The sequence below is a fragment of the Homarus americanus genome, unplaced genomic scaffold (genome assembly GCF_018991925.1).
Source record: "Homarus americanus isolate GMGI-L3 unplaced genomic scaffold, GMGI_Hamer_2.0 scaffold50564, whole genome shotgun sequence".
In the NCBI taxonomy this organism is placed as follows: domain Eukaryota; kingdom Metazoa; phylum Arthropoda; class Malacostraca; order Decapoda; family Nephropidae; genus Homarus; species Homarus americanus.
In genome coordinates, this window is record NW_024715014.1 from 3,238,476 (window position 1) to 3,310,564 (window position 72,089).

Genomic DNA, 72,089 nt, shown 5'->3' on the forward strand with positions numbered 1-72,089 from the left:
TTCTTTTTTCTCCATAATATTTTCTTTCTCTATTTATATATTATTTATCTTTATTTTCATTTGCATTTTCATTGTTTATCCTATAGGTGATGTTTAACTCGCAGAGCCCCATATTCAACCCAGCTGCACATTAGTACCTAACTTTACAAATTGGGAAGTTACTGTCGTCGGTTACAGTACCAGCCATACTCCCTCCTTGTGTACTGTATTAAGGCTTTAGTCTGCCGTGTACTGTATCCGCGCTGCCTTGAATTAATTAGTCGGTAAGTTTCCTGCTTTTGACGAAAGTAAAGTTCCCTGCTTTTAACATTGATAACACCTGTGCTTGTAACACCTGTGCTTGTAAGGGCACATGAGGTGTACACTAGCCCAGGTGTGTCAGCGAAGGGACACCTGACTCATTACCTAACTGACAACACCCATTAGTAATCAAGGGAGACGGAGAGAGGTGTGAGGGAGTAAGGGGGAAAGTGAGGGAGATGAGGTGTGAGGGAGTAAGGGGGAAAGTGAGGGAGAAGAGGTGTGAGGAAGGAGGGAGAGGCAGGAGGGAGGAGAGAGGAAAGAGGTAAAGAGGAGGAGTGACAGGGAGGAAAGGAGAGAGAGAGAGAAAGAGAGAGAGGTGTGAGGACGTCTTAATTACCCACCTCATCAGTATTCACGGGAACACCGACAGGTAGATAATTACTCGACAATAAAGGTATGACAGGTGTTGACGTGGGTGATGAGTCGTCTCTATATCGTCTCTATATCGTCTTTATATCGTCTCTATATCGTCTCTATATCGTCTCTATATCGTCTCTATATCGTCTCTATATCGTCTCTATATCGTCTATATATCTTCCCTATATCGTACCTATATGATTATACTCCAAACCTAATGATTCAAAACCCTAACCTAACCTAACCCAATCCCAACCTAACCTAACTCTAACCTAATCCTAACCTAACCACCACCGGTAGTGTTGTGGGGAGGAAGCTTCGATATAAGAGTCGTGAAGCCTCGTAAGGGTTCAGAGGCGTGAGAATGACCCACCCACCCGCCCACTCACCCACCTCCCACTCATCACCAACCACCTATCCATCCACCCACCCACCCATATACTTTACTGTCGCTCATCTCACTCGCTGTCAATCAATGAACGGCTGTAAAATTCCCACCTTGAAATGGAGAGAGAGAGAGAGAGAGAGAGAGAGAGAGAGAGAGAGAGAGAGAGAGAGAGAGAGAGGTGTGTGTGTGTGTGTGTGTGTGTGTGTGTGTGTGTGTGTGTGTGTGTGTGATCGTATCTTCCAAACTTCCAAAGAAAAATCATCAGCATCATTAGAGTCTTGATGTTATTAGTATACAGTGTACCTACATGTAAGTAAGTGTATGTATTTATGTATACATGTACGTATATGTGTTTATGTATACTTGTATACTTGAAAGGTAAAATTTAATGAATGATCCATCTACATCATTTTCCTCCCTCCCTCCAACCCTCTTCCTCCCACACACTCCTTCCTCCTCCTTCCCTCCTCCTTCCCTCCCTCCACCCTCCTCCCTCCTTCCCTCCCTCCTTCCCTCTCCCTCCTTCCCTCCCTCCACCCTCCCTCCTTCCCTCCTCCCTCCTTCCCTCCCTCCTTCCTCCCTCCTTCCCTCCCTCCACCCCTCCCTCCCTCTTCCATCCTTCATCTCACACCTTTCCTACCTTCACCCTCCCTCCCATAAGTACGACTCACCAAAACACAAGTCATCATCTGGGGAAAAAATCTTTGACGGGTGTTTCTTCCTCTGCTGCCGTCTGTCTGTCTCTCTGTCTGTCTCTCTGTCTGTCTGGGTAATTGAGCGAGAGAACCCAACGTGGACAGTCAGGATATCGAACTGTGTGAAGAGACAGTCAGAGAGAGAGAGTGAGGGGTGGGAGGGAGGGAAAGTGGGAGGGTGAGGGAGGGGTGGGAGGGTGAGGAGGGAGAGAGGAGGGTGAGGGAGGGAAAGAGAGAGGTGGAGGGAGAGAAAGTGGAGGGTGAGGAGAGATAGTCAGGAGGGAGGGAAGAGAGTGAGAGGGAGGGAGGGAAGAGAGTGAGAGGGAGGGAGGGAAGCAATCACAGGGAGAGGGAGTGAAGGGGAAGTGGGAGAGACTAACAGGGAGGGAGGAAGGGAGGAAGGGAGGGAGGGAGGGAAACATACTCTGCAGAGGTCACTAACTCCAGGTTGTGTTGTGGAGGAGGGCTACAGGTAGACAGAGCTCTCCACTCTCCAACACGACACTGATTTGGCGACCACATATATACTGATCAACAGGTCTGCCTTCCTGTTGCCCTGTTTAGTACTGTTAACGGAAGAAGGGGGGGGGAGGTGACGGAGGTGGAGGAGAGGGAGTGTTGGAGGAATGGAGGAGAGGTGGGTGATGGGGGATGGAGGAGTGGTGGAGGAATGGAGGAGAGAAAGTGATTGGAGGAGTGGAGAAGCGTAGATGAAGATTGGGAAGTGAGGGTGATGGAGGGATAGGGAGAGAGAGGGAGGAAGATGATGGAGGAGAGAGGGAGAAGAAGAAGGAGGAGATATGGAGAGAAAATTTCATTAAAGAAATACCGGAAATGGGAAATAATTTATCTAATGTAGAAAATGATGTGGAAGAGATAGTGTGTGTGTGTGTGTGTGTGTGTGTGTGTGTGTGTGTGTCTGTGTGTGTGTGTGTGTGTGTGTGTGTGTGTGTGTGTGTGTGTGTCTGTGTGTGTGTCTGTGTGTGTGTGTCTGTATCTATGTATGTATATTCGTACTAATATCTCTGTGTACGTATAACCTCGTATGTATACCATCCATTCATGTGCGCGACCATCATAGTATGTGTACACATTACTAATATTCTCATGTACGTATAAACGCTCATGTGGTTGTAAGATATGTGTGTACTTATCTTGGTTCACATCGCGTGTACGGGATCAATAACTCGAAATATTAATTAATTAACCACTATCATGGAACAGATAACAACTATCATTTCTTTCCTTCCATTCTTTCCTCTTTCCTCCTTTCCTGCTCATCCCCCTTTTCTTCTCCTCCCCCACCTCCCCCTCACCTGTAATTAACTAAAAAACATTTTATAATAAAAAATTCAACCTCACAAAAAAATAGATACAAATTGTTCTTGTTTATTTTTATTATTTTTTTAGTATCTGATTTTACTGTAACTCATTAAAATACATAAATAAGTAATAATAAGAAAAAAAAATAAGATCAGTAATTGCATCTCTCTCTGTATCTCGGCGTCAAAATATGAGAACTGTGTCGATTAGATGTCCACGACAAGATGTGTGTCTGCCTCTCGCCGGGCCGTATTGGATCGTCGATGTCAACACTGTTTGTTCTACTCTTTCGTCTGGTGAGGGGAGGGAGAGGGAGGGAGAGGGAGAGAGAGGGAGGAGAGGGAGAGAGAGAGAGGGAGGGGAGGGAGAGAGAGGGAGGGAGAGGGAGAGAGAGGGAGGGAGAGGGAGAGAGGGGAGGGAGGGAGGGAGAGGGAGAGAGGGGAGGGGAGGAGGGGGAGAGAGAGGGAGGGAGGAGGAGGAGAGAGGAGGAGGGGGAGAGAGGGAGAGAGAGGGAGGAGGAGAGGGAGGAGGAGGGAGGGAGGAGGAGAGGGAGAGAGAGGGAGAGAGAAAAGGAGGATGAAAAGAGAAGGAGAGAGATAGGGGAGAGGGTGGAGGAGAGAGGGGGAGAGGGAAGGAAGAGAAAGGGGGAGAAGATAGAGATGAGGGTGAGAAAAGGAAGGGTAAAGAGAGGAGAAGAATGAGGAGATACAAGAGAGAAAGAGAAAGAAGGAGGGAAGGAAAGTGAGGAAGAGGGGAAGAAGAAAGGGGGAGTGAGGAAGGAAAGACAGAGAGACGCGTGATAGAGGGAGATGGAGAAACAGAGAAAAAGAAGGAAGATAAGAAGGGCTGACATGTCTGGCTGACGTGACTGGCTGACGTGACTGGCTGACGTGTCTGGCTGATGACTGCGACGTGACTGGCTGACGGTCCGGCTTGGATGACTGGCTGACGTGTTCGAGGACCCCCTCCAAAAAAAAAATTATTGGCGTTAAATGTAAAACTTCGCCATTTTGTTCCTTCTCATATGGTTGAGTGATCTCTCTCCAACACTTCTTCAACACTTAACAAGAATTTTTTTTTTTAACTTTGATCTGTTTACTGCAGCCTTGTGTGTGTGTGTGTGTGTGTGTGTGTGTGTGTGTGTGTGTGTGTGTGTGTGTGTGTGTGTGTGTTTTAGCTATTGGAACACTTATGATAGTTTTGTCTTTTTTTTTTTGCAATGATTGATTATTTTTTTTAATTATTTCTGTACATTTTTTCATATATTTTCGTTCAGGAGAGAAGGAGGGGTGAGGAAAAAGAGGAGGAGGAGGAGAAAGAGGGAGGAGGAGGAGGAGGAGGAGGAGAAGGAGGAGGAGGAGGAGAAGGAGGAGGAGGAGGAGGAGGAGGAGGAGGAGGAGGAGGAGGAGAAAGAATGGGATGAGGTGAAGAGAAGGGTAATGAGAAGTGAATGAGTAAGAGGAGGAAGAAGAGGTGGAGGGGGGAAGACGAGAAAGGAGAGGGAGGAGGAGAGAAGGAGGAGGAGGAGGAGGAGAAGGAGGAGAAGGAGGAGGGTGAAAAGGAGGAGGGAGGGAGGAGAAGGAAGAGGAGAAGGAAGAGGAGGAGGAGGAGAAGGAGGAGGAGGAGGAGAAGGAGGAGGAAGAGGGAGAGGGGAGGGAAGAGGAGGAGGAGGAGGAAGAGGAAGAGGGAGGAAGAGGAGGAGGAGGAGGATGACAGCAGCGGTAGAGATGAAAGCTTAACACCCAGACGAACTTGCTGGAACGGGAGAGAGTCACTGGAAGTCTGGAATTTCTGGAGTCTTTGTCGAGGTTATTGCTTGTTGCTGCACGGGGGAGAGAGGAAGTGGGAGAAGAAGGAGGAGAGGAGGTGGAGGGAAACGAGGTGGAAGGGAGGGGAAAGGGAAGATGAGGAAGGAAGGGGAGAAAGGGAAGAGGAGAGGGGGAAGTAGGATGGATGACTTGAGATACGGAACGAGAAAGAGAGAGAGAGAGATAATGAGAACAACAACATAAATAACGACGTCCTTCTCTTCCTCATCTTCCTCTTCCTTCACCTCCCTCCTCCTCCTCCTCCTCCTCCTCCTGTGTTTGAACGTCTAAAGCGCCTACCTACTCTCACCATCCTCGCCCCCTCCGAACACCACCCCCCAGGTGTTCAGTGTTTGATGGGGTTTACTTCGTCGATGTTTTGTTCATGTTATTATTGTTGATGAGGTTAGGTATATTATCATCATCATCATCATCGTCATCATCATCATCATCATCATCATTATCATTATCATCATTATCGTCATCATCATCATCATCATCACATTATCATCATCATCATCATCATTATTATTTTGCGTTGCTAATATAAGTGCGAAAGCAGATCTAGAGTATGTATCAGTTCACACACACACACACACGAACTGCCAACAACAACAAAAGCTTGATATAAAACATTAATAAACTGGTGTCGTTTTTTTCTTAAGTAGCTCACACGACCGTCTTGTCTCTGGCTTGTGTGTGTGTTGAAAAATAAACACACAATGCCTCAAGGGGTTGTTTTATTGTAATTTATCTTAATGTTTAGTGTTACGCAACACACACACACACACACACACACACACACACACAAATAACTTTTACCTGTACACTTTTAACTTACACAATTTCAAACCATCTAATTCATAACTTATATAATTTTAAATACCCAACTTAAAAACCACGTCATAAAAAGCCGTCATAAAAACACGTCATAAAAACACAAAAACCACAAAAACCACGTCATAAAAACCACGTCTGTAAAAAACCACGTCATAAAAAACCACGTCATAAAAACGTCTTAAAAACCTACGTCATAAGAAACCACGTCATAAGAAACCACCAAAAAACCACGTCATAAAAAATCGTCATAAAAAATCACAAAACATCATAAGAAACCACGTCATAAAAACCACTATAAAAAAAACCACGTCATAAAAAAGTCATACAAAACACACGTTATAAAAAATCCACGTCATAAGAAACCACGTCATAAAAAAAAAATTAATTGAATATAATTTTAAAAAATACAATAATCTATTCAGGTGTAACTGTATCCCTCTTCTGTAATACTGTAATTAATACACCATTGACACAGTAATTACATCCATATTTATAACCCTAATTAAAAACTATTAAGGGTTCACATTACTAATTGACTCTTAATTCAAGGTAAATTTTAATCTATTAGTAGACTTCCACCACCACTGGCCTCTAACCAACCAAACCAAATTATTATGGGTGCTTGCAACTTTGTTATGCTTTGTTCTAGTTAGGCTAGGCTAGGTTAGGTTAGGTTAGGTTAGGGTTGTTAGAGTTGATAGGTTAGATTAGGTTAGGGATAGGTTAGGTTAGGGTTAGTTTAGGTTAGGGTAAGTAGTAGGTTAGGTAGGGTTAGGCACACATCTCTCTTATTTCTGTCTTGGTGGAGATTGTGTTTCCTAAATATAGTTAACCCAAAAGTCACTCTATGTTTATCCCTCCCACTCCCATCACATCACCCTCCCACCACTCCCATTTCACCTCCTCCATCCCTATCACCCCACCCACCTCTGCCCCTCCCGAGTCAGTTGTCATGTTTACTGAGAAACACCATGGATTGAGTTTACCATGTCATAAGTCTTCAACCTATCATCCATGGCCGACACCTAAATAATGGACCAACTTACTATATATAAGACTTCAATAAAACAGCCAATCAGAATCGAGAATTTGTTGTTTTTGGCCTTAAATTGAAGTACCAAGTAAATTTTTGAATTTAGGCGAATTTTAGGCGGGGAATTTTAAGGGGTATATTAGCACGGAAAAAAACATATATTAGCGAGTAATTTGATACTAATGATGTTTTTTGACAGCTTACAAGAGTCAAGATGAGTTATGACTTACGTTGAATTTTTCCTCCTTATCAAATTAGGAGAAAATATTAAGTTAAGAAAGGTGTTACAAAATGGGCCTTAATCCCACTGAGACTATACCACTAACCAGAGATATTCATTTAATCCTTGTACTTAGGAGAAACAGATTAAAATTAACTAACATTTTTTTCAGAAAACAAACAACAAACAAATACTGTAAACAAGAAGACACAAGATTTATAAACAAGGATGTTATTGTTTATTTGTATATTTGTTTGTTTTGTTTCTTTTATTTGTTTGTTTGCTTGTTTATTCACACAAACAATACTACCACACACCTTCCTCTTCAATTCCCGGCATCAAAAGTTAGAACTAATCTCCTTATCTAATTTCAAACCAACTTTTAGCCCAACTTATTCTGACGTCATAATCTTGGCCTGACTTCTTAAATAGCACCCAAAGGCAGATTAAATTTGTCTGTGATAGTTAAATTAGATATTTTTATGGGATTACAGTAATTAGGTATGGGATTAATAGGGGATTAATGGGTCATATGTCAAACAGACACATACATACACACACAGAGATAAACCCACGAACAAACACACACACACACACACACCACACCTGGACGACACACAGTGAGGTTAATAATTCATCTGACGGAGGTGTGTGTGTTTATTTTCTTTCTGTCTGTCTGTCTGTCTATCTGTCTGTCTGTCTGTCTGTCTGTCTGTCTGTCTGTCTGTCTGTATGTGTATATGTATATTGTACTGTATGTGCATGCTTGTGTATGTATGTGTATGTACGTATGTATGTGTATGTATGTACGTGTATGTATGTCCCCAAACTACACCTAAAATTTATCTACTGGTCACTCTTAAACACCATTACCTTCCACACACAACACGACACACACACACACACACACACACACACACACACACACACACACACACACACACACACACGACACGCGACACAACCACACACGACACACGACACCGGAGACCGGACACACTCGCTCTATTAACGGACACAAATTTCAACCGGACATCCGAATTAGGGACCTGACATCCGACTGACGTGGAAACGCTTGCAGTGGGGGGGACTTGTGGGAAGGGGCTGTGACATGTCTGGGGAGGAGAAGGAGTCGATATTGGGGAGATGTGTGTGTGCTGCGCCCTAGGGGAGAGTAGGGAGATGGAGGGGGAGGGAGATGTAGGGAGGGCAGGGAGGAGAGAGGAGGAGACTGGGGAGAGTGAAGGGAAAATGGAAGGGGAAGAGAGGGTGGGGGGGGAGAGGGAAGGGGGAGATAGGGAGGGAAGGAGGAGAAAAGTGGGAAGAGAGGTGAGAGGGGAGGGAGGGGAAGGATGGGGTGGATAAGAAGAGAGGGAAGAAGGAGAGAGCCATCTTCCTTCCTTTTCAATATTATAGAGGGATTCTTTACGAATGGCAATAATGAAAAGCATCTATCATTACATAAACCTAATATCCATCACACTTTATTTCCCTCAAAAAAAAAAACAATTAAATATACTAAATATCTTACATCCTGGGAAAAAATATTAAGTTTATCCTTACACAGTTTTTTAATAATCTCCCATAGAAAATAACCCAAATTTCCAACTAGTCACCAAGAATCCGTGTTCATATCCGGATAGGACAAGACGGCTGACGAACGCTCTGAGGGTGTGTTTACATTGAAGTAGGGCGTCATCATTTAATTTAATAACCCGTGCTTTTGTTTATACTTTTGTGGATGCTATTAGAGGAGAGGGTGTTTTTATTAGCAAGAGAGACAGAGAAACAAAATGAGAGAGAGTGAGAGAAAGAAAGAAAGTGAGAAGGAAAGAGAGAAAGAAAAAAAGTACTATAAACTGAGATATATAAAACTTTCTTTCTGAGTATTTCTTGATTTAACCTCCATTTGGTCCTAATCCTAACAGACCCCAGTACTAAGAGGACCTCTGTCACAATAGACCCCAGTTCAATTTCTGGCTATAACAGATAGTTCATAATGGATTTAAATCAAGTCTAGTTCCGTCCATTACAATTTCTTAACACAGTATCTTTTAATCTGTCTAATTCCGTCCATTACAACCTCCTCCACGTCTAGTTTCGTCCATTACATTAACCCATGACTACGACCTCACAATATTATTTAGCCACGATAAACAAAACACCGGGATATAATTTTTTCCTCTCTCTAACACAGCGTTGGTGAATGTAATAATTATGACCAGGTTTTTTAGTCCAATTGAAAGTTACAGTGTGGAGAGTTAATATTATGTGTGGAGACAAAGTGTTTTTGTTTATTAGTGATTGTAAATGTTAAAAGGATATATACATATATTTATATGTGTGTTTGTTTGTTTCTTTTGTGTGTTTGTTTATGTTTGTATTTGAATATATGTTGTGTGGTTGTTATTATTATTATTATTATTATTATTATTATTATTATTATTATATTATTATTATTATTATTATTATTACATTATTATTATTATTATTATTATTATTATTATTATTATTATTAATAAAATACACACAATCAGCAATCTGATTATCAATCACCTAATCACTACCCAATTCCACAGAGTTCCTGTAAGTTATCCAATCAGAAAATCGACTTAATTTACATATCTTTCCAATAATTTCTCTGTATATCATTAAACACAAGTTGAGTTAATTCTTGTAAATATTAAAATAAATGGTCTTTATTCTTTCTTTGTAGTAATTATGGTAACATATGATAATAGGCTTTTCACTTATTAGAAAAACTGACGAGGGAATTATAATTAAGATATCTATGTTGTCGAGGACGGAGGGACATGATAGGCTGAAACTTGGTGACGTCATTGTGTTGTTGCCGACTTAGTGAGCTTTTTGATAAACACTATGAACATCTATATATCAAGTACACACACACACAAACGACAAAGACATACATCACACTAGACTGAAACCTTATGCAGACAGAGAGAAATAACGACGATTGCAGAAAAAAAAATTGCAACAACAGGTGAAAATTATTGTGACGCAGAAATACAACAATATACATCTATACACATTTCCTCGATATATATAACTATACACATTAGCCCCATTAGTGAGGAGGAAGGAAAAATATACTGAAACATTGAGCAGCATAATTCTTTCCTGGGTCTCGACGTGACTTGTGTAAACGCGGGCAAAAAGTAAAGGTAACACAACTTTTAGAATAATATTTTGGTGACTTTATTCTTACTTTATTGACAGATAAAGTAGTAAAGTAGCGTGGGGAGGGTTAATAGGTTTGTGTTTTATTGTTTTATTTTTTATGGTTGGTTTAGAGTAGGTAGGGGGTGATCTTGTTTAAAAGAGATGGGTAGGTGGGTCTTTTTTTTTTTTTTTTTCTCTCTCTCTCTCTCTCTCTCTTCTCCATCTCCAGACTGTCAGCAGGTGCCAAGCTTAACTCCCCAAGTGACCCCTGAACTGTCGTAGGCAAAATCACCATCAATTAGCTGAAGAGAAATGCTTTAGTCTAAATGATTAATAAATGTTGAATAAATTCTCACACTGGCACCAATAAATTCTCATACTAGCATTCATAAATGTTTCATATTAGCGTTAATAAATTCTCATTCAGGAATCTTGGAATACAGGAATAGTGGAGCTGAGGATGGGAATGAGACCTTTGAAATGGGCAATTGGGAGTGATGGTCCAGGGAGTCTTGTTAGAGGTCATACGTCAGGTCAGGTCAGGTTAGGTCGTGTGGTCGTGAACAGGAACCATGCCTCTTAATAATAATAATAATAATATTAAAAATAATAATAATAATAATAATAATAATAATAATAATTAGATTTTTCATTATCATTATCATTATTATTATCATTACATCACCATCATCATAACACGGGATTAATACATAGCTCCTTCATAACACCACAACATGACCTGACATTAACGCACGTCTCTCTCCCACAGCACCACAACACATGCCCTGGAGGTGACCGAGTCAGTTGAGTCATCCACCAGAGGGGAGTCCATTCACGCCCGCTGCTCTCACACATACACACCTAAAGTCTCCCGCCAACACTAGTCTCCACAACAGAAGTCTCAACGCCTATAGCCATGCCCTTCTACGCCCTATTCGATCAGGTGAGGATCTGGCCAGAGGCTTCAATAGGACTCAGAGTGATGAAGCCAAGACTCCCACACAGGTGAGGATATAGTGTGTGTGTGTGTGTGTGTGTGTGTGTGTGTGTGTGTGTGTGTGTGTGTGTGTGTGTGTTGTTCTGTCTGTCTGTCTGTCTGTCTGTCTGTCTGTCTGTCTGTCTGTCTGTCTGTCTGTCTGTCTGATAAATGCCTACCAACACTAAAACGATCACTTAACACAAACAAATCTGACAGAAGATTTTTACTCTCAAAATCATCCTTCAGATTTTGTTTTTTAATTTGAACGCTTACAGATTTGGGTTTCGACCCCCTCTCCCCTCCCTCACCCCCTCACCCCTCCTCCCCTCACCCCCCCCCCACCCCCATTCCCTCCTTCACTCTTCTCCTTCATCTCTTCCTCATAATTCCTTCCTCCACATCCTTCTTCCTTCCCCCTCCTTCTCCTCCTCCTCCCACATCTCCTCTCCTCCTCCTCCTCTTCTCCTTCCCTCCTCCTCCTCCTCCTCCCCTCCCGTTCCTCCTTTCCACATCAATTGAACATATGTCTTAGAATGTCCCTTAAGCAGGTGTGTCTCTAAGCAGGTGTCTCTAAACAGGTGTGTCTCTAAGCAGGTGTGTCTCTAAACAGGTGTTTCTCTAAGCAGGTGTGTCTCAGGTGTGTCTCTACAGGGTGTTTAAGGTGTGTTGGTGTGTCTCTAAGCAGGTGTGTCTCTAAACAGGTGTTTCTCTAAGCAGGTGTGTCTCTAAGCAGGTGTATCTCTAAGCAGGTGTGTCTCTAAGCAGGTGTGTCCTTAAGCAGGTGTGTCTCTAAACAGGTGCATAAGAGCATTCCTTAAGAGTTCAGGTATACAAGAGAGTCGTTCCTTAATTGGCACGACCCCTTAATGAGCCAAGGTGAAAATGGTATCAGCTTAAAGAACACACCTGAAGTAGCCCATTAACCTACCTGCCCAGGTAATTAAGGCTTGTGATTAGTGTCTCTCTCTCTCTCTCTCTCTCTCTCTCTCTCCAAGACGAACCAGGTCACCAAAGGAGCTGTTACCTGGAACTCACCTGTGCCACATCCAATCAGTTTGGGTCCAGGCTTAAGATGAGTCTCTGTGTTCGATCCTCTGCCTTGTCCATGATAGGAGACGGTGGCTGAGTGGGTACAGGGCTCGTTTCATATCCTAAGTGATCCTTGGTTCGATCTCGGGTGCACTATTAATTTATGCAGTCGTCCTAATCTTCTCACAGTCGTCCTAATCTTCCTACAGTAGTCCAAATCTTCTCACAGTCGTCCTAATCTTCTCACAATCGTCCTAATCTCCCTACAGTCGTCCCAATCTTCCAAAGTCGTCCTAATCTTCTCACAGTCGTCTAATCTCCCTACAGTCGTCCTAATCTTCCCACAGTCGTCCTAATCTCCCTACAGTAGTCCCAATCTTCTCACAGTCGTCCTAATCTTCCCATTCCTAACCAACTCTCTGTAATTCGACTGTTCATCTTACCTTAATCACCTTAAAGTCACTCCCAATCTTCCCACATTATCAAGCTAACTTTTCCATGATTATACACACCTTACCAAACTTATTCTCGTTCTAATCTTGCTTTCCTGCGTCTTCTAATCACCCCACAATCGCTCTTGCGTCTCCTAATCACCTTATATGTAGTCCTAATCACCGTGGCCATCTCCTTCCGCAGTACCCGGTGAGTCAAGCCAGCAAGACGGCTCCGAGGTCAAGCAGCGACATGGCCAGGCTCTCCCACAACATCTCAGCCATCTTGGAGAACCTGCTGAAGAACTACAACAATCAGGTGCGCCCCGGATACCACGAAGGTCAGTCCAGGTCACGGGAGGGGAAAGGTCAAAGAGGGAAAGGAGAGGTCATGGGGAGGAAAAGGTCATGGGGAGATCACGGGGAAGGGGAGAGGTCATGGGGGAGGGGAGAGGTCAGTGGGAAGGGAGAATCAACAGGAAGGGGGAGGTAAAAGAGGGAGGGAAGAGGTCAATGGGGGAGGGAAGAGGTCAACGAGGGTCAGTCCAGGTCACTCCTGTCTCTTGGAGGAGAGTTATCTGGTCAGGGGAACGAGATGTTGGTAACGGCTGGGGACCTGTAGGAGGAGGTCATAGGGCAAGTGAGGATATAGTGAGGGTGTAGTGAGATATAGTGAAGATGTAGTGATGATGTAGCAAGTATAGTGAGGATGTAGTGATGATGTAGCAAGATATAGTGAGGATATAGTGATGTAGCAAGATATAGTGAGGATGTAGTGATGATGTAGCAAGATATAGTGAGGATGTAGTGCTGATGTAGCAAGATATAGTGAGGATGTAGTGATGATGTAGCAAGATATAGTGAGGATGTAGTGATGATGTAGCAAGATATAGTGATGATGTAGTGAGATATAGTGAGGTTGTAGTGATGATGTAGCAAGATATAGTGATGATGTAGTGATGATGTAGCAAGATATAGTGAGGATGTAGTGAGGATGTAGCAAGATATAGTGAGGATGTAGTGATGATGTAGATATTATTGAGGATGTAGTGAGGATGTAGCAAGATATAGTGAGGATGTAGTGATGATGTAGCAAGATATAGTGAGGATGTAGTATGATGTAGCAAGATATAGTGAGGATGTAGTGATGATGTAGCAAGATATAGTGAGGATGTAGTGATGATGTAGCAAGATATAGTGATGATGTAGTGAGATATAGTGATGTAGTGAAGATATAGTGAGGATGTAGTGCTGATGTAGTGATGATGTAGTGAGAGAATTTACAGCCAAGCTCAGGGTCAGGGGTTCATACCCTTTATAGTGGTGGTTGTTGTCGGTCACTGTATCATAGTGGTGCAGTGTGTTATGTTGTGTCCAGTGGTCGTTGGATGCCTCTAGTCTTGCGGCGTGTAGCTGAGATGTGAGGTCGTTGGGGTGCGGTCAGGGTGGGGGTCTGTGTTCTCTTCCTGTATTACTCTTGTATCATGTTTATTTGTTTTTGTTTGTTGTTTTGGTTTTCTTTATTGCTTTTTGCTTTTGTTTTTTTGCCTTTTCCTTTTTTGCTTTTGTTTTTAATGCTTTTGCTTTTTTGCCTTTTGCTTTGTTGCCTTTTGCTTTTTCTTTTTTTCTTTGTAAGACGATCAACACTGTGAGAGGCAGCTGTCTGTGGTGGGATCCAGGTAACTTTAATGCGGATGTTATCAGTTTAGTTTAAGGTCGTGTTTGGTGGCAGAAAGGTCAGTACCAGGTCATGGGAGGAGGGTGGGAGAGGTCAAGGTCAGTGAGATTTAGAGGGCACTGACCTATTATACTGTGGTCTTTGTAGTGTGTGTGTGTGTGTAATAATAAATAATAATAATAAACGGTTTATTGAAAAAGTTTGCAGTCCGAAGGCTGAAAATATACATTGGACATAAATGACTTATTACATACATTGGTGGTTTAACAAAAGCCTTCATTGTGTGTGTGTGTGTGCGTGTTATCTAGACACACACAAATGACAGGTGGTGTGTGATACGGGATCAGCTGGTTGTGTGTGTGTGTGTGTGTGTGTGTGTGTGTGTGTGTGTGTGTGTGGAAGAGATCGATGGATAGTTAGACAGATAATAGATAGATATGTAGAAAGAGACCAATAGAGACAGACAGACAGACAGACAGACAGACAGACAGACGAACCGAACCAGACAGACAGACAGACACACAGACAGACACACAGACAGACAGACACACAGACAGACAGACGCAGACGAGACAGACAGACAGACAGACAGACAGACAGACACAGACAGACAGACAGACAGACAGACAGACAGACACAGACTGAATGTAAAATTGCATTCTAAAAATATCACTTATCATTTATTATAATTAAACATCTGAATAAAAAAACATAATAAAGTAAATTATATAACACCAAAACAAGACAATAACACCTGTCCAGAATTAATTGAAAAGATTGCACAGGTGTGATTAATATTGATTGAATACACGCCATATATTTTTTTTTCTTTATTTTCTATTATAATCTTTTTTTTTTTAATTTGTGCTCAATAAACCCCGTAATGTTAATTAATTATTGGTGGTCATTTACATAATTACGTTAGTTGTCATTCTTAAGAGTGTCCGTCTGTCCATCCGTTTCTTTACATCAATACTGACCCGCCATCTAAGGGGGTAAAAATCAGTAAGGATAATAATTTAGGATTTTTTTTTTACTTTTTTTCCAACAAAGGGTAAATTCTCCCCTTTCCATCCTTGTTGAGAGAGCAAATCAACCATGGCGACGGGCCCAGGGTTCACCTATACCCTGTGGGAGATGGTTAGTCCCGGTAATTCATCTCGTGGTTTCTCTAATTGACTCGAAATTGGGGATGAGATGTGGTGTAAGGGGTGGTGTGGGGGGGAGGGTGTAGGGGATGGTGTGGGGGTGTAGAGGATGGTGTGGGTGGTGTGGGGGGGGTGGTGTGGGGGTGTGAGGTGGTGCTGGGGGGGGGAGGTGTGGGGGTGGTGTGGGTGGTGTGGGGGTGGTGTGGGGTGTGGGGGTGGTTGTGGGTGGTGTGGGGGGGTGTGGGGGTGGTGTGCGGGGAGGTGTGGGGGTGGTGTGGGGGGGGTGTGGGGGTGGTGTGGGTGGTGTGGGGTGTGGTGGGTGGTGTGGGTGTGGTGTGGGGGGTGTGGGGGTGGTGTGGGTGTGGTGTGGGGTGTGGGGGTGGTGTGGGTGGTGTGAGGGGTGGTGTGGGGTGTGGGGGTGGTGTGGGTGGTGTGGGGGATGTGGGGGTGGGGTGGGCTGGGAGTTTTGAGAGTGAGTGTGGGGTGTGGGGGAGGTGTGATGGGTGGTGTGGGGGGTGGTGTGAGGTGTGGTGTGGGGGGTGTGGGGTGGAGCGTGTGGGGGGTGTAGGGGTGGTGTAAGGGAGTGTGCAGGGGGGTTGTAGGGGATGGTGTAGGGGGAGCGTGTAGGGGGTGTAGGGGTGGTGTAAGGGAGTGTGCAGGGGGGTTGTAGGGGATGGTGTAGGGGGAGCGTGTAGGGGGTGTAGGGGTGGTGTAAGGGAGTGTGCAGGGGGGTTGTTCATGAGGTGGGGGAGAGATACAAGCAGGGTGAAGAGATTGGGTGGTGATGGGGCCCTTAGGGGTGGTGAGGGGGCCCTTAGGGGTGGTGATGGTGGTGATGATTTATGACACTAGTGATGAACTTTAATAGGACTTGGGGCCCGTAAGCACCTGGGGCCCATTACCACCTAGGGCCCCGTACCACCTGGGGCCCATTAACACCCAGGGCCCCTTAACACCTGGGGCCCATTAACACCTGTGGCCCATTAACACCCAGGGCCCCTTAACACCTGGGGCCCATTAACACCTGTGGCCCATTAACACCCAGGGCCCCGTACCACCTGGGTCCCATTAACACCCAGGGCCCCTTAACACCTGGGGCCCATTAACACCTGGGGCCCATTAACACCTGGGGCCCATTAACACCTCGGGCCCATTAACACTTGGGGCCCATTAACACCTGGGGCCCATTAACACCTGAGGCCCATTAACACCTGGAGCCCATTAACACCTGGGGCCCATTAACACCTGGGGCCCATTAACACTTGAGAGAGAAGAAGGTCAAGTAGACAGGTCATCACGTCTCCACTTACAACGAAATGATCGATGTAAAATTACTTTCGAGGTACGGATATTTTGGCGTCATGAGAGAGAATCTCCCTGTGCCTATATATAAATACCTGTACTTATATTTATACCTTTAACAATATATAATTTGCATTATTACCTTTAACTGTACCTGTAGTTGTAGCATACTTTTATAAACATTAGGCAGCTGGGCGGCTGGCTGTAGCTGGGTATAGACACTAGAAGAATAATCATGGCATCTATTACCGTAGCGGGTCGAATAGGGTCTGATTCCCCTACGACCCTCTTCAACCCCGATGCTCTTTTGTCAATCGGAAGACCAGTTACCAAAAGGGTTCATTCTTCCCTCCTTCATGTGGCTGGGGGTGAAAGGAGGTATAATGAATGTAAAATTTACGAAGAAATGGAAGAAAGGAGAGAGAGGAGATTATAATCAATGATGGAGGAGGGGAAGTGAGGAAGAGAAGAGACGAGGAATGAGAAAAGAGTGAATCAGGGTATAGAGAAGCTGCGTATTAGGTTCGTAGTGTCACTGAGTTTATGAATTGGTTAGTTAATGGCGCTCAGTTCGTATATTTAAAGAGTAAAGGCGTTAAATTTGATAGTTATAGAGTTATTGGCGCTGAAGTCGTGACTATAAAGGTGCTGTAGTCTTAGATATACAATATAGAGGTAGTGGAACTTTAAATACACTGCATAAAAGATTACAGGTTAATGGTGTAGGTTCAAAATATACATAGACAGTATACGTACATATACATTCATATACATATTAACTACAGTACACACACTCATGCCGTGATTGTGATGATATGAGGCGCCATGATAAAATTCATTATCAACATAGCACTGTGATTAAAGTTATCTATGGAAATACCTGAGGGCGGAACTTCCTAATTGTTGTTGATGTTATCTCTTGTGGTTGGTCTCATGGTCCTCCCCTAAACCAGAAATCTACCTTAAAATCCGAAATCTACCCTAAAATCCGGAATCCTCCCTCTTAAAATCCGGAATCCACCCTAAAATACGGAATCCTCCCTCTTAAAATCCGTAATTCTCCATAAAATCTGGAATTCGCCCTCCTAAATTTAAAATGTCCTGTCCTTAATCCGGAATCCCTATCCTAAATCTGGTTTTACTCCCTAAAACGGAAATTCACCCTAAAATCCGGAATCCTCCCTCATATGATATCAATAATCCCTGATCTCAAATCCCCAGAATCATATATCCTAAATCTGGTATCTCTTCCCTAAATTAGGAATCCACCTCAAAATCTGGTATTGCTCCCTAATGCATCCCCAATTCTAAACCCAGAATTTATCCCCCTAAATACTGAATTTGTAAATCCAGAATCCCCACCTTAAACCTGGAATCCTATAAATCCGGTACACCTTCCTTAAATCCGTAATCTACACCTAAACACAAGTAATTCGGTAAATGGAGAATATGCTGCTATATGTAACCCAGAACAGACTGCCCAATATACCCAAAATTGGTGTCATCCGGAAACCTCTTCCCAATTAGTACGGTTTAACGGGGTGGGGGGACTGTAATATAAACACGGGATAGTATGCGGTGGCTGAGTGGTTATGCAGTACTCATCTCCTGTCCTTAGACTCCCTGGTTCGAAATGGACATTCCCATTCTACTCAGGATTTAGGAAAGGGATGATTGGGGATGACTGTCTAGTGCAGGCAGATCAGCTGGTCCATCCATTCATAAACAAAGCGAGTGTCGTCGTTCACGGAAGGTTGTAAACATAGTCATATTAATACACACCAGAGCCTTCACCAGACGCGCGCGGCTCTTGTGAGATATTATCACCAGGAGCGTTCGTGTGATGGATCCGGATTGTCCAAGAGGTTTTTATAAGTTTTGTTGTTATTTCATTTTCTTCATATTCTTTTTGTTGTTGTTTTTGTTTTTGTTGTTTTTCTTCTTCTTTAGCCCGTTAGTGGAGAATAAATAGAGATCTCCAGAGAGAAATAGATCTGTAGTTGGAAATAATTGATCTATTTGTAGGAAATAAAATAGTTTCGTGGGAAATATATTACCTCCACTAGGAAATATATCTTCACGGGAAATATATCACCATAAACAATTTCTTCCCCGTCTCTCTAAAATCATTCCACGTGGTAATTAAAATTTATGATGACTATTGGAGAGTGAATCCAAAAATACTTCAAGATTTTAAAATATCCAAATTGAAAATACATATAAAGTGTAAGTGTATATGTATATTATTATGTATATATGTGTATGTATTAATGTATATGTATGAGAAAAGAAGATATTTAAAGGGTAAATGTTATATGCTTGAAGTTGGAGGGTGAGGGAGAGAGTATACACACACACGCACACACGAGGCGGCACCCTGTAAACATATGACGTCATAGATGGCAACACACACTGAGGAATTCAAGGGGCGGGGGTGATCAGTGGTCTGAAAAATGGCCGATGAAATTTAATGTGGACAAATGTAAAGTACTTAGTCTAGGTCTCTAGGAGATGTAAACAGAGATACCAGATACTAGATGAACAACGATGTTATAGAGAAATCCGACTGTGAGAAAGATTAAGGAGTAATGATAAGTAGGAATCTTCAACCGAGTCAACAATGTGTATTTGCTCGTAACAAGGCTAACAAAGTACTTAGGTTCATACAAAGGAGTGTTAGTTACAAGACTAGCGAGGTTATCCTGAAACTATATCGTGCGCTTGTGAGACCTCACTTGGATTTCGCGGTTCAGTTCTGGTCACCGTATTACAGAATGGATATAGAATCCCAAAGAAAGAGTTCAGAGGAAAATGGCAAGACTAATCCCGGGCATTAGGAACCTTGAATACAGAGACAGGTTAAAGCATCTCAATTTGCATTCCCTCGAGAGACGTAGAGTGAGGGGCGATATGAGATGTGTATAAATGGAAGTCGGGGATGAACAAAGGGGACATTACAAAGGTACTCAAACTATCCAACCAGGAGCGAACTCGTAACAATGGTTTTAAATTCGACAAATTTTGATTTAGGCGCGAGATAGGTAAACATTGACTTGGAAATAGAGTAGTGGAAGAGTGGAACAAGTTACTAAACACCATCATTAACTGGAACACGCTGGATAGCTTCAAACATAGGTTGGATGGATATATGAGTGATAGGGGTTGGGTGTAAACGGGACTGCCCAGTATGGGTCAATAGACCCGCTGCAGTTTCCTCCATTCTTATGATCTTATGTAGTCTGTGGGCGAGTGTTGAGGTGGTATGGGGTTTAGGTAATGAGACAGTCTGGTGTATGTGAAGAGTTTCTGGGGTTGAAGGTGGTAGTAGCAGGGGTATACGGGGGGTTGATGAGGGTAGGAAGGGGCTTCTCTGGGGTGTTGAAGGGGTACAGACAGACAGACAGACAGTGCCGTGTATATTTCTCAAAAGTGAAGAAAAAATATATATATATGTTCTATGGGACTGTGTGTTGTATCGGAGTCTTCATACTGATACCGATTTCCGATTAACACCGATATCCTCTTATAGAAAGCACATTATTCAACCCTTTCAGGTCATTTACATATCTATTACGTGATATAAATTGACCTTGAGTGAATAAATAAATAAAATATCGTTATCATAAGTACTATGTTTATGAGTGGTAGTGGTGGTGGTGGTGGTTGTTGTTGGTGGTGGTGGTGGTTGGTGGTGGTGGTGGTGGTTGTTGGTGGTGGTGGTGGTGGTGTGTGGTGGTGGGTTGTTGGTGGTGGTGGTGGTGGTGTGTGGTGGTGGTGGTGGTGGTTGTTGTTGGTGGTGGTGGTGGTGGTGGTGGTGGTTTGAAAGAGGGAAAAGAATAGGGAAGGAATAGGATAAATAAAGATTCAAGAATGGGTTATGAATAGGGGAGAGAGGAAATAGGGGATGGGGTAAGGATTTGGGGGGGATGGGGGTAGAGGATAGGTAAGGAATAGGATACCTTACACCTCACTGACCTTAAACCTACCTATTTGACCATTACTGACCAGAAGTTGACCTGACATGACCTAACCTATTCTATGACCCGCAGTGGTGCCAATGATGCTGTTTTGTGTTGAACTTTCATGACCTGACCTACTTTATGACCTGACCTACTTTATGACCTCACCCATTTCATGACCTGACCTATTTCCTGACCTAAATTGGTGACGTCATTCTCCTTATCTTGACCTAATTTAACTTGACTCATCATATAATCAAGGCTGTCTGTTACCCTTTTAGAGTAAGTAAGGCTGTCAGTGGACCCTTTAGAGTAAGTAAGGCTGTCAGTGGACCCTTTAGAGTAAGTAAGGCTGTCAGTGGACCCTTTAGAGTAAGTAAGGCTGTCAGTTGACCCTTTAGAGTAAGTAAGGCTGTCAGTGGACCCTTTAGAGTAAGTAAGGCTGTCAGTGGACCCTTTAGAGTAAGTAAGGCTGTCAGTGGGCCCTTTAGAGTAAGTAAGGCTGTCAGTGGACCCTTTAGAGTAAAGTGTTTGTGTCCCCTTTGAAGGCAGAGTAAAGCAGAGGTCCTTTGATGATGTCAGGACAGGCGTGTGAATATTGGACTGTGGTGTACAAAGAGACGAGGCTTGTGTAGATAATGATCGCTGCTTTCATCATCCCTCACCCTCCTCTTCCCCCCCCACCCCTCCTCTTCCCCCCACCCTCCTCTTCCCCCCCCCACCTTCCTCTTCCCCCCAATTCTTCCTCTCCCCCCTCCTCCTCGTGTAGAGTGTGTGTTCTATCACGTCCTTCCCTCCTCCTCCTCTCCACACTCCTATCCCTCCCTCCCACTCTTCCATTCCCCTTCTATAGCTCATCCTCTCTCTCTCTTTCTTTTTCACCCACCCCTTCCCTTTATCCCTCCTCCCTACCTATCTACCCCTCCCACTTCCACCCACTCTCCCATTCCCCTCCCTCTCACCTCCCTCTCATCTCCCTCTCACCCTCACTTGGCGATATGAAAATAAGAATACTCAAGGCATAAAGTGAGGCAAGTGAGGGAAGTGAGGGAAGTGAGATAACTGAGGGAAGTAAGGGGAGTGAAGGGAGTGAGGCAAGTGAGATAAGTGAGATAAGTGAGGAAAGTGAGGCAAGTGAGGGGAGTGAAGGGAGTGAGGCAAGTGAGGCAAGTGAGGGGAGTGAAGGGAGTGAGGAAAGTGAGACAAGTGAGGCAAGTGAGGCAAGTAAGGAAAGTGAGAGTCTACCTTGTTGACACTACACCGCCGAAAGCTGATCAGTAAATACTAATACTTGCAAATGTTGCCCCGTGGTCGATGAGTGGGCTGGAGAGTGGGATTGTAGGGGAGAGGGAAAGAGTGGGGTGGAAGGATAGGATAGGGTGCAGGAGTCAGGGAGAAAGGGAGTGGAAAGAAAGGGAGAGAAAGAATAGGGTAAGGAGGGAGGGAATTAAGGGCTAGGTAAATGAGAGAGAGAGAGAGAGAGAGAAAGAGAGAGAGAGAGAGAGAGAGAGAGAGAGAGAGAGGGAATAGTCCAAGTAATAACTATCCCATCATACTTGCATCATATCGCCTCTTCCCTCTCCTCTCCTCCTTCTTCCTCCTCCTCCTGTTATCTCCTTCTCTATCTCATCCCGTCCCGTTTCCTCCTGTCTCCTTATCTCTCACTATCTTACGCCTCATTTTCTGCCCCCCTCCCTCCTCTTCTCTCCAATTCTCCCATCTCCCCGTTTATCATCTCTCCCTCTCTTCGATTCGTCACATCAGGTGCTAGGTCTGTCTGTCTGTCTAATAATAACAAGAACAAAAACAACCAAAATAACGATAATAAGAGTATTAACAACAACAATAATAACAACATCAATAACAATGAACCAGAAAACAAGTGACAATCGCAACATATATATCTTCACCATTAAGAATTTATAGATGCAAGACTCCTTCCTCCCCACCTCACTCAATAAGGTCGTGAACCCAATCATCCGACTTAATCCCACACCTGATCTCCCTTAAGAGGTTCCGAACCCACTGAAACGATGCTCATATCTAGATTCCCTTTTGTTTGTTTTTTTTTTGTTTACTTATTGTATGGAAGATTCTCACGTCTATACTTGTTGACAGATGCACAGAAGATATAGATAGATTGAAATAAATAATTAAATTAAGAAATTGAATATTTATGTGTTGTTTATTAATACGATGGAATGAGAAATAGAGATTGATGAGAAATATTGACCTGATTGATATATAAAATGATAATAAACTGTTGAATGATATGAGTAATTTATCTTTTGAGTATATTTAGTATTTATAAGAGCCATTTACATACATTAACATTATACAAATATATAGTTTTTATTAACTTGTTGACGTATTTAGTGTTATAGGAGAGCGTTACTATATAGAATGATATATGCTATTTATATAGTGTTTAATACATAGGAATTTGTACGATATTGTGTGTGTGTGTGTGTGTGTGTGTGTGTGTGTGTGTGTGTGTGTGTGTGTTTTACTGTAAATAAAGATTACGTTTGGGGATTTGCACACACACACACACACACACACACACACACACACACACACACACACACACACACACACACACACACACGTAACCTAACCACTCACAAACCAAACAGACAAACACTCACATCCTCATCTACTCATCCCCAAACAAACACTAACCAAGAGAAACAAACAAACTAAACACACAATTCTTGTTTCCTGTCGCATCTACCTACCTCTCACCCCCCCTTCCCCTTCCCCTTCCCCTTCTTTCCCTTCACCCCCACCCCTCCCTCCTTCCCTCTCACTCTCCCTTCCACCCCCCTTTCTTTCTCCCCTCCCTCAACCCTCCCTTCTTTCCCTTCACCTCTCTCCTCCTCCCTCTCACCCTCCCCCCCCTTCCCTTACCCCCTCCCTTCTTTCCCTTCACCCCCACCTCTCCCTCCCTCCCCCTCACCCCTCCCCCCTAACCCACCTCCCTCCCTCTACCCCTCACCTCCACCCACCATGGCTAATGATTACAGGTGGGCAGTTCAACACACGGTTCAATAACATATTCACTATGGGATCATGGTTGAGCCCGTGTAGGAGGATGGGTGGAGGGGTGAGGGAGGGGTGAAGGGAAGGGTAGAGGCATGGAGGGAAGAAGGAGGGAGGTAAGGAGGGTAATGGAGGGTAGTTGATATATTTCCCGAGATTTAATTTTTTTTCCAGGTCTCGATCTCTATCTCGATTATCAATGGTCTCGGATTTTTTACCTCACGAGACCTAACGAGACCACGATTGAATTGATTAATGTACAGGTGTGTTGGGATGGAGTTGTCACCTGGTTAAGTTTGGCTACAGGTAGGGAATGTTCACCTTACCTGGATACTTACCTAGACCACGAGTCCACTTCTGCAACATTCTAACACATTCTAACAATCTCTCGGCAACATTCTAACACATTTTGACATGTTTATGAGGTATTGATGCGAACGACCCTCTCCTCTCACATACATACATACATACATACATACATACATACATACATACATACATACATACATGATAAGTTTGAGTGGGCAGATTTTAATCAAACTAACTTTCTGTAGCCATCAGATTGAGCCAAGACGAACAAGACTGATTTTCTGAAAGTTTGTAGCTTCCGCAAGATCTTATTTTTTGACGTTATTGTGATTGAGTTTCGTATCATTTTTCACTGAGATTTGGTTTAAGTGAATGTTTTATAGGGCAGGTTTAGTGTTTGTTTAGTCGTTTTAGGATGTTTTAGACGCTTAATTATGGTAGGGACAGAGAGTGTGTAATTTAGTTTAGTTAGGCCTTGAAGAATCATCGTTTTCTTTATATATTTTTTTTTAATTAGATTTTTTGTGATACAGTTTGACAGTGTTGTTGTTCTTCTTCTTCTTCTTCCTGTGGTAATCCTGTCCTCTCTCTCTCTCTCTCTCTCTCTCTCTCTCTCTCTCTCTCACTCACTCACTCACTCTCCATTACCCACAACACAAAACTATTTCTGTGTCAGCTAAACAAGACAGTATCCCTCCTTCCCCTTCTGCCTCTCCTTCTCACTATCTCAAAAATCTCTCTCAGGTCTTGTCTCTCTCAACTCTTCTGACTACGAGACGTAACACAGATTCTCAAATGTTTCTTACGGTAATTACTGCTGCTGAGGATAATGGTTGAAGTTTGTCTTATTTTGATGTGTTAATTAGGCTTAGGGATTAGGGATTATTGATTAGGGATTAGGGATTAGGGTTTAGGGATTAGGGATTAGGGATTAGGGATTCTTGGAAAATATTGTAAAGATGTTGTTCTATGTCCGATGATTATTTGTTTTCTACTTACCTCTCTTTCTCTTTCTCTCTCCCCTTTCTTCTTCTCTTGTTCTTCCTCCCTCATCATCTTATTCTCTTCTTCTTTTCCTCCATTTCTTTCCCTCCTTCCTCCATCCTTCTTTTCTCCCTCCCTTTCCCTCCCTCTGTTCTTTCACCTCCCTTCCTGCCCTCACTCCTTCCCTCCCTCATTTCCGGTGGTGAACCTGAGGTTTAACGAGATGTAGGGTAGTTAATGAACCAAACCGAGTGATTTAAGCCCTGATGGTCACAGTCATTGGTCACACCTCCTCACTTAACTACTTAACAAGATTACAAGTGTATATATTGACACCTGCAGCATACTTGAGAAGGCTATTAGTGTATTTAGTATGTGTACAGACACCTGATGCGTGATTAGTATGTATATTAAGGTGTTATGTATGTATACTAGCACCTGTTACCCTAGAGAGAGAGAGAGAGAGAGAGAGAGAGAGAGAGAGAGAGAGAGAGAGCCAGTAGGTACAACTGACCAATGGACCCTGGGTGGTGGTGGTGGTGGTGGTGATGACGTTAGTGCTGATGTAGTTTGTGGTGGCCGAGAGGTGATGGTGGTGGTGGTGGTGGTAGAGAGAGTCTGAGAAAGTGTGAGACAGGAAAACGAGAGAGAGAGAGAGAGAAAGAGAGAGAGGAAGGGTGGGGAGAGAGAGAGAAAAAGGGGGAATTTTACCAGTAACACTTCAAGATAATTTTACGAAATCCTCTTATACTCGATATGCAAATTAGGTGGGCCTGATTTTCGTCAACCTGTGTGTGTGTGTGTGTGTGTGTGTGTGTGCGCGCGCGTATAAGATCACCTGAATATTTACCGTCTCATCTTAGTAATGACTTAGGAAACGGAATAATAATAATAAAATTCACGTCCTCACCGTAATCTCCACATTTCCGCCATATTTCCATAATATTTCCACTCTCCACCACGTGACTTCATGGCCCACCCTCCCTCCCGCCAGACCGAGCACAACCTGTCCACGAAATCGGGTAATGACATTCAATTATAATCCCGAGGGAGGAATTACCAGCGAATATCCTAAGTTCCGTCATAAAGTCATTAATTCCTCAACTCAACTCCTTATAAACTTTAAAGACGCGTAATTGATATATTCAGATTCTACCTATGTCAGGTTAGTCCCGGGTTTCTCCTGATAACTTGGTGACTTGAGGATTCCGATCCCACACTCCAGCGGGTAAATCTGATTGAGTGGCGGAGGATGATCTGATGACAATGTTTCCTGACGTTTATACGGGTCAGGGGGTGTGGGTGGTGGGGGGAAGAGCCAGCTAGCCAGCCCTCCTCCTCTCTTGGCGGGGAACGGAAACAATTATAATATTATTTCGGACATTTCTTGAAGCTCAAAAAGGCTATTATCGTCTCAAAGAACTGACACAACGACTGGAGAAAATCCACTCGGGAATAATAATAATAAGCTGAATATTTAATCCTGAATTCGAGTCCTTGAAATAGATAATAGGTTTTTATTAAGTTGTGACTACGTAAATATTTTCCATTACTACAAATATTTTTCACTTAAATACCAACAAAATACATGGGTAATTATATAGGACTAACCCGCAGGCGAAATTTATTGAAAACAATTATAAAAACGCCGGATTTTCTTTGTTATATTATAGTGGACATTGTTGTAGTTTGTGGAAATATGTTAAAAAATAGATATTTTTAAAATAAATGTAACTTAGCTTTTGTGGTTATGAAGGACAGACCTAACCAACCTAACCAAACAAACCTACCTAACCTAACCTAACTTCCCTGGAATATTAAACGTAAATAACTTACTATGATATGATGAAATTTGAGGCATTTTCTGGACGTGAGATGATACGGCCGCATCGGCGCTATGCAGCCCTGGCGGGTTAGTCCTATATATTAACCATTACAAGTTATCTCAAAATTAGTTAAAATAATAAAGTAATAATTATTCAAGTACTAGATGTATATTAACAAAATTAATAATCTGTAACATAACATCTGAATATTATATCACACTGTTAAAGTCGGTTTATGTTATATAATTTCAGACGAAGAAAGTTTGTTTTTTAAGTAATTATTTTTTTAACAAAGAGCAAATGAGGTAAATAAAACAAATTCGAATTAATGTTTATTGTCTTTGCAAATAAATAGGAATGTGGATTAATGATTTTCAAATTAAGCCAATAATCGACTTAAGAGAAGATTGTAACTAAAATACTGATTCAACAGAGCAAAACGATACATTATATAACCAAGTGATAAAAATAAAACAAAACAATACTAGCAAACTCAGACACAGGCTCGACCAATCACCATCATGTAAAGGTTGCCAAACACTCCAGGCTGGGGAGGAGGAGAAGAGAGGGACAAGGAGGAGGAGGAGGAGGAGGAAGCAATCTTTTGTTGACGTAAACAATGGGCAGATTGTCTCTTTTCCCTGACCTTAAGAGATACGTTGATGAAACAGTGATGTGAAGATGTTGCTTAACCACTGCTTCGGCGACTTCCTTATGAGAGATGAATACCTGCCGATACAGTCGTCCAGGGAGAGACTTGAGAGAGGTCTGACAACAAATGTTTCCTTTATCCCACATGTTTTTTTTATTTTTTTACTTTTATCCTCTTCACCACTGATCGGCTCGTTAGCTGATAATTGGGCTGTCGGTCACGTCTCTGTTACATACTGTTGGCAAAGTACTGGGTATGTACTGGCTCCTGAATATATCGGAATAGATTGATGGTATATTGGGTACATTAAGAAAACGTATTAAATAGTATAAGTTAAAATATATCACAAACTGTTATGCCCAGGTAAATCAATGTAATTAATAATCACCTGTAAGTCCCAGGTATCGAATCCGGATCACCACGAATGACAGGCAGGAAGCTTATCCACTGAACCACACTGTGCTAAAAGTAGTTAAGGTGGGATAGCTTTTAGTACAACCTAACTTAATCTAACCTAAAGCTAACCTAACCTAACGCTAACCTAACCAAACCTAACCTAACCAAACCTAATCCCCACAGATAGCATTAGGGTGTTTAATCATTAGGTGAAATATGTTCGATTTTTTTTTCAGATAATCCAAAGAAATATGGATAGAAACATGAATCTGTGGGTGTGTGGTGTGTGTGTGTGTGTGTGTGTGTGTGTGGGTGGGTGTGTGTGTGTGTGTGTGTGTGTGTGTGTGTGTGTGTGTGTGTGTGTGTGTGTGTGTGTGTGTGTGTGTGTGTGTGTGTGTGTGTGTGTGTGTGTGTGTGTGTGTGTGTGGGTGTGTGTGTGTGTGTGTGTGTGTGTGTGTGTGTGTGTGTGTGTGTGTGTGTGTGTGTGTGTGTGTGTGTGTGTGTGTGTGTGTGTGTGTGTGTGTGTGTGTGTGTGTGTGTGTGTGTGTGTGTGGTGTGTGTGGTGTGTGTGTGTGTGTTGTGTGTGTGTGTGTTAACTTAGGCTCTGATCCACTGTCACTCACACGTGGGAGGAAGGAGTATGGAGGCAGGAGGTTGAGTTCTATAGACACAAGACCTTACCCACGGCTCTTGCTAATGACTACCAAACATTAACACGGAAGCGGAGGTCTATATACGGTCTAACCAACCCTGGTATAGCGGTCCGAACCAGCCTCGGTATATGCGACACCCCCACCCTCGGTATATGCGGTCTAAGTCATACTCTGAAATGCTGGGATAATAACCTCAACTAGTGTTTATATATAAGTTAACTAAAACATAGAGAGAGTAAAGAACACCAAGATGACTGAATACGCGTCTGTGTAATCTATGTGATGATGAGAAAAGAGTGACTGAAGTTGCAGTGAGTGAGATCAACCTATAGACGTCTTGGTTTAATGTGAGGCGAAGTTGTCTGCTGGTGAGGGAGATTGGATGTGCTGGGGACAGGTGAGGGGAGTAAAGTCTAGAGCAATAGAGCATTTGAAAATATACGAGCAAATGTTATGATGGTGCCCTGAGGAGTAGACCATCTCCAATACTCTCGACGATCAATCATGCTGGAGCCAAATCGACAAGACGTCAACAAAGTAATGTTAGGGCAGCCAATCAGTATTCAGGATGGGTCGCCCCACAGCCAATCAATTTCCAATAAAATGGAAGCAACTGGAGATTAACCTAACCTAGACTAAATTAGCCTAACCCAACTTAACCTTAAATTACTTGACCTAACCTCACCTTACCTAACTTGACCTAACTTGACCTACCTTAATCTAAAATAACCTAACGTAACGTAACGTAACCTTGCCTTGCCTAACCTAACCTAACCTTGCCTAACATAATTCTACACCTTAACTCCCCCAAGATAGCATCAGGGTGGTAAATCTTCCGTTGAAATAAGCTAGTTGTTTAATCTTCAGATGATCCGAAAAAGGTGAACTCAGGCAGCCAATCACGACCTATTGTAAGACCGCCCAGGAACCAATCAGCGTTGACCTTTTTGGGCGATGAATCGGTCGTTCGTATCCTCAGTAATTAACATTCTTCGTTAGATCTTATTTTCACATTTGTATAAATTATCAAGTTTATTATTATTCAACAAAACATTGACTTTATAATTATATGATTGTGTCAAAGTTAAGGACATGTTAATGAAGGAGACTGTACAAAGTGTGTTGGTCGATACAGTGGTCCCCGACCTGTAGTCCACGACGCCCACCGACCCGTCAAGGTCTATTAGAAAATTATGAATTATTTGGGATTATTTGTAAGAATGAAATTAATGAAATATGTAATAACTTGATACAACTGTTGTGTGTATTCACCCCAGACCGGGCCCAGAGAGAGCCAGCCTTCTCACTGGGGTAAATACACACGTCCTGTCCAAGAGTAAATGTAAAAACTATGTACCGGTTACTGGTAACGGCTAGACGTGTAAACTTACAAATAACTGTACAGTATATAGGATATTTTTTTTAATGTAGATCCAAAGTTTCTATGTCCCCCACTGTATTTACAATGATAAATGTGGCCCAGAGTCTACAGAAGGTTGAGGACCACTGGTCAATACTAGGCAGCACTGTTTACAACCAACAACCTAATCTAACCTAACCAAACCTCAACTAACAACCAAATTTAAGTTGACCTAAACTATCCAACAAACTTAACCTCACCTAATGTAACTCAACCAAACCTAACCTAACCCAACCTAACCTAACCTACCATAATCTAACTTACCCATAAGGCAGCGTTACGGTTTATAATCTCCATGTAAAATAAACTAAGATTCATATTTTTTTCCTAACAATTTTGGCTCAAATCGGAAAAAAGTCCAAATTTTATCTTTTTATATTTTTTATTCTTGTCGAAAAAAAAGTCTCGTCCCTTTGGTCAAGAGGCAACGGTAGACATGACTCCTGATTGACCTCACCCACGACACAATACCCAGAGGAGGTGAAGGTCATAGGTTATTGGTCCTAACCCCCCCCTTTTCAGCCTCCCCATAGGGCCACTGCTGGATCTTGACCCTCCTACCTCTACCCCCCTTCCCTTACCACCCCCATATGCTAAGCCGAATACTTTATACATGTTAGTAATAATGGGTTTCACAAAGTCCTAATGGGTTGAAGACATAATGAGCCATCGCTGTAATAGTGTAATGGTACATAGTCTTTGTGATTGGGTCATTTGAGGTTAGGTACCGTTATTATTGGTTAGTTTTATCTCTACAACCTCTTAGCTAAGACAAATGATGGAGAATTAAGGAGGGAAGAGTCATTAAAGGAGAAAATAAGGTGAGAATAGATGAAACATGGAAATAAAAGATAAAATGAAGAATAGAAAACTAAAGGAAGAATCGAAATAAGCGACGGAAACACAAAATCATCATTAATAGAAAACGGAATTATTAGAAAGAACATTTGAGGAGTAACTAAAGAAAAAATATCGAACATTATTTTTTTTTTCACACGTCAGAAATAATTAACTCGTTGTTGGTGGTCCCGGGAGTCTAGAATGGCCACCAGTCCTAATGGGTCCCAAACCAAACCGTGAGGAATAGGGGCCTACTAGATAGGGCCTCAGTCCAACTAATTAAGATAGGTTGGATTGGGAGCCATTTGGACACCTGGTCAACTGAACAAATTTGTATTTCTGTTTTCTGTCTTAAGTCTAATTCCTTCTTTCATTATTCTTTCTTTATCTTATTTTTCTCTTTCCTCCCTCATTCATCTCTTCCTTCTCCTCTTCCTCCACTTTTATCTCCTCTTTCTTCCACTTCTCTTTTATCTTTCCTTCTCCCTATTCACCTCTCCTGTCTTTTGATTCCCTCCTTCCTTTTCTTCCTCCTCCCTTCCACCCCACCCTCCCCTTCCCCCCTCCCCCCTACCCTCCCCCTCTCCCCCTTCAGCCAGCACACACCACTCAGCCATTGTAAGGAATGATCAGCGAGAGATAGATCAGGTCTCCCTCCCCTGCCGAGGATGTCCCCCTCCCCCCTGCACGGACCAGAGACCAGCTGTGTCATTTGTTGCCAATTTTTATCATGGTGTTGAAAAAATATTTGTATGTCGTGTTACCTGGTTGTATGTAGGTGTGTGTGTGTGTGTGTGTGTGATGAAAATTGGGAGAGAATAGAGACAGACAGACAGACAGACAGAATAACCCAACAACTTTAGGAGGAGAGGCAGAAGTCCAAAAGACAGTAAACTCGTTCAACTTGTTCCATTTCTCCGTCTTGAGGTGCACACACACACACACACACACACACACACACACACACACACACACACACACACACACACACACGTACCTACCTACCAATTACAACCTCCATAACAACAACACAACCTTGACATAACAGAAAACCTCCATATAGTGAACCATCGACCTAATAACTAAAGAGAGAAAAACAAAAATATTAGAAATTACTAGACCAAATCACGCGGGCCAGTTACTAGACCGTAAAATCACACGGTCCAGTTACTAGACCGTAAATCACACGGTCAGTTACTAGACGTAAATCACGCAGCGTAAATCACGCGCCAGTTACTAGACCGTAAATCACACGGTCCAGTTACTAGACCGTAAATCACGCGGGCCAGTTACTAGACTGTAAATCACACGGTCCAGTTACTAGACCAAACACACGGTCCAGTTACTAGACCGTAAATCACACGGTCCAGTTACTAGACCGTAAATCACGCAGGCCAATTACTAGACCGTAAATCACACGGTCCAGTTACTAGACCGTAAATCACGCAGGCCAATTACTAGACCGTAAATACGCGCCAATTACTAGACCGTAAATCACACGGGTCAATTACTAGACCGTAAATCACGCGGGTCAATTGGATTTCGTGTGGTTTGTTAGGGTGTGAGTTGTGATTGGTGGATATTCTGTGATTTATTTTTATGGTGGAAGTAATAGAGAGAGTGTGAAAAATAACTAAAGAGAAAATGATAAAGATAATAATAAGGAAGAAAGATAATTAAATAATTGTGGTTTTGTTAAGTAGATAATGAGATGAACTGAAAATTATATGACCTAAAGGGAAATACATCAACACTCCATTAACTTAAAAGCCAATAACCCATTAACTATAACACATCAATAAACCATTAACCATAACATCAACGACCCCATTAACCATAACATCAACGATAACATCAACGACCCCATTAACTAACATCAACGCATTAACATAACATAACACCCCATTAACTACATCAACGACCCCATTAACCATAACATCAACGACCCCATTAACCATAACATCAAGACCCCATTAACCATAACATCAACGACCCCATTAACCATAACATCAACGACCCCATTAACCATAACATCAACGACCCCATTAACCATAACATCAACGACCCCATTAACCATAACATCAACGACCATTAACCATAACATCAACGACCCCATTAACCATAACATCAACGACCCCATTAACCATAACATCAACGACCCCATTAACCATAACATCAACGACCCATTAACTATAACATCAACGCATTAACCATAACATCAACGACCCCATTAACCATAACATCAACGACCCCATTAACCATAACATCAACGACCCCATTAACCATAACATCAACGACCCCATTAATCATTACATCAACGACCCCTTCAACTAACGACCCATTAACTCATTAACCATAACATCAACGACCCCATTAACTAACATCAACGACCATTAACTATAACATCAACGACCCCATTAACCATAACATCAACGACCCCATTAACCATAACATCAACGACCCCATTAACCATAACATCAACGACCCATTAACTATAACATCAACGACCCCATTAACCATAACATCAACGACCCCATTAACCATAACATCAACGACCCCATTAACCATAACATCAACGACCCCATTAACCATAACATCAACGACCCCATTAACCATAACATCAACGACCCCATTAACCATAACATCAACGACCCCATTAACCATAAATCAACGACCCATTAACCATAACATCAACGACCCCCATTAACCATAACATCAACGACCCCATTAACCATAACATCAACTACCCATTAACCATAACATCAAGACCCCATTAACCATAACATCAACGACCCCATTAACCAACATCAACGACCCATTTATGCATTAACCATAACATCAACGACCCATTAACCATAACATCAACGACCCCATTAACCAAGCCATTACCCTAAACACGTCAACCACTCCAGCCTCTTGGAACTTTCTGAAGATTTTTTTTCCTCGGGACAGTAGAGAAAGTTTCTCCAGTTGCTTGCGGTTGTTACCTCTTAGGGCTCTTAAGGTCCTCTTGTCCCTTAAAAGTTGGGGATTTATGGGTAAGGAAGGGATTTAGGGTTTTAAGGATGTAGGGGATTTTAAGGGTTATGGGGAAGTGAGGGATTTTTATGGGTTTAAGGTAAGGAGGATTTTAGGATTTTAGAGGGTAAGGAGAGTAAGGGATTATTTTGGGGGATTAAGGGTAAGGAATGGATTAATTTAAGGATTTTAAATCCTAAGGGGTTAAATAGTTTATATACCCATTACTCTATGAATTTATATATTCATCAACAAATTACTCATAACACATCTATATACATCAACCAATTTATATACTTACATAAACATTATCTCTAAACCATATATAAATCCGCAGATGTTAATATTTTTTTCCCAGAATGAACAAATCTTTATACAATTACTATTTATCTAATCATCTTTTTTTTTATCCCAGGAAGGACAACACTAGTGAAGTTCAGTTTATTGATCCGGAGTATGGGGCCGATCTCCGAGAAGGACATGGTAAGTCCTATCTACGTGTCCTAATGTCTGTATGTCTGTACGTAGTTTTATGCAATTTGTCTTAGCTCTGTGTGTGTGGTGGTGTGGGGGGTAGTAGCTGTGTGTGTATATATCTAGCTTTAGCTGCAGGTGTTGTGACACAGGTAAATCTTGATAATAGTTAGCTGAGTATTGACGTGGAGTGTAACTTGTGTTTGACCTCCTGAGAGAGAGAGAGAGAGAGAGAGAGGAAAACATAGACAGAAAACAAACAAACAAACAAACAGAGAGACAGACAGACACACATACAGATAAGGAAGACACTAGTTAACGGGGTATAATAATGACCTCATCATGGTGCATTTAAAGAAAGGATTATATATTAATTATATTCTGGTAAAACCACGCTGTTGAGGGTCTGGGGTAATTAGATATGGGAATTATATGTCAGATCGGAGGTGTAAGAATTAAGTGTAATTATTATTTTAGTAGTAGTATTTATCTATATCTATCTATCTATCTATCTATCTATCTATCTATCTATCTATCTATCTATCTATCTATTCATCTATCCCTCTCTCTGTCTCTTCCATCCTCTCTCCCCTTGTCCTTCCCAATTCTCTCTCCCTCCTTCTCCCCCCACCCTCCCTTTCCCCCCTACCCTCCCTCCCCCTCACCCTCCCTCCCCACCCTCCCTCTCCCCTCTCCCCCTCCCTCCCTCCCTCCCCCCACTCTCTCCTCCCTCTCCCTCCCTCTCCCTCCCCCTCCTACCCTCTCCTCTCTCCTCCCTCTCCCCACCCTCCTCCCTCCTCCCCCCTCTCTCTCTCCTCTCTCATACCCCCCACCCTCCCTCTCTCTCTCATCCTCCCTCTCCCTACCCTCCTTTGTCTCCTCCCTGCCTCTCTCCTCTACCCTCCCTCTCCCCACCCTTCCCCCCACCCTCCTCCCTCCCTCCCCCTCCCTCCTCCCTCCCTCCCTCCCTCCTCCCTCCCCTCCCTCTCCCCCTCCCACCCCCCTCTGGCCTGCCTCCACAATGAACGCACCATAAACTGTCTTTCGCTTGCTGTGTCTCGCTGTATGCAAATTAGCCCTCGTAAGACACCTGCAGTAATGGATACAGCTTGGCGGGTCCTCGTCTGTCTGTCTGTCTGTCTGTGTCTCTGTCTGTGTCTCTGTCTGTCTGTCTGTCTGTGTCTCTGTCTGTCTGTCTGTCTCTATTTGTCTGTTTGTATGCCTGTCTGTCTGTCTGTCTGTCTGTCTGTCTGTCTGTCTGTCTGATTGTAAGCCTGCCTGTCTGTCTGTCTGCCTGTCTGCCTGTCTGTCTATCTTTCTGTCTGTTTGTATGCCTGTCTATCTGTCTGTCTGTCTATCTGTCTGTCTGTCTGTCTGTCTGTTTGTATGCCTGTCTGTCTGTCTATCTGTCTGTCTGATGTAACCATAGCAACAGCATCATTTTTTAGACGCGTCGCACTTTTCACGCTGCAATAGGCTCATTAGCGTTAATTATACGGCAATTAGAGCATTCAAAGGTGCAGTAACTAGCCGGCGATTTGTGAACAAGCTGACCCCGACAAGCAATTAAGACGAGATGTTATATTTAAGTTCAACGAGATTAATGATGATTTAAATTGATTAAGTCTAGATTATGTATAGAATCCTAACCTAAATTTTAACCAATTTCCAATCTTAGTTTAAGTTAGGTTAGGTTAAATTAGGTTAGGTTAGGTTAGGATAGGTTAGGTTAGGTTAGGTTGTGGAGGGTTAGGTTAGGTTGGGTTGGATAGGTAGGTTGGAAGGTTAGGTTAGGAGGTTAGGTTAGGTTAGGTTGAAGGTTGGGGTTAGGTTAGGATAGGTTGGGTTGTAGGTTGGGTTAGGTTGAGGTTGGGTTGTGGTTGGGTTGGGTTGGGTTGGGTTGGGTTGGGTTAGGTTAGTTAGGTTAGGTTAGGTTAGGTTGGAAGTTAGTTAGGTTAGGTTAGGTTAGGTTGGGTTAGGTCTGGTTGGCTTAGCTTAGATTAGGTTAGGTTAGGTTAGGTTAGGTGACCCAATAGACTGTATAGATAGATGATGTCAGCAAACTTGAGGCAGGAACTGTCGAGCAAGTTTGAAGTTTAATGCTGTACACTGTCTCAAGTTGGTCCTTGGGAGAGGTGAGGAGAGAGAGAGGAGAGAGAAGAGAGAGAGAGAGAGAGAGAGAGAGAGAGAGAGAATTATTGGAACGAGAGAAAGAAAGAGAGAGAAATATAATGGAATGGAGAGAAGTGAAAGAAATGAAATAGAAGGATGTTGAAGGAAGGAGGAGGAGGAGGGAAGAATCCAATAACAGATAATAAAATATAAAAGCAAAGAAAACGAACAAGACCTGAACCGTAAACTGAAGTAAAAAATAAACATGGGTCAGTGTGTTGTGTGTGTGTGTGTGTGTGTGTGTGTGTGTGTGTGGTGGCCGAGTGGATACAGTACATATTCTCTCCCAAGCTCGGTTCAATCCTCGGGCACTCCAGTCCACCCAACTGTAATTGGACCTGACTTTACAGTTGAGAAGGTAAAGGTGGTCGATTACAGTATCCGGATTATCTCTCTCTCTCTCTCTCCCCTTTACTACCTATTTTGTTCCACTTCCCTCCTTCACGCTTTCTCCTATTCCTCCTTCCTCCCTTCCACATTTTTTCCTATCTCCTTCATCTCACTCTCCTCTCTCTCCTCCTCCCTCCCTCCTCACTCACTCTCCTCCTCACCTCCTCTTCCTCCCTCCTCCCTCACTCTCCCTCACCCTCTCCCTCCCCACCTCCTCCCTCCTTCACTCCCCTCACCCTCCCGCCTCCCTCACCTCCTCACCCTCCTCCTCCTCCTCACTCGATCTCTCCTTCCTCCTCACTCTCACCCTCTCCTCCCTCCTCACTCCCCCACCTCTCCGTATCTCCCTCACACTCCATCACACGTAAAAAATTTAATTCCATCCATCTGAATAATTTTACAAAGAGGAGGAGAGTTGCAATAGGGTGCCATAGTGCGCCATATGGTACCACAAGTCATAGTTGCAATAGGTGCAGTGCGCCATATGGTACCAGAGTGCCATAGGCTGCAATAGGTGCCATAGTGGCCATATGGTACCACAGAGTGCCATAGTTGCAATAGGGTGCCATAGTGCGCCATATGGTACCACAGAGTGCCATAGTTGCAATAGGGTGCCATAGTGGCCATATGGTACCACAGATGCCATAGTTGCAATAGGGTGCCATAGTGCGCCATATGGTACCAGAGTGCCATAGTTGCAATAGGGTGCCATAGTGCGCCATATGGTACCACAGAGTGCCATAGTTGCAATAGGGTGCCATAGTGCGCCATATGGTACCACAGAGTGCCATAGGCTGCCATAGTGTACCATAAGATGCCATATAATTGAATAATTCAATAAGTTGCTATAGGTTGCCATAACTTGCCGTAAAGTGCCACAAGATGCTGATACACATCTTGTTTTGGGATGTCACACAGTGCCATAAAGTGCCATTGCCATACGGGTCTGGTGGGAGCGATAGTTAATAATTTTATCGAGTAACAATCACTGACTTTCCGCCCGACACCTGCCATCTTTCCTCCCGACATCTGCCATCTTTCCTCCCGACATCTGCCATCTTTCCGCCCAACACCTGCCATCTTTCCTCCCGACATCTGCCATCTTTCCGCCCAACACCTGCCATCTTTCCGCTCGACTCCTGCCTTCTTTCCAATCAACACCCGTCGTCTTTCCGCCCGACTTCTGCCTTTCCGCTCACAACGATCGGTAGATTTTTCGTTCAACACCCGCTGTCTCTCCGACCGACACTGAACGTTTGATTTTCCGCTCGATATACTGAGTACTTATCCGACCGTCCGTACTTCCGTCCGACTATTTCATATAATAATAATAATAATAATAATAATAATAATAATAATAATAATAATAATAATAATAATAATTTAATCACAACAACAAATACATCAACAAAAACAATAATAATAACAACGATAACAACAAAAGCATTAAAAATATTGCTCCTACATTAATAACCTTTTTTTTTAATATAAGAAACATTACTTACTTCCAAAGACAAAAAAGGCCATTCTCCTCACACGTCAGATATATAATAAAGTTTTGTGGGCGACTTTTGTCCATAACTTTCGACTTGTTCAAAAACTATAAATAAGAGAAAACGGAGGGAGGAAGGAGGGGGTACTGTGGAATATTTGCGTATTATTCATTTATATTGATTAATCTTATCAACCTTTAAGTGGATATAATTCAGTGAAATAAAGGTGTGTCTCGTTTACCTGATACTCTAATAGGGACAGTATGGATGTAGTTCATTATACTGCATGCTAAGTCTTCAGTAGATAGTATGGCCGGCACTGCACTCGACCACCTCAACTTCCTCAATTGTAAAGTCAGGTACAATCAGCAAAAAAAGTATATTTACGATTTTGTGTGAGATAATATAACACAGTGGATGAAGGCTTTTGACAACCCTCCCGAGACAACAGGAGTCACAGTGTTCATTTTGGAATTCATCGACCACCCCTCCGTATAGATACATTTTTGAGCGAGTTATTCTTTTAAAATAAATTAGTAAACCTTCATACTGGAAGCAAGTACTGTACCGCATCTCAAGGTTCAACATCATAATCTTAAAAAAAACGCTGAAATTCACTTTATAAAAGAAAATCGCTACTGAAGGAAGTCTATTTTGATTAATTTGGTATATTATTCTTCTAAGTTGGCAACACGAATGGAAGACCGGGGTAGGAGGGGGTGAACGCGTGTAAAAATGTCGCCAATTGTCCTGTTCTATTTTATGTAAGTTAACTCATTATTTATTCTTGTATATCATATTTTCTTTCTTTCTTTTATACAACTCGACTCATTTTTCATTTTTTTATTCCTTTTTTCTGTCTTTTGTCGCTGGTTTAGAGTTACAAGACGTAGAAGTTTCTTAAAGAGTTACCAGGAAGCGAGACCTTAAGTACTCAGTCAGGAGGGAGGGAGGGAGGGAGGAGAGAGGAGGGACGGAGGGAGGAGGGAGGACGGAGAGGGAGGACAGAGGGAGGGGAGGGAGTCTTTGGGAGGGAGGGAGGGAGGGGGGAGGGAGGGAGGGAGGAGGGAGGGACGGAGGGAGGGAGAAGTGAGAGGAGGGAGGAGGAGACGGAGGAGGGAGGGAGGGACGGAGGGGACAGAGAGGAGGGAGAATGAGAGGAGGAGGAGGAGGAGGAGGAGGACGGAGGGAGGAGGAGGGAGGGGGAGGGAGGGAGGGAGAGGAGGAGGAGGGGGAGGAGGGGGAGGAGGGAGGAGGAGGAGGAAGGGACGGAGGGAGGGAGGGACGGAGGGAGTGGGAGGGAGGGGAGGGAGTGGGAGGAGAGGGGGAGAGGGAGGGAGGGAGGGAGGGGGAGGTATTTTTACATTGTGTTTCAGGTCAAGATGGAGGAGTGTTGTTGTCTTGGTTGGTGGTTAGATGGCGCTAGTTATAGTTAAACCTCCATTTAATTTAATCTATCCATGTCTAACTTAAACTAATTTAGCCTAACCTACAGTAACGTATCCATTCCTAATCAAACTTAATTTAATCTCTCTCTCTCTCTCTCTCTCTCTCTCTCTCTCTCTCAAACACGTACTCACTACCCCTCTCTCATTCTCTCTCTCAACAGAAGTACTCAATGGAGTGTTACCTACGTCAGGAATGGAGTGATGACCGCTTGAGGTTTAACGGGCCCTTGAAGCAACTTACCCTCAACATCAAGATGCTGGAAGCTCTCTGGAAGCCCGACACATACTTCCACAACGGCCTGGGCTCTTACGTTCACATGACCACTCGACCCAACAAACTTATTAGGATCAACCAGAGCGGTGATATCCTCTACTCTATGAGGTGAGGAGCTCTATGAGGTGGGGGCTCTATGAGGTGGGGGGCTCTATGAGGTGAGGGCTCTATGAGGTGAGGGGCTCTATGAAATTGAGGGCTCTATAGTGGGGCTCTATGGTGAGGAGCTCTATGGTGGGGGCTCTATGAGGTGGGGGGCTCTATGGGGTGGGGCTCTATGGGGTGAGGGGCTCCTATGAGGTGAGGAGCTCTATGAGGTGGGGCTCTATGGGGTGGGGGCTCTGGGGTGGGGGCTCTGGGGTGGGGCTCTGGGGTGAGGGCTCTGTGAGGTGGGGCTCCTATGAAGTGGGGGCTCCTGTGGGGTGAGGGGGCTCTATGGTGAGGGCTCTATGAGGTGGGGGCTCTATATGAGGTGAGGGGCTCTGTGGGGTGAGGGGCTCTCTATGAGGTGGGGCTCCTATGAGGTGAGGGGCTCTATGGTGAGGGGCTCTATAAGGTAGAGGCTCCCTCATTATCCCCTTAATACCTCATCCTCTCAATCCTTCCTCCTCCTCATTACCTGCCACCTCCTTCCTATGCCTCCTCTCCTTCCCTTCCCCTCCCCATTCCCTCCTTTCCTCCTCCTCCTCTCCCTCCACACCTCAACCCCACAGGGCGCTCTGATAAGACACCTAGTACTTCCTTCTTTTAAATCCTTAATCCCCCGGCAGGCGTGTGATGTGTGCAGAGAGGAGAGTGAGAACGAAGGAGGAGGGGAGGAGGGAGTAAAGGCCTTCATCCGTGAGAGGAGGCAGAAGTCGAGATGAATGGTGCCATAGTCTCGCTTCCTTCCAGCTATTGATCTCCGTTTGCACCTGTTATCGGAAGCTATATTTAGTTCCTGGTGTGGAGGGGCAATATATGGGTGAAAGTTCTCTCTCTCTCCTCTCTCTCTCTCTCGTTTCCTCACTCTTGTTCTCTTTAACTATTATTATCTCTAACCTCTTTAACATTATTATCTCTAACCCCATTCTACGCAACCCAATCTAACCTAACCTAACCTAACCTAACCTAACCTAACCTAACCTAACCTAACCGAATCAAACCTAACATCCCCACATTATGAATGACAGGATAGTGTTTTTCTCTTTACCTCAACTCTGTCAATTAGACGTCTTATTGTAACTGTCTATGTACTTAACACACTATAATAATTCCTATGTGAAAATTGGTAATGAAAAGTCTGTCAAAAATACAAACTCCCATTTTCTCTCTCTCTCTCTCTCTCTCTCTCTCTCTCTCTCTCTCTCTCTCTCTCTCTCTCTCTCTCTCTCTCTCTGTGTCTTGGCCCCCTGTAGACCACCTAGCGACCACCTGGGAGGAACAATATAACCATCTGACGTGTGGACAGGTGGTTGGTGCCACGCTGTGCCACCTGCCAGCCACAGATGGTTGTAAACAAACATAGGAAACAAGTTTAATTCGACTTTGTTTGCAGACGGCGCGCATATTGGGCCGCATTATCCCGTTTTCTATGAAAGTCGTCGAAGGGGAGACACTAGTACTTGGTAATGTCAATACGCTCTCGTTGAATCTTGAATTGATTAACTAATATACCTTAATTATGACAATTTAATCCACTTTTAATGATTGTAACATACCAATAACACTCAAATACATCAATTCTTTATCAATTCAATTCTCGACAATTAAAGTTTGATATATAAATAGGTAAGATATTCCCACCTAAATAGACAAACTTGAGAATTGGAACCATCGACGGGGGAAAGGAAATAACCCACCAGACATGAAATAGGGGAGATGGACGTGTAGTGACGGGTGTGATCGAACACGTCGCGCCCATTTCCGCTCCTCCCATCACCCACACCTCGCGCCGCGCCTCTTAAAAGAATAAATATATATATAAATAAATAAATAACTCGTAATGGAAGAGAAAAGAGAATTCACCCTTCTAATGGGATCGCCTGAAGATTACCCAACCTAACCTAACCCAACCTTACCTAACCTAATCACATCCAATCTCTCGTCCAAATAGACATTACTCATCGACCAATCACAGACTAAAAGAACTTATCCACCAATCATAAGGCAGCAGAGCATAATCTACAACTCACCCACCAATCACAGTCCAATAAAACATCACCTGCAATTCACCCACCAATCACAGGCTAGTAAAACATCACCTGCAACCCACCAACCAATCACAGACCAGCAAGACGTAAACATTGAGAGAGGGACGGCTGTATGGGGCGGCTGGGACGGCTGTATGGGGCGGCTGGGACGGCTGTATGGAACGGCTGGGACGGCTGTGTATAGATCAGAACACAAGTCCCCGCCAGCACCATCTTAATACACGCTACATTAGGTGTTCCACGACGATGCCTTTGTTGTTATGGCAGAGAGGCGGGGATAGGTACTAGACTCGTTGACGCTGGTGTCATTAGCCGAAAGGATGGCGGTAATGGCTGGAGCTAAGTGGAGGAGGAGGAGGGTGAGGGAAGAGGGTGAGGGAAGAGGGTGAGGGAAGAGGGTGAGGGAAGAGGAGGACCGTCTCGTGTGCTAATTGTCGGACCGAGATGTGGACTCGGTTAAGGATGGAGGTATTCTCTCTCTCTCTCTCTCTCTCTCTGTCAAAGAAAACTATAGAATAAATAAAGTGAGTGAGAGAAACACGAATAATAGGGAGATGGGGACTGGCGAAAATGTGAATAGGAAGAAGGGAGAGTGTGAATGAGAGGGGTGAGAGAAAGAGAGATTGACAGAGAGACAGACATATAGACAGAATGAATGACTCTAATCTTTATTTTCTCTCCTTGTTCCTCCCTCTCCTCTTTTTCTCTTTCTCTCTCCCAACATCATACCTAGGTTTCCTCTTTAGCCTTCCCTGTTCCCTCCCTTCCCCTACCCTTCCCTCCCTCCCTCTCTCCCTCCCTCTACAATGACGAGCCAAGCAGCACGGAATTAAGATTTATTGAGGCTTTAAAAATGCCAGAATTTTTGTTCCCATAAATTCCAATAAATTCTCCTTTTCTTTCATAAATTAGGAACCATATTGGAGTATTTGTCACTCTTGGAGGGTTGATTGTGTTCACCTTGTTTTGTTTTGCTGTGATTGATTACTTGCTTAAACAACTAAGGTCTTTATGTACGTGAAGTAAGGAAGACCATGATATTTACTCTCTATCTATCTATCTGGAAAAGATGAATCTGATCGACTTGAAAATAAGGAAGAAATAACTGGGGAAAAAATGGCAGATCTAAAGTGACAGTCATAGACGATTTAAAAAAAAGGGTGGGGGGGGGGTAGAATCAACATTACAAAACCTCAATAAGTAAATAAACCCGAAAGATAAACAAGACTATAGAGAATACAAACACGGAAAAACACCCCCACAAAAAACCCTCGAAAAACACCCGCGAAAAACACAGCCTCGACTCCTAGATAAACAAAACACGGAGGCAGAGAAATCAGCTGTTTACATATGACTGGCGGGCGTCTCTCTCGGTCAGTGTGTCGCGTGAAGGCCCCACTGTACCTCTGTCACTATAGTCTCCACCCTTGGTTATGGTTCCCATAGAGCAGCACATTGTAGTCTTTTGTGTGGGCGGCTCACGGCACCCACAAAAGGACTGATGGATACGTACAATGCACAATACATCTCCTGGAGGGTTACTTTTTTTTTTTTTTGAGAGAGAGAGAGTAACAGTGAGAGAAAGAGTAGCAGAGTGAGAGAGAGAGAGAGTAACTGTGAGGGAAAGCTAACAGAGTGAGAGAAAGTAAAGGAGAAAGTAACAGAAATAAAAGAAAAAATAATCTGGCTTTAAGGTTTATGAATAAAATAAAATATCATCGTCATTTTTATTTACACGGGGAGTGTCAGTAACCATTATAGTCACTGTACACCTTCCCTCTTTCCTTCCTTCCCTTCCTTTCCTCTTCTCTTACCTCCATTTTTTTCCTCTTTCCTACCCTCCCTCCCTCTCTCATTTTACTTACTCCTTCCTTCAGTACCTTTCCTCCCTATCTTTCTCCCACTCTTCCTCACTCTCTACTTTCTTATCTACTCCCTTCTCTCTCTTCCCTTCCCACTCTTCCCTTTCCTTCTTCCCTCTTCCCTCTTCATACGAACGAAAACAATGTCTAGTCTTGTTTATGTCTCGGCAGAATTCATCACACTAACTGTCCCGCCTAAACATCTCCTCCAATCAAAACATACTTGTTGGCTTTTCCTCCACTCCAATAGGCTGCTGGGCTACACTTGTTAGAAATCCAACCACAGACAGAACGTAAATAGAAGCCTAAACCGTCGAATATCCACGTTCGGGAGTGACAAATCTAGATTAATGCGGATTTAGAACCTCGTTATCTAATATACTATAGGAACAGCCGTGTGTCTGTCTGTCTGTTCTGGGCAGCCGAAACGGCACAATCGTTTTTCATCAAACTTGCTGGAAAAATCGCAAAAAATTCGTAGAGTGAAACAAACCTGGTCCCATGTCGATGGTTTCTTTAGGAAGGCATTAATTAACCATTTTATTTACGATGGAAAACGATGCAAGTCTACGGACTTGGCGCACCCTCATTCGCTGTAGCTAGCCAAGCACAAGCGTTCAAACTTTCACAAGGGCACAAAGGGCCCGCGATCACTTGTTTTTCACTATAAACAAACTAATGGGAACATATACAACAAACTTCAACTTGAATCGTCTGTCTCAGGGACGGAAATTTTTTTTACAAAACAAAGGAAAATCAAGAGTAGAGAAATAACGTTTTACAGAATGATGTTAGTGATTGATGGTAAACTTATTGTGTGTGTGTGTTGATCGTGACCAGGAATACAATAGGTTCTCTTTTGACCATGATGTAGTTTTCTTGTAGTCTTCAAATATCTATCTATCTATCTATCTATCTATCTATCTATTATTATTATTATTATTATTATTATTATTATTATTATTATTATCGTATACTCATTCACTCCCTTCACCCTCCACACTCTCCCTCCCCTAGACAACCACCCCTCCCCTTCCCTTCCCTACACACCCATCCCTCTACTCCCTCTCCCACATCACCCAGCCTCCCCTACCCATTCCTCTGTACCCAGCCTCTGCATCGTAATAATATTTGGCACTAAGGTGGGTAGGTGCCTAGGTGCACCCCACCCCCCAGTTGGCACTTGTCACGAGCCAGCTGTAATGTGAGTTCTGTGTTGGTGACGTCCGCTGCCCGCATGTTAAGTTCCGGATGTTGGAGACTTACTACAGTGTTGGAGAGTTACCACAGTGTTGGAGACGACTGATGCTGGCCTGTCTCTCTCTCTCTCTCTCTCTCTCTCTCTCTCTCTCTCTCTCTCTCTCTCTCTCTCTCTTCACTCTTCTCAAACTTTCAACCACAACCACAATCATAGTCACTCCATTAATTACTTATAAACCCAGATGTCCTCAAGTCTCCCTTCAGATCCCATTAACTCTTATGTGTTAATGGAAGGAGTGGGGTGTGTGTAGGGGAGGAGGAGGGTGTGTGGGGAAGGAGGAGGGGTGTGTGGGGAAGGAGGAGGGTGTGTAGGGGAGGGCGTGTAGGGGAGGGAGGAGGAGCGTGTACGTACCCTTCATCTTATTTCCTCCACACACTCCTCCCCCACCTTCTCTCTCCACACACACACTCACCCCTCACCCCTCTCCCACACACTCCTCCCCACCTTCTCTCTCCTCACACACACTCACCCTCCTTCCCACACACACACACACACACACTCACCCCTCACCCTCTCTCCCACACACTCACTCCCCACCTTCTCTCTCTCACACACACTCACCCTCCTTCCCACACACACACACACCCCTCACCCTCTCCCACACACTCACCCTCTTTCCTCCACACACACACACACACTCACCCTTCTACTAATATGACTTCTACTGTGTATGAACCTCTGTCCTACGTGGCAGTATACAGTGATACCACCCTCAGTGTCAAGACCTGACTGAATTACTCATAAGAGACAAACTTTACTCCAAGCTTAACCAATAAATTTGTTAAACTTCACTAACTCTCCTCAGGCTGACTATCAAGGCCAAGTGTCCCATGGAGCTGAGGAACTTCCCCATGGACAAGCAGTCGTGTCCCCTCGTCATCAGCAGCTGTGAGTCTCTCCCCTCTTATGGTTGTCATGGTAACACCAGTAAAAGATAAGTTATGGTTGTCATGGTAATAATATCTTGTGGTCATCTATAATACATTTAATTAATCCATCCATTAAGTCTTCCTACTAAGCCAGCCCATTAAGCCAGGTCTCTCCCATAGACGGGTACACGGAGAAGGACGTCAAGTTCGTGTGGGACAAGAAACTGGTGAGCTTCGTGCCTGGCTTGGCGTTGAGTCAGTTCGAGATCCTCAATACCAAGTGTAGCAACTACTCCGTGAGGTGGCGAGCCGGCCGGGGTGAGTGTAGGGGTGTGTAGTAGCCACCCGAGGGGATGTGTAGAGGTGTAGGTGGATGAGGGTGAGTCCTGGGTGTAAAGGTGTAGATGTATAACCAGGTGTAGTCAGGTGTAGCTTGATGAAAAGGCTTGAACGTGTAATCAACGTGAGTATTAGGTGTAGAGTGTAGAGGTGTAGCCAAATATGTTCCTGTGTGTAGAGGTGTAACTAATCTACATAATTCCTGCATATAGGTGTAGAATATACAGAGTGTAGCCATGTATATCGGGGTGTATTGGGTGTAGCCATGTACCTAAACTCCTCTTAAGTGTTCTCGTGTGTAGAGGTGTAAGCCAGAGACACCCTCCATTACACCCAACACTTACACACCCTGGCCTGAGATGGAGGGTCTGACCCGTAATGACATCATCTACAGGAGTCTTTTAAGGTAATGACATCATCTACAGGAGTCTTTTAAGTTAATGACATCATCTACAGGAGTCTTTTAAGTTTATGACGTCATCTACAGGAGTCTTTTAAGTTAATGACGTCATTACAGTATTTAAGTTAATGACATCATCTACAGGAGTCTTTTAAGGTAATGACATCATCTACAGGAGTCTTTTAAGTTAATGACATCATCTACAGGAGTCTTTTAAGTTTATGACGTCATCTACAGGAGTCTTATGATGTCACCAGGATGATATTTTAAGTATTTTTCTAAATATTTCAAGTCATCGTTCCTCAAAATCTAATCTAGTCAACAACCTGTATGTCCTGAGAGGTGGGCGTGAGTGGGCGTGAGTGGGATTGAATGGTCATGAGTGGGTTTGAGTGGGTTTGAGTGGGCGTGAGTGGGATTTAATGGTCATGAGTGGGTTTTAGTGGGTTTGAGTGGGTGTAGATGTGGGGAGGACAACAGTGTGGAATGTCAATGTGAAAATGAACCCCACCTTCCCTCCCCCCTTCTCCATCACTTCTCTTCCCCTTCCTTTCCCCTCCCATTACCTTCCATATGTATCACTTCCCCTTCCTCACTTCCCATTTCTATAACATCAAATAATTCTTCAATCATTCATCCTCCTCTCCCCCCTCTCCTCCCCCCCCCCTCTCCCCCCTCTCCCCTCCTTTTCCTAGTCATCCCTTTCATTTCTTTATATCTCTTCCCCTTTTATTATCCTCATTTTCTCCCCTCCCTTATATTCTCCTCTCCCTCTTCCTCTCCCTTTTCTCCCTTGCCTTTAAATTACTATCCAGCCATCCACCATAATCACTAACATTTCTCTATATTTATTTTGACATGAAAAATATTCTTCGGGGGACCGCCATTTGTAATTGATACTCTACGTCACTTCCGGAGGCGATGGTGATTGGCTAAGCACCGTGTTTACAAGTGAGGAGGGCCACTTAGAATGTATCTTTTTTTGTCAGCTACATCGTGATTGGCTGAGCATCGTGTTTACTAGTGAGGGGGCCACTCAGAAGGTATTTTTTTTGTCAGCTATATTGTGATTGGCTGGTTTTTTTTATGTAACTGGACGCCATTAATCAAGCATTTTTGCATGTTTACATATAGGGGTCCACCCATAATAATAATAATAATAATAATAATAATAATAATAATAATAATTAACGGTTTATTGAAAGAGCTTGGCAGCCAAAAGGCTGAAAATATACAGTTACATATTTGGGGTGGGTTTCGAATCTAAAATAATACAAGTAACATAAAGTGATACAAATAAGATATATAATAACTAGATGGGGAAAAGCTCCAAACTACAGTTCATTTCAACACTAGTGACAGTGCAAGGGTAGTGTTTACTGGGAATTGAATACACTGGTTTATTACAAGTTATTGATAATTTTTACAATGGTTGGGACTGGGCTGTTCTTACATAGCGATCAGTTCGTGCACGTATGGGCTGGATGGTTGTGGTGTCGAACAGCAATTCTCGGGCTAAGTCTCAGGTGGTAGTAGGGCCGGTGTCGAGGATGGTGTAGAAGCTTCTTACCAAGTTGCAGATGAGGTCGTGGTGATGGTCAGTGAGAGTCAGAAAGGGTCAGTGTGTTGAGCCTTCTTGATATGGAGTAGGAAGGGGAGAATAATCTTGCATGCCCTCTTTTGCACTTTTTCTAGGTGTTTACGTTGTGTGGCATTTAGGTAGGAAGACCAGGTGGGGGAGGCATAGGTGAGCTTGGGAAGTATGAATGTTGAGTAAACACTGAGGAGCTCGGGTGCAGGAACTCCGAGGGACTTGAGTCGGCGGAGGAGGTGGAGACGGAAACTGGAGGATTTGACAACTTCACTAACGTGTGGTTTCCAATTTAGTTTGTTGTCTATGGTGACGCAGAGTGCTTTATCATGTGTGGTAATATTACAACCTAAAACAACCTATCACAACTCTTCCACAAACCCCCACAGCCCATATAACCGCTCCGCAACCTCCCCACAACCCACCACAACCTATCACAACTTTTCAACACCCATCATTTCCCACCACAACCCCTCACAACACCTCACAACCCACCACAACCCTTCCACAACATTCCAAAGCCCCCAACAATCTCCTTACAAACCTTCACAACCCCTCGGGACCTCCTACAACCCGTCACAACCCCTCGGGACCTCAATCCGTCACAACCCCTCAGGACCTCCTACAACCCGTCACAACCCCTCAGGACCTCCTACAACCCGTCACAACCCCTCAGGACCTCCTACAACCCGTCACAACCCCTCGGGACCTCATACAACCCGTCACAACCCCTCGAGACCTCCTACAACCCGTCACAACCCCTCGAGACCTCCTACAACCCGTCACAACCCCTCAGGACCTCCTACAACCCGTCACAACCCCTCAGGACCTCCTACAACCCGTCACAACCCCTCAGGACCTCTTACAGCCCGTCACAACCCCTCAGGATCCCTAATAACCCCTCACAGACCTCCACAACCCCCCGTCAAGGCGTCATTACTAAACCAATGTTTACCATACGATGATTAATGTATAGACTCTACCTACCAGGGAGTCGATTAGTTCTCCTCCTGGCCCGAGACCTTCAAAGATTCGTAAAATTCTCAGAGATTCGTAAGATTCGTGGGATTTACAGTGATTCGTTATTCTCAGATACCCATAAAACTAAGACGTTCGAAAAATTCAAGTCTTTATTAGCGTCTTAATGATTAGTGAGATTTACAAATAATTCGTCAGTATCAAATATTCTAATATATTAAATATATTGAGGTATTTAGACCTGTTTACATGTCCTGATATATGGAAAAGATACGTAAAACAAAGAGAGATCAGACGAAAACAGCGGAACGCCATCATGGAAAACCTGACTTGACTGTTACACTTTAGAAGGATAACTTAACAAAATGCCACCACCAATAACACCCGTAGCCTTCCCACGTTTCTATTACTACTCTTTCAAAACCTTGCCTTCCCGGTGACATAGAGTGGATACAAAAGACTCATACATGTAAAAAAAAATATCTGATTCAAGTGTTGGTCATTTGAGAGTGAAGGGAGTAACATATAGACGATATTATGTTGACTTAACCCGACATCGATCGTTGAAGTGGTCATATCAGGGACTTCAAAGACGAGTACTTTTAAAGAAGTATTTATTTATTGGGTTCATGGTGGTGTATATAGGACGAAAATAACTAACTTCTGGCCTTTGAATACGATGACCTAACCTATTGTGTACGATGACCTGACACCCCCTTGAGTACAATGACTTAACCCCTTGAGTACAATGACTTAACCCCTGGAATACTATAACCTGGCCCTATAACTACCACCAATATCAGGTCTCGGCCACATATAAACTGTCACTAGTCTCCCCCACTACACGTTGCCTCCTCACACACACGAACTGACTATAAAAATTAATCAAATTTCGGGAAATGTGACAAGAAACACGTAAGTATAATTAAAAGGTCTTAGAAGTCAGAAGCACCGTATATTCATGTTATGTGTCTATTACTGTTAAATGAATGATATTTGGTGATATTTAACACCACCTAATACCACTTAACACCCCCTACCACCACCTAACACCACCCTACCACCCTCTAACACCCCCTACCACCACTTAACACCCCCTACCACCACCTAACACCACCCTACCACCCTCTAACACCCCCTACCACCCTCTAACACCCCCTACCACTATTTCCCCCCTACCACCACTTAACACCCCTACCACCACCCTAACACCACCCTACCACCCTCTAACACCCCTACCACCCACCCTAACACCCCTACCACCACCCTAACACCACCCCTACCACCCTCTAACACCCCCTACACCACCACCTAACACCACCCTACCACCCTCTAACACACCACCCTACCACCCTCTAACACCCCCTACCACCACCTAACACCACCCTACCACCCACTAACACCCCCTACCACCACCTAACACCCCCTATCTCTCTCCAGGCATGTACTCAGCGCTAAGGGTAAACTTCAACCTGTCGCGGAGTGCTGGGTATTTTCTCATCCAGGTTTACATTCCCTGCATCCTGATCGTGGTGCTGAGTTGGGTCTCCTTCTGGATTAACCGGGAAGCTACCAGCGACCGTGTGGGCCTAGGTGAGTGTTAAGGTGTGGGGGGGGGTGTTCCTCTTCCTTCTTCATTCTACCCAATTCTCCTTCTTTTTTACTTCATGTTCCTCCTTCCTCCTCCTCCTTCCTTCTCCTCCTTCCTCCTCCTCCTTCCTTCTCCTCCTTCCTTCTCCTCCTTCCTTCTCCTCCTTCCTTCTCCTCCTTCCTTCTCCTCCTTCCTCCTCCTCCTTCTCCATCCTGCCAGAGAAACGAAACACAGATTAGAGAAAGAAAACGGAAGCCTCCTACTGAGATGTTCCTCTACTCAGGACAGATTGTGGGAAGGATTAGATCGAATCCTTCAGTACTGGGGAGGATTAGAGGCTTACCTGGGGAGATCCTGTTGTTTACGTCTGTTTCCTTCTGTTTACGTCTGTTTCCTTCTGTTTACGTCTGTTTGGGTTATAGGTTAGATTAGGTTAGGTTAAGTAAGGTTAGGTTAATTAAGGTAAGGTTAAGTTAATTAAGGTGAGGTTAGGTTAATTAAGGTAAAGTTGGGTTAATTAAGGTAAGGTTAGGTTAATTAAGGTAAGGTTAGGTTAATTAAGGTAAGGTTAGGTTAATTAAGTTAAGGTTAGGTTAATTAAGATGAGGTTAAATTGGGTGTCTCTCATTATATCTTCTCTTATCTCTCATTCCTTGTGTCTCTCAGTCCTCCAATCTCTCTCGATCATTATCTCTCACTGGTGGCTACAGTAACTCCTCACAAAGCTGCCCAGCAACACCCGATGGTCTCTTACTGCATGAAGATCAGGAGGAGGCTGCAAGGGGGTTATTTTCTCCTTTGGTGTTTTGGTCTTCCTTCTCTTACTCCACTTCTTCATCTTCTTCCCTCTCTTCCCCCTTCTCCTCCTACTCTTCTTCTTCCTCTTCCCCTCCTCCTCCACCTCCTTACCACCCATCACTCCCACAACTCATCACCACCACCTCCTCCTCCTTCTCCACCAGTCATCATCACCATCTTCTCCACCAGTCATCATCACCACCACCTCCTCCTTCTCCACCAGTCATCGCCACCACCTTCTCCACCAGTCATAATCACCACCTCCTCCTTCTCCACCAGTCATCATCACCACCACCTCCTCCTTCTCCGCACCAGTCATCGCCACCACCTTCTCCACCAGTCATCATCACCACCACCTCCTCCTTCTCCACCAGTCATCGCCACCACCTTCTCCACCAGTCATCATCACCACCACCTCCTCCTTCTCCAACAGGCATCACCACCGTGCTGACACTCTCCACCATTAGCCTGGACACCCGCACGGACCTTCCTAAAGTTCACTACGCCACGGCTCTCGACTGGTTTATCCTCATGAGTTTCGGCTACTGTATCGCGACCCTTCTGCAGTTCGCCGGCGTCCATTTCTTCACTAGGTATTCTGAGTGTGGGGGGAGGGAGGAGGCAGGGAGGGAGGGAGCAGGGGAGGGGGAGGGAGGGAGGGAGGCAGGGAGGGAGGGAGGGAGGGAGGCAGGGAGGAAGGGAGGGAGGGAGGCAGAGGGAGGGAGGGGAGGAGGAGGGAGGGAGGGGATTTTTTTTGTTTGGTTAGTTGATTGACTCTCTCTATCTCTCTCTCTCTCTCTCTCTCTCTCTCTCTCTCTCTCTCTCTCTCTCTCTCTCTCTCTCTCTCTCCTCCTCTTCCCTTCTCTCTCTCCCCTTCCCTCTCCCTCTCTTCTCGTCCTCCCCCTTCTCCTCCTCCTCCTTACTTATCACTTACACTGTGTCATCACCACGGGGTCATTAATTAACTAACTAATGGTCCCTTATGGGTAAATTTGCTTAATATCTTCCTAATTGCTCTTGAATTAATTGACCTTAAGGGAGGGAAGGGGACTCATCAGGGGGTTATGTTAGGGTTGTATTAGGGGTTTATGTTAAGGAGTTCTATTTTGGGGTTATATTAATGAGAGAGAGTATTTCGCAAGAGGTAAAGGAGGGAGGGGGTAGGGAGGGAGGGAGGGGGGGAGGGGGATAAATGACAGGAATTTCGTATGAATGGTAAAGGTGGGGGGGGGTTGAGGAAGGGGGTGGGGGGAGGTGAGGGAGATGGTTGTGTTGTGATGAGGGACTGGGTGGTAGGGGGGAAGGGGAGAGGTAGGAGGGGAGGGGCTCAGGTAAGCCATACAGGTAGGCACGAAGGTAAGAATTGGTGGGTTAGATGAGGGAAAGGGGTAGGGAGATGCCAACCTCACACCTGCCCTTGATTAATGTACCATTCACACACACACATACACACACACACACATACACACACACCATCTGTTTACTGCTGAGTACATTACGTTTGCAAAGCTGTGCAAATAAACGCAGCAATTGATTTTATTGACCACATACATACAGTACATACATACATACATACAGTACATACATACATACATACATGCATACATACATACATACAGTACATACATACATACATACATACAGTACATACATACATACATACATACATACATACATACAGTGCATACATACATACATACATGCATACATACATACATGCATGCATACATACATACATACATACATACATACATGCATACAGGTAACCAAAGCGACCAAAAAAAATATTTCCCAGCAGCACCGTAAAGTAGCCCTCCCTCCCTCCCTCCCTCCCTCCCTCCCTCCCTCTCTTCCTCCCTCATTCCTTCCCTGCTCCATCCTTTCCTCCCTCCCCTCCTCCCCCCTTCCTCCTTCCTTCCTCCTTCCTTCCTTCCCTCCCTCCTTCCTTCCTTCCCTCCCTCCCTCCCCCTCCCTCCCTCCCTCCTCCCTCCATTCCTTCCAGCTCCATCCTTCCTCCCTCCTCCTCCCTTCCTCCTTCCTTCCTCCTCCTCCCCCCTCCTCCTCTCCTTCCACATCCTCATAAGTAATAAATTCATCTTTTAAATCACTCATAAAAATCTTAACTTTACTGCTTAATTAACTAACACACCTGTAAAGGGATCCCACACCTGGTTCACTTAATGGTCTTGGTCTATATATGACTTCCTTCACATATATGTTATAATGAAATACATATTTGTGCATATTTTTCCTCCTCTTCACCTGACTTAAACCTCCCTTCTTCCTCCTCCTCCTCCTCCTCCTCCTCCTCCTCCTAACCATCTCCCCTCTTTCACTATCTCCAAGGTGGGTTCGGGGGAGATCATGGCTGAGGAGGACGAGTGGGAGGACGTGGAGATCGTGAACGACTGCTGTGACCTCGGTGACCTCCAGGAACACGTACAGAGTCAAGACACCTCCTACGACACCTCCCTGGAGACCTCGCTAGATGGACGGCGTGAGATCGTCTTTCTCAACCTCAGTCATAACAAGTGTCCCAGAGGCGCGGCCACACTTTACGCTACGCTCCACTCTGTAAGTTCTTTGCGAGGGGGCGGAGGTAAATTAAGGTCCTAGAGGATTTAAAGGGATTCCTATGGGTTTTAGGACTCCCAAAGGACATTTTAGGATACGTTTCTATTATGAATTAATCCTTCCTGCCAATAGTTAAGGTCCTAGGTGCTTCAAAAGGACTTCTATGGGTCCCTAAACTCTCCATAAATCTGTAATGATGATCTCGACAGAACAATTTTTCCTGTTCTTAAAATATCTGATAATTATATTTTCTTAAAGTAAAGATAATATTTAATTCATAATTTCTCTCTGTTATTAGTTTCATGTATAATATATCTCGTTTATTTCCCTTTAATTACATATGTAACTGAACTGTGACATATATTACCAATAATTTTCTTTTTCTTTACTATTACGTTAATAAAAGTAAACAATTATTAATTATTTGATGCGACTCTTATCTAAAGCAACTAATATAAGCCACAATTAATTCCTTTTATACCATGATAACTACGGTACATAACTGACAAGGGTCCTCACTCCCGCCCTACAGGATGCCGGCGTCATGAACCACGCCGGGGACAGTCTCTCAGCCACCTTCAAGAGCACAGAGACGCAGACAGAGAAGAAAGAGCGGTGCTGGACCCAATGTTACCACTGTGTACTTGGTGAGTGCTGGTGAAGGTATACAATGTTGCTACTGTAGGCTTCTGCTTCCCTCCCACCCTCCCTGTCTCCCTCCTACCCTCCTTCCCTCCCACACTCACTCATCACCTTTCCCCACCTACAGGAGACGAGGAGTACCGCAGGGATCGACAGAAGACAGCGGGCCTCCAGCGAACCATGAACTCCGTCTCCGTCATCGACACCGTCAGTAGAATCATGTTCCCCCTCTCCTACGGGCTCCTTAACCTCTGGTACTGGCTCTCTTACTACGACACAGAGCTGGTCTTTAACTGGACTGACCCGGGCTTTGATGATATAGGGATTGGTCTGCAGACAAAGAATCCCATAGGTGGTGTTGAGAGGAAACAAGGGTAGTGAGGAGGAGAAGGAGGAGGAGACAGAGAGAGAGAGAGAGCAGTGAAGAGAAAGAGAGATAGGGAGAGGGAGGTAAAGAGAAGAGATATAGAGTTCAGTGAAGAGGAGAAGAGAGAAATAGAAAAGATAGAGAGAGAATGGGAGAGTAAAGAGAAGACGAGAGACAAGATAAAGAGAGAAAAAAGAAAGATAGGTGAAAATATATAGATAAAACGAACATAGTAGATAACAACAGAGAGAAGAAAGAAACAGCAAAGAAGAGAAGAAAAAGTGGTGAATAAGAGACAAAGGTAAATGAAGAAAAGGAGACAGAAGATAATAAAGACAAGATGATGAAGAAGGAGATAGAGGAAGAGAGACAAAGAAGAAATGACATAGGGAGGAGGAGACAGTGACGATAAACAGTAGACAGTGAATGAAACGATAACAGAAAATGGGAAAAAAATCACTATCTATTTTCCTATTTAAATATAACCCATTAAAATGCCCTATTTACCGATCATAGGAAATAATATCTAACTAATTGGTAATAATACACAAAAAATAAATTAATTATAATCTCATCATAAAAAAAATTGTCCATGAATGCAAAAAAAATTCCACCAATTTTATATACTGTAAAAAAATTCCCCTCATGAAGAATCCTCCCCTATTTAAGAATGCAAGAGACGTATCGCCTATTTTGAAACACTGTTAAATATCTCCCCTATTTAGAAATATAGAATGATATTCCCATTTAAAAATCGCTGTCAAATTTATTATGAAATACAGTATTAAAAAAAAATCTTCCTAATTTAAATGCTATAAAATTTCCCCAATTTCAAAACAAAGAAAACATTTTCCCTATTCAAAATCACACTCAATTTTCCCTATTTAAAAAATAAAAACAATATGAAATAGATCCGTTAATTTAGCAATACAAGAAAAATTACTTGCCTTTATTTAGCAACATCAGGTTTTGAATTGAAGATTATTAAACCAATATATAACCCGGAGATATTAATATTATTGGGATTAACACAAAGTAACAATTTATATCAAAACCTTCCATAGTAAATTAAATCTATAAAGCTTATTCACTTTAATACAGTGAAATACCCCGGAGCTTAATGACTAACAGGGTCTTATATGTATACTATAAATGTGATAAAGTTGTTGTAAATATACATATATACATAATGTTAGTGAAGTATCTATGTAAACAAGTACTAGAGGTTATTGTACAGTGAATAATATATTAGTCAGTAGTTTTACACATAATATAATTTGTCAACAGAATAATTAACACTTGAGTTTTCCCATTTAACATATAATAATCTAACAGCTCTCAATGATTCACATGTTAAATTGTCCTCCTAAAGTATTGATGTAAACGGTATATATTCATTTATAATTTTACAGTAGAGTCTCAGCTGTTTTTGACAACCAATTTCGTTTTCTAAAGTTAGTTCATATTACTCAACTCTCGGTATGGGATTTTAACATACAATTATTTGAAGAGGGTGAAATGGCGGGCAAGTCTGGTCAAAAGTTCGTTCCCCGTCGTGAAACTGAGTCTCCAAACTGACTTACCTGACTGTTTCATCTCATTTTTGGGGTCGATGCTGTTTCATTTTGGACTGGATCGAAATTCTGACCCTGACTGTACCTTCTTCATATTCGTCTATCAAATAATTTTTAATACATATTGACTAATTATTATTTTTTTTTAATTTTTGACAAGATTATAAAATGTATTGAAGGTCTTTATATATTATTGTTTATTATTATTCCAAGTTGAAGAATGTGTGAATCAATTGTCATTTTATTGGGTGTTCGAGATTTATTAAGAGTTTGTGTGAATGATCGTTTATCACCACCCATTCTATCTATACTTCCAAGTGTTATCGTCCAATCCATCATTCAGTCTCACCTTCACACTTTGGTAATGTATTTTCAACTAATTTGTATTCATATTTATCAACCAATCTGCATTTTTTCAGCTATTTCTATGTAATTCATGAGTTACGACTTGAGGCAATTATACAAACAGAAAATAAGTCACAATTATTGATTATACTCTGAGGAATTATTTCTGAATGAATATAATCCTCAGTAATTGATGGGTTGGTGTAATTATTAACCTTCTAACGCTTTTGAAGACATCAGTAGTTGAGGGGCAGTAATAACCTTAGCTGTTCCCATCAGCCACAAGGTCACCAGGAGGTCAAACCCCAGCGAGCTTATCCACATCACCTGACAATAACAAATGACGTCACTGATGTTCCTGACTTAACCTAATGTAACTAAACCTAACGTAACCCAATTTTCTCACACTTATTATCTCAGTTTATTCTCTCTCTCTCTCTCTCTCTCTCTCTCTCTCTCTCTCTCTATCTATCTATTTCTTTTCATAATCTATCATTTGATTCTATTCATTCCTATTACTGTACCAATTTTCTCACCGTTACCTGTTGTTAACTGCTGTACGAATCATCTCACCTGTATGTATTCATAATTACTGTATTACTCACCTCACCAATAACTACCTATCACTATACTAATGTATTCACTTGTACTGTACCTATTACTAATTACAATTATATTGTACTCAAGAAACTGATACCATTATTGTATAACTTGTGGAATAAATCTGTACCATTGTATTCTCTTCATCGCTGTATAATTAACCTATAACACGTAATACTACATAAATTATAACACTGACATCCTACTGTAGAAGTTTAAAACACGAGAGCACTGTATATTTCGACCGTTAATTATTATTTATTGTTTTGAGCAAAATTCTGTACATCTACATAAGTTTACCATAAAATAGTAATGACCGTTTTCTCTCACTCATACACATTTTCTTTGATCGGACACCAAAACAAAATATCAGACAGCATCTTGGTTGCTCGAGTATTTCGTGTTTTTGCGTGTTTGGTGTTATTGTGGCGTTCCTAGTGGCATTTATGGTGCTAAAGGTATGACTGCTGGTGCAGGAGTGTTCAATAACCATCTGTGTAAAGTGCAGTGACCGTATTTATATGTTAGTGATTGGAATTGAGCGAGAGTCTTTACAAGTTTTTGTCTTGACTCATTACCGGTGAAGTTAGCTACATATATCCATCTAGCTTGGGAACGCATGACCTTTATGTATAGAGTAATTTGAGGTCAAAATTTGCTTCTCCTTGCCAGTTGTTGACAATCGTGCCCAGGTGTCCCAGACCACTACATTGAACGAGCTAACCACCACTGACTTCCTCAAACTCTCCTTACATGTGGACCAAACTCTTGTTAGGCGATACAGTCAGTGATTATACGAATGATTAATGGAAATAATAACGTTTTATTTAGAGTACAGTAAATAAAGGCCGAAAATATTTATAAGACATAGTGGCAAATACTGTAATGTTATGGGACGAAGGGTCATTTAAATAAAAGCTTTTAGTGTAGATACAACATAAGGATAAGAAAAAGCAAGGAATGAATGCCCACGTTATCTACGTGTTATTGATAATCTTCAGAAGGGTTAGACTGTTGCTGTACTCGTAACACTGTGATGTCAGCAAGAAGTGGACGAGGAGCTTCAGGTGGCAGAAGGTGGAGGTGCCGTGGATAGTGTAGCAGCTGCGTCATATACTGTAAGTATACCTGTGTGTTGGAGGTGGTGGTGTCTTGTAGGTGTAGCAGGTAGTGTACGGCTCCCCGCCTCCCAGGCACATGGTCTGACCTTACCTGACACCTTTATTTACCCTGCTTCTCAACCAATCAAGAACTGGGACCTATTAGGGCTGAAATCTAGTCGACTGGGGCCTATTAGACTGGGGCCAATGATGACTAGGAACTGTAAACGGGGACCTATAAGGAGTGGGGCCTATTAGACCTGTTGCCTATTAGAATGGGGCCGATTAGATTGGGGCCTTTTAAACCTGGGGCCTATTAGACTGGAACCTATTAAACCTGGGGCCTATTAGACTGGAACCTATTAAACCTGGGACCTATTAGACTGGAACCTATTAAACCTGGGGCCTATTAGACTGGAACCTATTAAACCTGGAGCCTACAAGGACTGCGAACTATTAAGATAGCATTGAGTGTATAAGGATTGAGCGCTTCCTAATCTCTAATTATTAACCACAGACTGATAGACACAAAGACAGACAGACAGACAGATGAATAGGCTGATAGAGAAACAGACAACAGGTAGATAAATATACAACTCTACACATCATGGTAAACATCGTAATGCTTATAAACACACAAACATCGACCTTAAGTAAACATTAACAAACATCTAAGGAGACATAACGCATAGATAAACTTTGATAAAAATAATAAATCTTGACAAAAAAATAGGAGAATAAAATAGAAAATCAAAAATCGTTATATGTAGATGGATAGATGGATAGTAGAAGTTGAATGAGTGGGTGGATAATGGATAGATAGATGGACCGTTCGATGTATAGATGGATGAATGATTGGGAGGATAAATGGTTTAATGACCGATTGAGTAGATGTCTGGATGAGTGAATGGATAGATAGGTGGATGGATGACTGAATGGGTAGATGGATTGATGACTAAATAGATAGATGGCTGTGTAGATTAAAATAGTTTCACACCTAATCGATATTTTATACTAGTTATACTTACATATATAATTCAATTAATAATATATCCTTTGCCATATTAGTTATAGTGAGAATTAATTTGTTATTGGGGATAGATGGCTCTGACTGCTGAGGAAGTAAAGTTAGAATAATTACAGGATTTTCTTAGCTGGGAAGGCACTGAAATATGTTAGTTATCCATAGCAACAATTTTCTCTGGTACGAAGAAAATATTTTTAGGGTACACTCCGCTAGAAATTCCGTTTACTCTGTTTATAATGTACAGGTACGTGTTTTATTCTTGTCAGCGTTAAAATGAGTACATTGTAATGTTTATGGCCTTTTTTAACGTTGTGTGAATAATTTATGAATAATTTGAATAGAGAGAGAGTGAGAGAGACAGCGAGAGACAGAGAGAAAGAGTGACATAAGAGGGAGGGAGAGCTGGAGACGCGCCTCACTCCGTCAGACAGAGACCAGACCACTACAAGGCACGATAAATGGTCAGCTATCTTCCCCTCCTCTCTCACCAAGTAGCCCTACCACCACCACTCGATCTCAATGTTATTAACGACCTTTACCAGGGGTCGTCCTCGTAGAGAACGTTGTCAGACTTCTCCAGGAAAGGAAGAGACGCACCGTCCTGCTGAAGTTGACTGACTACGAGCAGAAGGGGGGGGGGGAGGGACGGATGGTTCTTGGTGGCGGAGGTCTTGGCTGTGATCAACGAATACCATATGCCGATGTCGGGGCAGTTTATGGGGGCCATTATAATGTTCAGGGCGGCCTCCCAGCAAGGGCGGATCCAGGGTACTGGGGGTCCGGGTCCCCCTTTTCATCAAAAAATTTAATTATTTTTTCTTTAATGCAGGCATTTTTGTTTAGTAAAAATTAAGTACTATTGACCTCAAAATATCTTCTAATATCAAGTGGACATGGCTTCAAAATGGCCTCAAAATGGCCTCAAAATGCCCATGATATTGCTCAGAAAAAAAAATATATATAAATGAATGCCTCAACTGGGTGGGCTCGTTTTGCTCGCCATGTTCCCCTACCCAAAACTTCTTGGCCACCCTTTTGATATTCCTGGATCCGCCCCCGCCCAGTATGATGAGGGTATGGGGGACACGATATGGGGATGTTGTGCCTGACGATAAACTTATGTTTCACCACATTGGGGCAAAGTGACATCCTCCTCAAGATGGCTGATCTTACCGAGCTGGACGTTTTGAGAGAGTGTGGGGCAGAGGTGAGATTTGTGAAAAGCAAAAAAATGTGTTTAAAAAGTGAAAGAGAAAAGTACTGTCTTATGCCGAAATTTACAAGCATGAGCCCATAAAGTTACTCAACGCCAAGCAGTGATGGTAGTGAAATATAAACATGTCAGCTTATTTTTTAAATAACAATAATGACAGCCGGGAGTCTCTATTCGCAGTTCCGTACGACTGAGCAGCCCTTTCCAGGGGCCAATCTACTCACCCCACATGGGGAGAAAGCCAGAAAGGTGCCATAAACGTAGCCTACCTAAATAACTAACCTGACTGGGCAACCGCACCTAGTAAGGTCATCCTAATGCGGTCAAAAATATGATGATCATAATCACACATCCAAGCAAAAACAAACTATACAACCTCTTATGGTCGCTGCATGGAATTTCAGAACCCTTCTGAATACTGGCACAAACGAGTGTCCTGAAAGAAGAACTGCCCTTGTGGCAAAAGAGCTGGCTAGGTATAACATCGACATAGCAGCCATTAGTGAGTCCCAGCTCCCAGACGAGGGTCGACTCACAGAACCGGGGTCTGGCTATACCTTCTTCTGGAGGGGTAATCCTGCTGCGGAGAGAAGCGGTATATATGGAGTTGGGTTTACCATTCGCCAATCCGTCCTACACAGGCTAACTCAAATGCCTGTTGGGACCAACGAGCGCCTCATGACGCCCAGAGTCCCACTGAATCATTCACGTCATGCCTTCTTCATCAGTGCATACGCCCCAACACTGGATGCAGAGGATGACACCAAGGAGGCCTTTTATGCCGACCTTGACAGAGTGCTAACCTCTATCCCCAGAGAAGATAAGGTTGTACTCCTTGGTGACTTCAGTGCCAGAGTTGGCAGAGATGCTGACATTTGGCAGGGAACCATAAGGAGAAATGGAGTAGGCAAGTGTAATCCCAACGGCCTCCTCCTCCTCAGCAGGTGTGCTGCACACAACCTCACTATCACCAACACCCTGTTTAGGCAGACCGACAAGTTCAAGGGTTCTTGGCAACACTCGCAATCCAAACATTGGCATCTTTATTTACTATACCACGTCGCCCAAATTGACGAAGGCAAGAAACTTCCAGAAGAGTTTTTAACACCAAGCGTCTGGGGGATCCAGTAGTAGCACATGGTTTCAGAGAGTAGCTCAAGGATGGGCTGATAAACAACCCGACAACAAACAGCCTAAATCCGAGTGCTGGACAGGGTTTCCTCAAATCTGTCAACACAAAAACCTGCAGCGAGACCCTTGACCAGATCAAAAGAAAACACCAGGATTGGTTTGATGGAAACGACCCGGATATCAAAGTACTCTTCAATAGTAAAGGTGCTGCTCTCACTGATTAGCAGAACAACCCTTAGTCTCAGACCAAAGCTGATACCTTCCATGAAAATAAAGCGTTGGCCCAGCTCGAACTTCGCAAACGAATGAACAAATCGTGAAAAAATACAGCATGTGAAACGCAAAAATTTGCGGATCAACACAAGATGCGTGAATTTTTCAATTCCACTAAAGCAATATATGGCCCAACTACTTATGAAGTGGCCTCTTCCACTCATTCGATGGTAACTCCCTAATTAAAGAGGAAGAAGGTATCCGTCAGTGCTGAAAAGAGCACTACCATTCGCTGCTCAACCAAAATTCTGATGTGGATGTCCTGACTACCCAGCAGATTCCTCAACACCCAGAGCTGAACCACCTCAGCTATCCTCCTTCCCTGGATGAAAAATAACAAAGCCACAGGGCCTGATGGAATCCCAGCTGGGGTGTATAAAGCAGGAGGACTTCTGCTTACCAGCCGTCACCACTCACTCCTGGAGAATATATTGGAGAAGGAGGAAATCCCCCAAGCTCTTAAAGATGACTCCATTGTCAGTATTTATAAGAACAAGGGGGACCGGTCAGACTGTAGCAACCACCACGGGATCTCACCCCTCTCTGTAGCTGGCAAGATTATCTCCCGAGTCCTCCTAAACAGACTTCTTCCTGGGGCGGAAAACTTCCTCCCAGAATCTCAATGCGGCTTTAGACCATCACGTGGCACCACTGACATGATCTTTGCTGCCTGCCTGGTACAGGAAAAGTGCAGAGAACAGCATGGTGACCTGTACATGGCCTTCATCGACCTAACCAAGGCCTTCGACTTGGTCAACAGGGAAGCCCTCTAGCTGACCCACTGTCGTTTTGGCTGCCCACCAAAATTCGTTGCAATTGTGAGGCAACTCCACAATGGTATGAACGGCAGTGTCCTGCACAATGGCACCCAGTCTGAGTTCCTCCCCATCCAAACAGGGGTAAAACAAGGATGTGTACTGACACCAACTCTCTTTTCAATTTTCTTGGCTGCCTTCCTTACTCGTGCCTGTGTTAATTTAGCCGGCAGGGTGGACATCCGGTACCAGATGAAGGGACTTTTCAACACAAGACGACTCCAGACAGGAACAAAGGTGTCGGCAGCTTCCATCATTGAAATTCAGTACGCATACGACCTCACCCTCGTCGCTCACACTGAACACGATCTTCAGTAGATACTAAACGCCTACACAGATGCATATGCACACTTTGGCCTTAAGGTGAATGTACGTAAGACTCAGATTCTCTTTCAGCCTCCCCTGGTTCAGCCACACATCCACCATCCATCCAGGTTAACAGTACACCTGTCCACCACCGCAGACATCGATGAAGATATTCAACATCGGATCAAATGTGCACCTAAAGTCCTTAGCAGACTCCGTACCCGTGTCTTCAGCTGCATGCAGGGAGCTGAATTTTTCAACAAATTTGCAGGTATATCGATCAGGGATTCTCCCCACCCTGCTATATGGCAGCGAGACATGGGTCACATACAGCAGGCACCTCAAAGCACTTGAAAACTTTCTCCAACTTAGTGTACATTCCATCCTCCGATTTCGCTGGGAAGACAAGAGAACAAATGCCAGTATTATCGCTGACACCAACTGTAGGAGCAACGAGCACCGGAAAAGGTATAAGACAAACCTGAAAAATTGCCAAATCGACCCCCCTCACCTGGGAGACGACCCCCCTCACCGTAACGCTTGGAGGAGCACCACACGAGAAGGTGTCAATACTTTCGAGTTAGCCCGACTGTATTCCGAGACAGAAAAGTGCCAGCGCCGGAAAGACACTGCCGCCGCCTCTCCCGCATTAGATGTAGCCCTCCACATGTGCAACATTCGTGAACGACCCTGCCGGTACCGTATCGGCCTCTTTAGTCACCTCAAAATTCACCAATGAAGGTGACATCCTTAATAACTCATATCATTGTATCATAGCCGGATGATCGTCATACTCGATTCCGGGTGACAGCAAAGTAGTAGTAGTAGTAGTAGTAGTGTGTGTGTGTGTGTGTGTGTGTGTGTGTGTGTGTGTGTGTGTGTGTAATGATAATAATAATAATAATAATAATAATAATAATAATAATAATAATAATAATAATAATAATAATAATAATAATAAAAATAATAATAATTCACGGTTTATTGAAAAAGCATGGCAGCCGGAAGGCTGAAAATATACAGTTACATAATTGGGGATTGGGTCTCTTGATTGACAAATAATATTATATAAGTAACATAAGTGATACAAATATGATATATAATAACTAGGAGAAGGTCATACTACAGGGCATTTCAACATAGTGACAGTGCTAAAGGTAAGATTGACTGGGAGTGAATACACTGGTTGATTACGAGTTGTTGATAATTTTTACAATGGTTGGGACTGGGCTGTTGTCATAGTGATCAGTACGTGCTCGTTGTGCCGTTGTAGTGTCGAACAGCAATTCGCGGACGAGGGATCTCGGGTTGGAAGTAGGAGCCGGTGTCGAGGATGGTGTGTGTGTGTGTGTGTGTGTGTGTGTGTGTGTTTGTGTGTGTGTGTGTGTGTGAACGAAATAGGAATATGTATATGACTGTGTATACTTGTACGTGTGTGAGTTATATGTTACAGTATCGACATTTGTGTGTATGAATTCTTGGTGTGAGTATTGCGTACCTGCAGGAGACTAAATTGCTGTTCTCGTGTACATGTACCTGAGTGTACAACTGTACATAGATATCAGAAGGATATCTGTGGGGTGAAACACATGTTATTGCAATTATTGCTGTAAAACTGAACAGGTGTGTGCGTGTGTGTGTTTGGGGGGTGTTTGTGTGCTTGGGTACAAAAGTGTGTTGATTTGAGGCTACATGTGGTGGTGGGCTCTCTCTCTCTCTCTCTCTCTCTCTCTCTCTCTCTCTCTCTCTCTCTCTCTCTCTCTGCTGGGTGTGAGTGAGTGAGTGATTGACTTGTTAGAGAGAAAAGAAGGACCTTCTGTGAGTGATTTGCTAGCGAGGAGGAGGAACGAGTATGAGTGACGCCCCCCCCCCACGGTCTCACACTGCTCCTATTGCACAGTCGGGCCTGTCGGAACTTTTTTTGGTGGAAGACTTTTGTGTGAGGGGGACAAGCAGGCCTGGGTAGGTCCTCACGGCATGAATGGGTCCGTCAGGCGGGTCTGGTTCATCCTGCAACAGGCCTGGGGGCCTGAACAACAGGCCTGGGAGATGAACACCATGCCTGCCAACTGAATACCAGGCCTGGGATAGTGAACAGCAGGCCTGGGGGATGAACACCATGCCTGCCAACTGAAAACCAGGCCTGAGATAGTGAACAGCAGTCCTGGGGAATGAACAGCAGGCCTGGGATAGTGAACACCAGGCTTGGGATTCACTCCACTCCCAATAGTTCTCTCCGGGAGGTCACCGCTGGTTTTGTTTTGCTTATAAATGTTGGCAAGATGCTGTACCTCCTCTCAACCTTTGAGGAGGACACCCCCCCCCCCCCTTAACCCAGGTGGTATAATATATGGTGATGACATTAACAAGATCACAACGAAGGTGTATATCTGTGGATATACAGTTGGCCTTCAAGTGCAGTTTAATATTATCTAGGATGTTAATTCTAAGCTTATAGGATGGGGTTCACACTTGACATCAGCAACAGTGTACTCAGTAAGTATTGCTTAATGATCACTGACTAGGTGGTCTGAGATGACCTTAGCCTTGACATTACTGTCTACTAGGTTATACCCAATCACATAATCAAGTCTGACCCCCATCAGATATGTCACTTTGTCTGTGTCGTATACAGTGATATTATGATTATTGATGTAATTCACGAACACCTTCCTAGTACTGTGACGAGAGTTCAAGTCACCCCTACACTACATAGAGTTGTTTCCTGGTGGCTTTGGTAACACGTCCGCTCGCTGCTCATCAGAGACCAAAGTGTTTACTGTAGATGGTGATGGTGTATAGTGAGAGCATTGTGGGTCTTGAGCTATTATTTTGGACATAGAGGACCAGGCCACTGATGTATAGAACACCTTGGTCCCTGGTACTGGAACTATACGAGAGAGAGAGAGAGAGAGAGAGAGAGAGAGAGAGAGAGAGAGAGAGAACAAAAATAAAACAAGAGAGAAGAGAAAGAAAGAGAGAGAGAGAGAACGAGACAGAGGGGAGGGAGAGAGAGAAACAAAAAACAAGAGAGAGTCAGAGAAAGAAAGAGTGAGAGACAGAGAAAGAGAGAGAGAGAGAGAGAGACAAAAAACAAGAGACTATAGAGAGAAAGAAAGAAACAGACAGACAGACAGACGGACAAACAAACATACATACCACATACCCAAAATGGATAGAGTTACAGGTAGTGGGTCACCTTTGGGGGGGGGGGTGGCAGTGGTTAGCGACACATGATACTTATTTGTGACTTATTGTTACCAAATGTTACTTGTTACCTCTACTGTTCCTTGACACCTGTAATGCTGGTACAAGAAAGTGAGAGAGGGTGATAGTGAGAGAGAGAGAGAGAGAGAGAACGAGAGAGAGGGATAGTGAGAGAGAGAAAGGGAGAGAGTGTACTGTAATGTGTCCTGTTTATAAGTTCAGATCACGTAATTCTCTCTCTCTCTCTCTCTCTCTCTCTCTCTCTCTCTCTCTCTCTCTCTCTCTCTCTCTCTCTCTCTGATCATTATATAGAATAACTTTATAATATATAATAGTAATATAGGATATAATAGTTATATGCCAGTAGCGTCTATAATACAAACTATCTATAATTTCGTATCTTAAAGCAACGAGTGATGATATAAACCCCGGCTTATATTATAGAATTATATAATGTATAATTCAGACATGTGATTTAGATATAATTATGCAATGTTATGATTATACACTACTATATAATCCGGGAATAACATACCTTTACATAGCTTATTAAAATTGCCTATAATTACTATAACTCGTCTGTATATCACCCAGAGTCAATATATATAATAGTATAGCTTATACATCGTCTACAAATTGCCTATAATACATATAACACCTGTATAACTCACCCCAGAATAACATTACACCATTATATAACCTATAACTTGTATCCAAACTCCCTATAACTCACTATAACTTGTATCCAGACTCGCTATAACGCCCTATAACGCCTATAACACTGTCATATACCCACCGGGAATAAATTACAGACTTAACAATGAATCATTTAGGGTTAAAAATTATATTCCTTACTGGAGGATAAATTTGCATGCCGGGTTGCTCAATGAATGCTTCAATTTTCTGGTCTCGTTTTCAGCTTGCAAGGTCTGAAAAAAAAAAGATTGCACTAGAATGGCCTGCAACGTTACTCTTTACCTGCTATTGTGTGACTGTGAGTGGGCCTAGGGAGAGGGAGGGTGGGGAGAGGGACGGAAGGGGTGAGGGAGGAGAGAGAGAGGGGGAGAGGGGTGAGGGTAAGGATGTGGTTGGTAAGGGAAGAGGGGAAGCAGAGGTGGTGATGGTTGTGGTGGTCAGAGGGGTAAGGTAGGGGGAATGTAGTAACGGTTAGAGGGGAGAGATAGGGGGGGAAGGGGAGAGAAGAGAAAGAGGGGGGTGAAGGGGAAGAAGGAGAGAAAGAGGGAAGAAGAGAGAGAGATAGAGGGGTGAGAGGAAAGAGAGGGGAAGGAAGAGAGAGAGAGAGAGAGTCATTACTCACACACAACAACGTTAGATACAGATAAGTCACAGGTGTAATATGTCATTAATAAACGTTGCACCTGAACACAGAAACCTACCCAAAGTGGAAGAGATTTGAATTGAATTGAAACAGTTTTTTATCCTGAAAAACACAGATACAGAGTGGATAATAATAACAATATTAACACAGCTGTACCAGTTGAGAACCTGAGCTCTCTTTTAGGCACCTGATATATACTATACATTTATCTCAAGGAAGTATTATGTAACATTTAGCATCATCTGGAATAGTACAATAGCATGGTGGTAATAAGAACATCTCATAATGTTACCACGGTTATCACTTCAACATTTATTCATTTTATTTATTTATTATTTTTTTTAGAGAGAGAGAGATAGTAAGATAAGTTGTGAGGTATAGAAATAAGTAGGTAAAGAGAGAGAGAACGAGGGAATAAAAACAGAGAGAAAGGGAGAGAGAAACAGAAAGAGAGAGAGAGAGAGAGACAGGGAGAGGGAGGAGGTCGGGCACCAGTACAGGGTCGAGAGGGCCAGATGTTAACACCTCAAGACCCGTCAACAAGCAGGTATGAATCTGCGGCAACGGTCGAGATGGTGGTGGGGAGGGGTGAAGGAAGGCTGTGTGGGGCAGGTCTACCACACGGGCAAGCTGGGTATAGGGCAGGGCAAGGCAAGGCAGGCAGGGCAGAGGGGAAGGGTCATATATGCCTTTGTCAGTTTTCCTTCTCATTCTACCCAAGCCTACCCCTACCTCTGCGTTCTATAGTAGGGAGGTCAATTTGTGTGCCCACTTCACATACCCATAACCCTTACCTCTCATACCCTAGATGGAGGTCAACCAGCTACCCAAATTGATATTGAAACAGTTTATGTCGCCAGAAACATACAGTAAGAGTAACAAAAATATTGACATGATCTGAGACTGAACCCTCTTAGTGGTACCTGTTTTATACTATACATTTATCTACCCATATCCCCAACCTATCCACAACCCCCACCTAACCACAACTCCTAACCCCTCCTTCCCTACTACATTGCTGTCACTCAGAATCGAGTATGACGATCATCCAGCTATGATAGAATGATATGAGTTATTAAGGATGTCACCTTCATTGATAAGTTCTGAGATAACTCGAGAGGCCGATACGGGACCAGCAGGGCCGTTCACAGATGTTGCACGTGTGGAGGGCTAAATCTAGTGTGGGAGGGCGGCGGCGGCGTCTTTCCGGCGCTGGCGCTTGTCTGCCTCTCCTACATTGAGGTCAAACATCTGACCCAACCTCACAGTAACAACAACAACAACACACGCACCTCCTAACCCTCACTTTCCTACAACTCCCACCCCCACCTACCCACAACCTACCTACCCACAGCCCCCACCAACCCACAACCTCCACCTACCCACAACTCCCACCTACCTACAACCTCCACCTACCTACAACCTCCACCTACTCACAACTCTCACCTACCCACAACCCCCACCTACCCACATCATCCACCTACCCACAACTCCACCTACCCACAACCCCGAACCCCTCTTACCCTACATGAAGGTCAAACAACTACCACAGCCTCACAACAACAACAATAACAACAACCGCGGACCGCCAGTGAGACATGGTTTGTTCCCCGTGTATTGGCAACAGTGGGCCGGGGTGGCGTCACACAGCACCAGGGCGAGGCGTTGGGTCTTACTTGGTTTCTGGTCATTTTTTCTCTCGGTACTTGGGGTCAGTGTTGGAGGGGTTGAGGAGGTGTATGGAGAAAGGGGGGAGAAGGTGAGGGGACGGAAGGGGGGGTTTATGAGAGAAGGGGAAAGGGGGTTTTATAAAGGGAGGGGAGGGAGGGAAGAGGGGTATATGAGGGGAGAGAAGGGGAGGGGGTTTATGATGGGGGGTAAGGAAGGCCAGAGGGGAATGTGTGTGTGTGTGTGTGTGTAATAATAATAAAAATAATAATTAACGGGATATTGAAAGAGCATGGCAGCCGAAAGGCTAAAAATATACAGTTACATAATTGGGGAATGGGTCTCTTGATTTACAAATAATATGCAAGTAACAAATGTGATACAAATATGATATATAATAACTAGGTGGGGAGAAGGTCATACTACAGGGCATTTCAACATTGTGACAGTGGAAAACGGTAAGATTGACTGGGAGTGAATACACTGGTTGATTACAAGTTATTGATAATTTTTACAATGGTTGGGACTGGGCTGTTCTTATAGCGATCAGTACGTGGTCGTATGGGCTGGATGCGGTTGTGGTGTCGAACAACAATTCACGGACGAGGGATCTCGGGTGGTAGTGGGTGCCGGTGTAGAGGATGGTGCAGAAGCTCCTCAACTTATTTGCAGATGAGGTCGCGGTGAAGGTTGTTGAGAGCCGAGAGGGTCAGTGTGTTTAGCGCTTCTTGATATGTGGACTAGGAAGGGGAGAGAATAATCTTGCATGCCCACTTTTGCACTTTTTCTAGGTGTTTACGTTGTGTGGCATTTAGGGAGGAAGACCAGGTAGGGGAGAAATAGGTGAGCTTAGGAAGTATGAATGTTGAGTAAACACTGAGGAGCTCGGGCGCAGGAATTCTGAAGGACTTAAGTTGGCGGGCGAGGTGGAGACGAAAACTGGAGGATTTGACAACTTTACTGACGTGTGGTTTCCAATTCAGTTTGTTATCTATAGTGACGCCGAGGAGCTTAGTGGAGTCCACAACCTGGAGTGTGTTGGAGCCCAAAGTAATGGAGGGGGTGGGACAAGGTAGGAGGAGAGGTTAGTGTGCATAACCATGGTCTTAGTATGGTTGATGGTGACGTGGTTGTTGGTGGCACAATTTTGGAAACTGTTCAATAAATCCTGAAGGGCGGTATAGTCGGGAGCCGAGTTGTTGACACTGATTCTAATGGTGGAGTCGTCGACATATTTCCAGCGAGCAGAGGTTTCTCTTAGGGCATCATTGATAAGCATAAGGAAGCAGAGCGGTCCCATCTTGGTGCCTTGGGGGACGCCACAGGTGAGTGACTGAAAAGTGGAGACAGCCCCTCGGAAGAATACGGCTTGGCGTCGGTCACTAAGGAAGTCTGTGAGCCATGGTATAAGACTCCTTCGAAACCCGAAGTCGATAGCTTTGTTGATGATTAAATTGTGGTCGACTAGGTCAAATGCCTTGGTGAAGTCAATGAAGGCGACAGCCACAGACGTCTTTCGTTTTTCCAGATGGAAGTATATGTAGTCGAGAAAGCTAACAAGACAGTGAGTGGTGGAAGAAGTTTTCATATTGCCAAATTGCTTCAGGATCTATGGCGCCTGCAATATCAGCATAAGCCCAGTCAAACACTAAACTTTCACAGATTAAGCTGAACATTAGGGTGATGGCAATGGGTCGTAGCTCATTTAAGGATTGTGGGCTGGTTGACTTGGGCACTGGTGACACATATAAGAACATAAGAAAATAAGGAGTCTGCAATAGGCCGGTTGGCCTGTGCATGTCAGCTCCTGTCGAGAGTTACTACCACTCTCTATCACTCATGAATCTATCTAGTTTCCTTTTAAAACTTTTTTGGTGTCATCCGCTGATCCCAGTATCTAGATCGTTTATGTAGATTATGAACAAGAGTGGGCCTAGTACTGACCCCTGGGGAACCCCAC

At 43.5% G+C, this 72,089-nt stretch overlaps 1 protein-coding gene across 1 annotated transcript; it reads left to right on the plus strand.

Annotated features, from left to right (window-relative positions):
• The first annotated feature begins 11,113 nt into the window (after nucleotides 1–11,113).
• LOC121853183 (gamma-aminobutyric acid receptor alpha-like) lies at nucleotides 11,114–55,825 on the plus strand. Its single transcript, XM_042347160.1, has 11 exons — nucleotides 11,114–11,155; nucleotides 12,795–12,930; nucleotides 34,232–34,299; nucleotides 39,955–40,175; nucleotides 46,188–46,270; nucleotides 46,432–46,569; nucleotides 51,000–51,152; nucleotides 52,382–52,539; nucleotides 54,292–54,522; nucleotides 55,055–55,169; nucleotides 55,292–55,825. The coding sequence occupies exons 2-11, from the start codon at nucleotides 12,843–12,845 to the stop codon at nucleotides 55,540–55,542; spliced, it is 1,506 nt and encodes a 501-aa protein (XP_042203094.1). The 5' UTR covers nucleotides 11,114–11,155; nucleotides 12,795–12,842; the 3' UTR covers nucleotides 55,543–55,825.
• The last annotated feature ends 16,264 nt before the right edge of the window (nucleotides 55,826–72,089 follow it).

Coding starts and splice junctions, on each gene's coding strand:
- LOC121853183 (XM_042347160.1), top strand. CDS start 12,843: ATGGCCAGGCTCTCCCACAACATCTCAGCCATCTTGGAGAACCTGCTG. Junction 46,570..50,999: donor GAGGTGGCGAGCCGGCCGGG/GTGAGTGTAGGG, acceptor ATCTCTCTCCAG/GCATGTACTCAGCGCTAAGG. Junction 52,540..54,291: donor CCGGCGTCCATTTCTTCACT/AGGTATTCTGAG, acceptor TTCACTATCTCC/AAGGTGGGTTCGGGGGAGAT.